The sequence below is a fragment of the Anser anser genome, assembly GCF_964211835.1.
Source record: "Anser anser genome assembly, chromosome: 3".
In the NCBI taxonomy this organism is placed as follows: Eukaryota; Metazoa; Chordata; class Aves; order Anseriformes; family Anatidae; genus Anser; species Anser anser.
The window spans coordinates 36,801,842-36,873,930 of record NC_139722.1 but is presented as its reverse complement, the minus strand read 5'-3'; the positions used below and the strand labels follow the sequence as shown (position 1 = coordinate 36,873,930).

General features: G+C 37.4%; 2 long non-coding RNA genes across 3 annotated transcripts; both read right to left on the bottom strand.

Moving 5' to 3' along the window:
• Positions 1-35,209: 35,209 nt before the first annotated feature.
• LOC310897452 lies at positions 35,210-40,794 on the bottom strand. The gene is made up of 4 exons (XR_014582337.1): positions 40,245-40,794; positions 39,504-39,660; positions 39,264-39,328; positions 35,210-36,233 (listed from the first exon to the last, which is right to left on the bottom strand). It is a non-coding gene; the product is annotated as an uncharacterized lncRNA (long non-coding RNA).
• Positions 40,795-63,792: 22,998 nt separating this feature from the next.
• Positions 63,793-68,454, bottom strand: LOC310898047. 2 transcript variants are annotated; one of them, XR_014582916.1, is made up of 4 exons: positions 67,682-68,454; positions 67,062-67,159; positions 66,453-66,575; positions 63,793-65,612 (listed from the first exon to the last, which is right to left on the bottom strand). It is a non-coding gene; the product is annotated as an uncharacterized lncRNA (long non-coding RNA). The 2 variants fall into 2 exon arrangements; XR_014582917.1 differs by having other exon boundaries at positions 67,062-67,156.
• Between the last annotated feature and the right edge of the window lie 3,635 nt (positions 68,455-72,089).

Genomic DNA, 72,089 nt, shown 5'->3' with positions numbered 1-72,089 from the left:
TTCATCAGTACAAGTCAAAAGGAACTTTCTACTTATATATGTTCATCTATGAAAGAAATTCATCTGCCTTTAGAAATAATTAATCATGTTGAGATTAATGAGCTCATGAGCTTTGTACTCACTGCAGGCCCATAGTCCCTGTTAGATTCTATCAATAGGAATTGAAGCACAGGTGCATTTCCACTCTCAAACTCTACCCTGTACTCAAACCAGCTCCCCTGCCATCTCCTCTCTGCAGGTCATTGGGGTTAATTTCTGTCTGGCTCTGAAAGGGATGGGAAGGAGCTTGTTGGTGACCACCAAAGGGCCACCAGCACCTACTTCTGTTTCCTTCTGTGACAGCAAATAGATCACTAGGGGAGCTTCCCACACTTCTTGCAGTCCCCTTCTGTGGGGCCTTCCTTACTGAAAACTGTTTTTGCATGGAATTCATTTACTTATTTATTTTTATTTTTTTTTTCTGGCAGTAAAAAGAAAGCACTAAGAACAAGGTAAGAGGCAGCAACACTTCCAGGACTGCCAAAAAAATAAAAAAAGAAACAAAAGGTGAGAACTAAAGGATGAGAGGTGAGGGGGTGATCGGAAACATTCTGGGGCTATACTTCTGCAGAAGTGAAGCTGAAATATGGTTAGTGAAGGAGTGGGCAGTGACTGCAGAGACCATACAGCCCTGTAGCAAAGGACTGCTAGGGCATTGTACAGCGGGCCCTGCTGGTCACCTGTCTATAATGTGTACATCCTGGGGCAGGTTGGACTGCACAGCAGAACAAAATCAGAGTGGCTGCCTCCAAGCATTTCATATGCACTGCCTAGGAAGCAAGGACACTAGGGGAAGGAGCTATTTACAATATTTACACTGTCTAAGATCACAAACTACCTGTTCCTACAGCTCTCTGAATTTATCTGTATTTATATAATTAGACCAAACAGCAGTCTGCCTTTCTTCTATTCTGAATGAATCTGTTGTCATATCTATCTGGTCCAGACCTCATTAATTAAGTACTGTGTTTTACCAAACATTTAGCAGAAATGTAGGCATCTCTGAAAGATGTACAAGGTTGTGTGTGTGAGAAAGGTGCTCAACAGCTGTAAGGACCAAGGTTGAGGAGGCAGATGAGACACTAGTGTTTTCTGCAGAACTGGTTGTGAAGATAAGACTGGGGAGTCTCCAAAAAACTGACCCGAATCCAGCCCTGAGCAGCCTGGTTTAACCTTGCAGCTGGATCTAACTCGGAAGCTGGCTGTGTTTTGAATGGGGTTTGGATCAGATGATTTCCAGAGGTCCCTTCCAACCTAAATTATTATATGTTACTTTGATTTTAATAGGCAGTGTCATCTATTTAGGATATATACCCTGGAGACACATTCTGAAAAAGAAAATAATAATAATCCATTCCTTAAAAAAAAAAAAAAAAAAGAAAAAAGAAAAAAAAAAGCAGGGAGCAGCATCTCATGTTACCTGATCTTTCATTGGGATCCAAGGGTTCTCTGCTACTCATCATTCCTCCCATGTGGGAGTGTGATTCATTGCCTTCATATCATTCCCTGCCTCCTCTCAGTCCATAGCTTTTAAGTGTCATTTCTAGCTGTGTTCACTTCCATGCTCTCATGAGAGCTCTAGGCTGCTCCAAACAGAAAATCTTGGTTATGAGCCAATTGTGGAGTTCAAGTGCTCAGACTCATGGGCAAACTGGGTGCCATCCTTGAAATATCCGAATTGCAAATATCAGGAAAGCTTCCGAGTTCCTAGGTTCAGTTGTGTTCCCTGGATATGTCCCAACATCTCACACGTTTTCTATTGATTGCTTCAGTGGCTATATATCATGTGGTGGAGAAATCTTGGAAAACAGCAGCTACATTTGTACAGGAGGTATGCATATAATTGCTACAGTTTCTTATTCTTCAGTACAGAAATGTTGATTCTTTATCCTCTAGTGGGCTTTGTTTTCCTAATTATCTTAATGACACAGAACAAATAAATTAAAACATGATTTTATTTTCTTTTACTGGATGCAAAGCTTTAATAAGCCAAGGAGTTTTTTCTAGGCCTTTTCTCCAGGCAACAAAAAGGTCAGCTGGATGACAAATTAGTACAACTGCTTCAGATTTTCACTATGCCATTCTGTGTGCAAATGGTTTCCTAAGCCAGAACCTGTCAAATTCAATCAGATTTAATATATTTTTGAAAATTTGATGAAAGGCAGGCATGGCTTGGATATTGAAAAGGTAATAGCATTCAGGGTGAGAAATGGGGAGGGAGCAAGCAAATGGAAAACACATTTGTACTCTGTTGGTTCTTAGGGACCAACTTGATCAATTTTATAGTGCCTTGCTTCCCAGGGACTTTTCACCATACTCCGCCTCCTCATAGAGTACCCAGAAAATATAAAATATAAAGATGCAAGGGAGCCTCCTGAGCAATCCCAGGAGGAGAACGGTAGAGGTATGTCACCTGAGGGCAGTTGGCTGAGGGCTTGAGATAAGTACTTTCTCCCTTACCTGTATCTCAACCAGATATATCAGCCCCTTGTAGCTCAGTGGCGTTGGCTTAGGTGTCTAGGCAATTCATGTCCTCACATCCAAAGCTACCCCTAGGACTGCCTCAGACTTCATGCATTTGTCATGCTTATCTGTGTCTCTGCCACTTTTTGGGAATGTAAGCTCTTTTCAGCACTCCTATGACAGTGGAGAGGCTATAATAAGTATTAAGGATGCTCAGTGTGCCTCAGCATAATTTGTCCCACTACTGGCAAGAAAAACCTTCCTTCTTCATTCAGGTACTGTAGTGTCTGGGCTCTGAGTACTTTGGTAGCTGTAGGTGAAGGCCAGGCCATAACGCAAATCTGAGGAGAGTTGCACCTGGACTTGCTCTACACTGACATGATTTTCATAGTCCTGGCTATCAGGGAGGTCCCTACAGGCCTGTCAGTCTGACCTCGATGCCGACAAAGCTCATGGAGCAGATCGTCTTGAGTGCCTGTGGTGTTTTTACCTTGCTGGGCAGCTGAACTCCACCACAACCACTCTCTCACTCACCCTCTTCAGAAGAAGAGGGGGAGAAGAAAGTATGCCAGAAAGGAAGAAAACAAACAAGCAAACAAACAAACAAAAAATATGGATTTAGATAAGAATAGTTTAATTAAAGGGGAAAGGAGGAGGGAAAAACAAGCAAAGTCTATGAGGAAGCACAGAGAGAGAAAAAAAATATATTATCCCATCAACAAGCGATATTCGGCCTTGTCCCAGGAAGTAGGGCCTCAATACACACAGCAGTTGCTTGGCAGGATGGATGTTTTCATAAATAGATCATCCCATCTCCTTCCCCTTTCCCACCTTTTATTGCTGAGTGTGACATCATAGGGCATAGAATATCCCTTTGGTTGGTTTAGGTCATCTGCCCTGATGAGATCCCTTCCCCACCTCTTGCCCACCCCCAGCCTGCTGGCTTGAGTTACGCACGAGTGTAGATCTGCTTGAGGTTAGGACATCTCTGCAGAGGGATCTAGATAGGCTGGACTGATGGGCTGAAGCCAACTCTATGAGGTTCAACAAGGCTAAGTGATGGGTCCTGCACTTGCAGCGCAACAAACCTAAGTGACACTACAGGCTGGGGGAAGAGTGGCTGGAAAGCTGCCTGGCGGAAAGGGATCTGGGAGTATTGGTTGATAGCCAGCTGAATATGAGACAGCAGTGTGCTCAGGTCAAAAAGAAGGCCAACAGCATCCTGACATGCATCAGAAGTAGCGTGGCCAGCAGGTCTAGGGAAGTGATTGTCCCTGTATTGCTTTTACTCAATCACAATTTTACTCAAATGCCAGTGGTGTTTATTTTCTGCTTCTCCACTTAATGTCTTTCTTTACTTTTAGCCATGTTAGACTTGATATTCTACTTCATTAGTTTTCCAGTTTCTTTGTATTTTCACACAGTTTAGATTAGCATTCATTTAACTTTTGAATTTGTGACATTTGTGATTAAGGTATCAAATATTTCTGATACAATCTTCAACATCAACTGGGATGTTATGCTGTAGTATTGCTGATGTAGACATGGTAGTACACATAACCTACCCTCTATACATTCATAAAATATGCTTCAGTGGATGGTTTTGGTTCAATAAGGCCTCCTTTGAGCTTGGGTATGGTTGAAGATTGTGAAGAAAGAGAGGCGCTGGCAGAAAAAAAAAATACCGTGATGAAAAACATCTATAGATATTAGTGCTTATTGAACTAGGGAAATATGTTGCCATGCTCTGCCTTTGAAAGATGTGTTATGCACTCTCCTAAAGGTCTGGCACACATGGTCCTAGCTGTGTATTCCTCCCTGTTTTGAAATGCCATCAACATTGGCCTACTCTTCATGTTTCTTCTATCCCAGCAGCACAAGAATAGGAACAAAACTGTCTCCTTCCCTGCAACAGTGAGCAAGGATCAAGGCAGGATTTCCTTACCTGTCTCCTTAATAGTTTCCACCTACCTCAGTGTCTAGTCCTTAGTAGTTGTGGCTGTCTTGATTTGAACAGAACATCTCACAATCCCATTTTATGGTGGTGTGATTGCCAGCAGAAAACAGGCATTCCTGTTCTTGAGGTACATGGTTTGACATTCACTTTTTGTTAATGTCATAATTTTCCTTCTACCTTGGGCAAGTCCTCCTCTATCTCAGCATCGTTTTTTTGGTTGTTTCTATCTGATGACACCTCCTTTCCAGGTCTATCAAGAGTTTGACTACATAGTTCAAAAGTATTGTGGAATGCAAGTGTGAAAGGCTTCTTTTGTAGAACCTCAAATTATTTTTCTTAGACAGTTTTTACTGGGATGGTTCCTAAATTCCTCAAGTCTCAGAAAAAGAACTATTCTTCAAGTTCCATTTCTGTTCTTTAAAAAAAAAAAAAACACTTTTATTTTCAAAATGCTGTGACTGCTCCAAGTTACCTTCCACTAAGTAACTAATGCCTTTACATGAACTATTTCCACCAAGATAAATACACTGAAGTGTTTTCAGTGAGACTTAGTTCTCCCACTTCTCACAGATTCCCTACAGTGCTATAAAGCTTCTCTTCCCACTCATCCTCTTCCAGTGAAATACACTCATAACTTCAGCCACAAGTCCACTTTTATTGGAAACTTTTCTGCCCTTCTTTTTGTTTTCATCAACATTTTGAGTAGTAGATAAAGGTGATGAGGGATATATAGTTTCATTGTATGTTTTTTAAGCTTTACACCTCTCAAATCCATTGTTAGAAATTAAAAAATAGTAATAATAATAGATAGGAAGATTTTTGACAATTACTTGATTTGCAGAGAATCTCACTCTCTTCTCACTCCCATTGCTTTTTGTTAGTGTAAATTTCACTGAAATATAAAGCACCACACCGCTAATTCATTTTTGACTTATTAATGATCAAAAGTTACACTTCTTCATCTGCGTGCTGCAAATGAACTTTTGAAGTACATTTCCTCACAGCAGAATAGTGAGATAATCACAATGACTAGCAGTGTCTAAAGGGCTTGATCTGCAGGATCAGGTTTTTATCAGGTTTTTATCACCTGCATCTGCCCGGTCATTTTTATTTCTCATTATAATTAATGAAAAAAAAAAAAAGAAAAAAAAAAAGCTTGTGGGATTCATAATATCAAATTCATGTCACCTTATATTAGATATCTGGAATAGTTCAAAACTTCTGAAAAGCATGTATTTCTCTCTATAGAAAAAAAAAAAAAAAAAGTGGGATCTTCAGTTGACCATCCTAATATAGGTATCTGCAGTGAGGAGTTATGCAAGACATATTTCACCTCAAGTGTTGACACTAGCTAGAGAATTGCAAATTACCTTTAAATGCCACCAGCAGTCTTTGTTCTTCCAAGGCATGGAGGAAATATGCACAAGCACAGACAGTAATTGCAAATGTTTCTCACTCCCTGCCTGGAAGAGCTGAAGCAGTGCTCAGGGAATTACATGAAGACAACTGAAAGTGCCTCTCTGCAAGACCTTGAGAAACAGAACTTTAAGTGGTGGTCAGATACTATTGGAGGAGGTTTGCATGAAATGGTAAGAAAAATAGTAAGCATCAGCAACAATAATCAAATTTTCAAAATCCTCTAATAGACCTATTAACCTAACATGAGACTTTCAGCAGTAATGTATGCCTATTAGGTTCTCACAGATCTTTGAAAGTTTTTGACTCTAATGCTTAAAGCTCTCATGAATATTTTAGAATGTGGCTGGTATCCTCCATCACCACAGCACCATATACATTAGGTAATCACACAGCAGAAAACAGGGAAGTCATTTTAAAAAGGTCATGGCATTGCTCATAAACATGAGGTTTCCCTTTTTATTGGATTATATTAAATTAAATTAGGCAAGTTATACAAGACATATATGTGTGATTTTTGTGCGTAACACTTAAGCAGTCTCTCATGACAAAAACAGCAATGGGTAAATCCATGCTTTTATTCCACAAGGATGGAGTGGCATCAGTCACAAACATACGAAAAAAAGATCTGTTTTTTTTTTTGAAAATATCTCTAGCCTTTCATCATTGCAACTGCCAGTGGGATACAACATAAAACCTTCTGAAGAGGAGTGTAATCATAAAAAATGCACTGAGGATTATACTAACAATTCAGAATGAATAGGCTCTTGCCATGAAAATCATGCCAATGCTGAAAGAAAATGTTCTTTTACAATAAGATGGTGATGATTCATTATTCTACAAGAGCAACTGGAGTAAGGATTACCATAATGGAATCAATGACAAAAGCTGTTCAGTTTACATATCTATGTTTTGGCTTTTTTTAATCATCAGAGAAATAACATAACCCTGGGGTTAAGTCTAGTGCTATAAGAACTCTTGAAGTCTCCAGTTGATCACATTATGTGAGATGACAACAAAAACGGTGAGTGATGTTTTCAAGAAACAAGCATGGATACATATTTTTTAAAAAGTGGGCATTCAGTTAGTTTTAGCTTAGAGAATTATTGAAATTACAAGCTCTTCCTCAGGATTCTGGCAGACAGATCATGTACAGAACACATAGACACTTACAGAAGCCACCCAAAAGCAGTTGCTCTTATCAATATATGGACTGTACTTCAGAAACATTCATATGTGCAATGACAAAGGAGGCAAATGATATGTGCATGAACTCGCAGCAAAGCATGGAAGCTTTTCTCCTGAGTGTAGTGAACTGAACAGTTTTAACTTCCTAAGCTGTCAAGTCATGAAAATGATTTTAAAAATACTAATTTGTAGATATTTGTATGTTTCAATTAAAAGTCCCTTGCTCTGTGTCCCAGAATCCTTCCAAATAGCATTTTGCTCTCTCCTCTCCTCTCCTCTCCTCTCCTCTCCTCTCCTCTCCTCTCCTCTCCTCTCCTCTCCTCTCCTCTCCTCTCCTCTCCTCTCCTCTCCTCTCCTCTCCTCTCCTCTCCTCTCCTCTCCTCTCCTCTCCTCTCCTCTCCTCTCCTCTCCTCTCCTCTCCTCTCCTCTCCTCTCCTCTCCTCTCCTCTCCTCTCCTCTCCTCTCCTCTCCTCCTCATTTGTTTATGCAATGGATAAATATATCACCAGGTATTACAATATATCTGTAAGGAAACCTACTGCTTTAATAGAAATATGTTATAGTGCTAGTGGGGCAACTAAACTAATAGAAATGTGAGGAAAAGTGGTCTGTGGATAAAGTTGCTGCTTTTCTGATAGAAATGGATAGAAATGCTATTTTGCCTAGAAAATTAAGTATGTGTTTGTTGCTTGAGGAACAACAAAGCTTGGGAACAGCGGAATGCAGGTAAAGCAGGTGTAACTCCCATTAGAGTTAGCAAGCCTAGATCCTTGTCATCTAAACAAAGTGTCTACTGTTTACTTCTTATGAGATTGAAATGAGCTTGAGAAAAACGTAGTTCAAGGCAGGTTTTCAATTACTGCAGCTTTGGCCTGATAAGGACTAAGCTAAGCTGAGAAAGGAATATTTTAAAAATATGTTTTGGCTGATCTTTCATTTAAATAAAAAATCCCACTTTTTAAAGATGTCTGTATGTCTGGGAATATTTTTGTGGCCAAATTGATTCACAATCCCTTTCTGGTTTTCAACCTCCAGAATTTCCAAAGCTTTGCGGGGGAAAGCAAAGGTCTAAAACTTGGCAACCGCAATCCTTTCCTCTCTTACGTACATATAAGAGGTAATCTGGTTAGTGTCATCTACAGCCTGATCTGACCACTGCGTATGAAAAACATCTGGGTTACTCTAGGAGGCCTTTGGTCAGAGTCCAATGATAGACTCAAATTCATGGCCAGATGTCTTACCTACTTCAGAGAATGTGAGCAATGAATGGCCCTATAAATGTTAACTTTCAGTCTCGGTACATTCCACTCTTCCTAATCGGCTGGAGGATACTAACAAAAAGTTTGCTGGCACTAAGTATCTGATGATACTGAAAGGCTGAATTATTTCCTCCTCCACAGGAAACATGGATGAGAAGATCACTGAGTGTACATAAGGGATAAAAGTTTTGACAGCCTTGTTGTACAGCGCTTAGCTGCGGTTGTTGGCTCCTAATACAGACTAGTAGAAGGCTCAGACTGAAAATTGTTGCTTTTCTGAATGACTGCGCATAGCTCCTCTATGTCTACACTAGGAAATTAAAAAGTGCCACTAAGAAAAGTACACTAGGAAATTTAAAAAGTTCCCCGTCATTAGATCTAGACTCTACTTATTCAGTTGTCCTAGTACAGTTTTGTCTTAGGTCAATTAGCAGTCTCACACATAATTCCTGAGCACAGTTTGTCAGCTAACAAACACCAGAAATGCTCCTCATATAATTCTAGATGTATCCATCATATTTGGCAGAGTAGGAATATTTAATATATCACACAAGATCTTTCCGTACCTCAGTATTAGAGAAAAATCAAAGGTGAATGCAATATTCTAATACAGATGGAGATTTCTCATGGCAGCTTGTGGTCTGTATTTATTCAGGGCTCTGCCTCAGACTATTAAAGCCAATTAAAAAAAAAAAAAAAAAGAGATTTCTGAAGTAATTGGGTGGGTTTTGTAAGTACTGTAATGAGATTCAGCTCTCTCTGAAGCTGACTCCAGAAGAATGGCTGGCTAGCTGCTTGGCACCTGGCTGTGTTGATTAGATCTTCACCGACTACAATCAGAGCATAAATATCTACATATAGACGCCTAAATTTAGATATGTCACCCAGGTTCTGAATCCTGTCTTCTTGTCTCCTACAACAGAGTGACACCTTTATGGTGATTTTCCTTTGGACTCATCATATCTTTAACTTTACTCTTCCCTGTTATGCTGACAGAAGTCCAAATTTCCATGTGGTTCAACAGGACACATTTCCCATCTTTCAAAGAAATTCCTATCTTTTAGAAACAGTTTTAGCTTTTTGTCCCAGCCATTCTTGCTTACTTTATATCTGTGCATTTAGCTTAGCAGAGAGACTCAGGGATAAATTGTGGCTGTTGAAAATGTCTGGTTTTCTGAAAAATAGACAGAAAATTAAAGCAGTTGCAAATATATTTCTTCAAGAGGGATTACTTGGGAGTTCAGCTGCATTAAAGGCTAATATTCTTAATAGCATTTTGGTGTTACAACTAATTAAATTAAAGAAAAAAAGATTCACATTCTAAGGAACATAAGCATTAAAATTTCTGGTTTGTGCTGCAGGTGGAAAGAACTCCCATTTCATACTTTCCATATAAGCACAGACTGTAACACAAATGATGCAATATTATCCTGGAACAGTGAGCAGAATTCCATGGGAAACATAACTTCACAAGACATTTTACCTGAGGCCGAGCTCATAATCTCCTCCGCTGATATAAACTGTTCTCATTTGCACTGCACCATCTGAGGCATCTAATCTGCATTGCCAATGCTGTTCTCAGGGGAAGCCCTGAATTCTGATACACAGAAATATAAAACAAAACAGCCCTTAAATGTACAATCTGTCTGTAGAACTAATGAAAGTATTTTTTCTTGATGTGACTGCCACAAAACATTAAAGCCTCCTCACTTGTCTAACCTTCTTCATCAGAACCATCCTAGATGTTTTGCCCCCCCTAGAAACAGGGAGTTTAAAGCCTCTGAAATGCAAATAAAATTTGAATTCAGCAAGGTGAGTAACTATACATTTCTTTTACTAAGTGAAAATTGGTCCTTCTAGCTATAATCTTTGTTTCTTCCTGGTTCTAAACCAGCAGTATTTTCATCCAAAATTCTCTAGTGACAACAGTGGTAACTGATCTGTCCAGTTAATCCACATATAATTTAAAATATGATCTGCAAAGAACAATTTTCCCTAATACCATCATGTCACTGTGTCCCGGCCCTGAGGAAAGGTATCATTGTTACAGCTGAAAACCTTACTTATTGTTACTGCCAATTTCCACCCAAGTCTCAGTTCCTAAAAGATCGTGTTCCTTTTGTTTGTTTTCATACAGTGATTAGGAGAAAATAAGTAATTATGTAAGAGATCTCTGAGCTGGACGCTACAAAGTGTTTAGCCTGTTTATCTGATGACAGGCGATTTATCTGATAAAGTTGGTTAAATGCAAATCTAAAAGTAAAATTTGTAGATACATATATGAGAAATTTATGAAAATGTTAATGTGCAATTGGTAAATGTTAAGGTAGGAAGCTATGCACACTAATTTTTCTCAAGGTCCTCTGTCTCTGTGAATACAAAATTTTATGAGCTCTAGTTGCTACTTTTTTTTCTTTGCAAACTTGTGGAAGTATTTATATGGGGTTTAAACACAATGGCAGCAGACTCACTGGATGCATCTCCAGTAAAACATATGGAGGAGATGCATTTCATTACTGGGTGCTGCAGCATCTTGGAAAGTTCTTTTAACCACATATTTCAAAGTATTGTGGAGTGTACAGCTGCTTATGTAGGACCTGATTCTGGCTGAAATCATACTGTTATAAGCTTCAAGTAATTCCACTGAAGTAAATTAGCTGAAAGGCCTCTTTCCTCATCTCCCCTAAAAATCCTGAGCGCTAAAAAGATGTTGGATTTATGCCCAGGCTGAAGAATTAGTCCTGTTCAGTCTTCGAGGTGTTTTTAAGCTCGGGATGGCTTTTACCAGAGTGCAAAGTGGATGCACTTGGCCCTGCCTAGGTCAATGGCTACATCTGCCAGCTGTGCCGTGCCCACCCTGTCAAAAGATGCAAAGTCAGATTGCGGGGTCTAACTTTTGACCTTCTGCCACAAAGTGGTATCAATTAGTTAAAATCAGCACTTGCAACATGATGAGGTACTTGAGGATGATCCTGTGTGCATTGGTATGCCAAAGGCTTTCTGCATCTTCACTAATCTTTTGTTATCATATTTATCATCTTTGGAGCACCCAACAGACTCTCTATGTGAAAAGATCATACCTTCAAGTTACAGTTCTGAGACATTAATGCTTCGTGTGGAGAATTAACTCTTCACAAGCAAAAAAATGCCTTCAGCAAATGTGCTTAAAACAGAGCAGATTTAAAACACAACTTGGTAAAATGCCTGCTTTGAATAGCTTTTGGCTTTTGCTTGCCCATGATCATGAATTATAGCAGAGCTATCTCTGCACAGTACCTCAGCAGTCCCATTGTTAACCTTTGGAAGAGTTTCTGACTCACCTGGTTTTGACTGAAAGACAGAATGGTGATGTGCTTGATAGCCTCTCTGTGGGCACCATTTCCTACTTTATTGATCTTATTACAGCTCCCATTAAAAATCTGGACAATCAACCCCCTTTCTCTTTATCTCCTCCACAGGCCTTTAAGAACTAGCAGAGGTGTTACTTCTTACTGCCATGATGAGGGAGGAGGGTACCAGATGCTGCCAGCGCTGAGAGCACCTCCGTGGGCCAGGACACATGCACTGCAGAGAGCCAGACAACCAGAGGGTTTTAGCCTCTCCATCCCATTAACTGTGTGGTCTGTGGAAGAAAAATGGTACAGAAAGTCAGTAGGCTGGCCCAAAGACATAGGAGCTAACAGCAGGGAGACTTTCAGTGACACTCCAACATTTTCTTCAAAGACAAAAAGGTTTCTGAAAAGAAAAAAAATAAAAAAAACAGTCAAAATCCAATTTCAATTTCTTCTTTTTTTTTTTTTTTTTTTTAAAGAGGTTCTAATGATACGTTTTGAAACAGCAGGAGCCGAAAGTGATCTCAGCAGGTTCAGCAGTAACAGCTATAAAGCACTGATATGTCATTACAGTGCTGGAAGGAGTTTAAGCTCCTTCCTGCTAACAAGCTGTTTCCTCTGTTCTTCCTACTGTCTCTCCTCTTGCAATGGTTTCATGGTGATCACAGTGCTTTTGCCCATCTCCCCTTCTTGTGCTTGTGTGCACAAGACACCCTTGTCAGTGAGTGTTTCACCTGCTCTGTTAGCTCACTGTTGATGAAACAAAAGACTAACATAGAAATAAAGATGACGCAATATTCTACCTCATGTTACATGGTGACAAAATAACAATAAGAAAAATAGATTGCATCATGTTTTCACTTTGTGATTTCCCTAAAGCTGTGCAAAATCATCATGCATCTTCAAAATCCAGGTGTAGCCAACACGGCATTCTTTGCTGGCCACATTGTTTATGGGCCAGCAGCCCAAAACTGCCTAGTTATTAGACCAAGAAGAAACCTTTCAACTATTAATGCTCTTTCACCTGTTATTTCATGTTCTGAATAACCAGTGTAAGCTCCATAAAGGATTGTGTTTCTTTTAGAGGTGTGTAAAGAATTTAACTAAATGTTGTCGTAATTCACAAGTGGGTCAGAATCTAAGGAATAGAAACAGGAAGGATAAAGTTGCCTGTAGGCTGTTAAAGTAGACTTTTAGAGACATAAATATATTTAATGTGTAAGAGAAGACATTTCATCCTTTTCCATGACTAAGATCACTCAGTGCAGCTATGTTATAAATAGCAATGAAGAAAAATATGTGGAAAAGTACATGCTCACAGTTTTGTTCATGAACACATAAAAATGGCAAGGCATTTTAAAATTGAAGGACCTGTTAATGGCAATGATAAAAGAAGATATTTAGGGCCAAGTTCCGAAGTCCTTAAATTACAATTACAGAGATAGCTAGAGTGGACCATCCAATCTTTTCTAAGCCCATACTCTGACCATCTGAGTTGAAGACAGCAGCCTTGGTCAGGCAGATCTGCTAACTCATGTACAAACAACCTGATGTACAAACAACCTGACGTCTTAGCCAATACTTTCTGCAGTGAGACAGAGGTTGGACAGGAAAAACTCCTATTGACTTCATATCAGAGATGCTTGTTTACCTATGAACTGCAATTGCAGACCCATATGAATGAAAACAAAGAGAAATTATTCTGTAAATTATGAGTTTATCCAAAAAAAAAAAAAAAATCCATAGCAAACAAGATTTCCACAATTTGGATCTTTCACCTGACCCTTGAAGCCTCTGTAAAATCAGTAGGTTATGGCTTTGCTAAAACAGCTGAAGAGACCTGTGCAGATTATCATACAGCCCCTAGTTCTGGGCATATATGCCTATACAAGCCCAACTTTTATAAGAAAGAATGACATTTAAATTTTGGGTAAGCTCTGGAAGTATGTGGTTTTGATGGAATGGGCAGCAGATATTTATTAAAGATTATAGCATCTATGTTATGACTGTTTTTCCTCTGCTTCATATACCTCTAATTGTAGTCATGCTATATTGACCTCCATATCTTACCCAAAAGCCACACTGTGTTTTCTGCCCTACGATTAGTGTCTTCATTTATTTCAAGTGTGTTCTTGTCTGTGTTCCCTCCATCTGTTGTTGATAGCTCCACATGTCTGTGGACTGCTGTGTCTCTTGACTTATGTTATTTTCACAGTCAGTTTTCATTGAGGTAATGGAAAATGCCTCTGCACATAAGCCTGTTCAATGACAGCTGTAAATCATGACTCAAGTTCTCCAGAACACCTGTCTGTACATCTGTGGCTAATCTCTCTCCGCTTTTAGATCTAGCTCCTTAAACCAAAATATTTTATAGTGCCAGCAGAACCTACTTACAGCCGGAGCTGTACGCTGAGGATACAATTAGGATGATCTGCAAACAAGTGCATCTGTCACTCTTCACAGTGCTACTTCATTACCTCATTTCAAGTAACAGCCTTGATCTTTTCCCCAGATTTATGGTTTTCTTGTGTGATATTAGTAGACTTCATAAGAGAGGAGAAACTGGGAAACATATTGCAGTGAATATCTGTCTGTCTAACTATCCATTTACAATGCACCAGGGAGCCATATATCTATCAACTTGAAAAGAAGACCAGGATTCAGAGGAAAAGCTTCACTTCTTCTTGATAGATGACAGTTTAGTCATTGGGATAACATTTGCTAATTTTGGATGAAATTTGCACTTTTCATCTGTGCTGATGTGTTGGTTGACCATGGCGCGAATTACAAATACTTTCCAATTGTTCTAGGATTATTGCAAGAACCTTCTAAAAGACCAAATAACCGAGAAAAAGGGAAATGAGAAATCTACACAGAAATGTTTTAGAAAGAAAGGACAGAAAAGAAACTGCTAGCTGTGGAGGTACAAAAGAACAAGAAAATGGAAAGTGAGTTAAAAAAAAAAAAGCACAAGTTTAGCTACAAAACAAAGAACAGAACTTCATGAATGGGAAAACTTTTTGATAGAAATATTGTGTGAATGGATGAAATGAAGATTCTAAGACAGAAGCTTTCTGAAAATCATTCATAAGTGCTTACACCTTCAAGGTTTTATTCAGTCAGCAATGCTACCTGGAGTTCTATGGTTAGCACAGTTTGTAAAGGCACTGAGGTCATGTCTTTGTGCAGGAAAGATGGAGAGGGAGTAAAGTTAGCTACATGAAATGAGAATTCAGAATGAATGATGGTGGAAAACTTGCTGCTCTCATGTCCTTCATTCTCTGTCCTGACAGGAATGCTTTAATATGTAAATGCCACTCTGTTGTACTCTAAAGTATCCATTTGGAAATTATGTTGTGAGAACAACAGAGAAAATGGTAAAGCTGGTAATAATATAAAAACACTTCTGCTGAATACTTGAAAAAAAAAAAAATCCTATAAATATAACAAGAATGTAGGTGTTCTTTTGTCTTCAGCAAAGAAAATTGTCTAATTTTTCTGTTTGTGTCTTCCCACAATTTGGTATTCTTTTGAGATGCCAACGAGGGGATTTTTTATTTGTGTAAGTTGCAATATTTAATGCACAGAAGACTTTTGTAAACTCTTAGTTATATTCCTGTTTGTAATAAAATAAAATGAGTATAATACCATTGACTTTAATTCAGCTGTACCTAATTAACTTTCTCTGGTGCTTCTCTGCTGCTACCTGGAGCTTTGCCTATACAGCAGGAGAGCTGACCTCCATTGGTATGTCTTTTGGTCCTGTTGGCCCATGTGTCTGGGTTTCCTCTTTTCTGGGTTTCCTCTGCTCTGAAACCAAACAAGCCTTGGGCAGATATTATGTATACGCATTCCTTATCCTGGTAAAGCAATAAAATATAGCTGAGACATAGAATCAGAAACTGGGAGCATTCCTGAGTCCCACAGAATAGACGTTGCTATGGTGACTGGAGACTCCAATATATAAAATAGCTTTTTGCAATGTTCTTTGTAATAGATAAATAAATAAATCACTTTGGAAAGCTTTTGCAAATTTCTTCTTTTAAAAAGCCAAAATATTATATACTCTACCCTTCACTAACTATACTAAGGAGACTGAATGCAAAGTCCCTTTTTTTTTTTTTCCTTTAAATGCAAGTGCAGCGATGATTGCTTTATTGTCCTTTACCCTTATCCAAACTTCTACAAAGCTCTCTGAAAGTCAATGTTTTAAGCATTTGAATTGACCTTCTCTTTTCATTCTGCCATGTTCCTCTTGAATTACCTTTATTCTTTCATTCTCTGCTGCACATCTCCTATTTTCAGGTTCTTCCTAAACACCCACAAAATGTTATATAGATCACATATAACAAAATGTTATATGTGATCTATAGTTCTAATGTTATATAATTCTCTCTCAGAGTAGAAGATAAAGTATCAAGCATAGGTTGAATATATCTGAATTAATTTCCACTTCTAACATGTTTATGTGGAAAATTAATCAATTTGATTAAAAGCAAATTTTTAAAACACAGCACTAATTGTTCCTTTACTACTGTTCTTGACATTATCATTACTAAAATCAATATATGTATAGCTGAGGAACACAGAAAGAGAAATGATTTTTTAACATTAATGGGATGGGGAAAATATTACATTACATATAAAATGCAAGGTTTCTGAAGAAACCTAAATCTCAAAGCTGATGTAAATGAATCAGGAAAAAAAAATAATAAAATAAAATAAAAAATAAAAAATAAAAAAACACTGCATTCTCTGCAAACATTGGCTAAAATATGTAATATACATTAAAAATAAATAAAAGTACAAACAACTTCCAGGCTAGCAAATGGAATAATATGAGGGAATTGAACTGAGCTCTGACACCTGGTTTAGCCTTTCCCTTGGTCCCTGGCATGGTTTTGGTCTAAAAGAGCAAGAAGAATTGGAGAAAGTGTCTGGGCGTGAATTGGAGCCACATATGGGTCAAAGGTTGTTAACAAATAAGCAGACTGGATTCAGCACATCGTGCTTGGGGGCTAAGGAATCTCAGCTGGGTGCACATGGGCCAGGGAACAGTCCCTGGCCTGCTTTGTTTACTAGCAGAAATATGACTTCCACACATCTGTTGTGGAAATCCCCTCTTGAAATCTTGTAAATACTCTAGCAAGTGATTTTACAGTCTGTAAAGTTGTCAAGACATCAAGACAAAATGTTCAAAGGGATATTATACCACATACACAGATAGAGGATGCTAGACACATAGACACGATCAGTTGTCTCTGAGCATTGTCCCTCTGCAGGAGACAGAATCATGACAAAGAAACTATATAAGAAGATGCTGAGAATTAAGCTATTTATATTATTTACTGTCTGTCTGTCCTGATTTCAGCTGGGATAATTTTCTTCATAGGGGTTGGCATTAGCCGTGTTTTGGATTTAGGATGAGAATAACGCTGATAACACACTGACGTTTTAATTGCTGCACAGCAGCGCTTACACAGAGCCAAGGCCTTTCCTGCTCCTCCTGTTGACCTGCCAGTGAGGAGGCTGGGGGTGCACCAGGAGCTGGGAGGGGACACAGCCAGGGCAGCTGGCCCAGGCTGGCCAAAGGGATGTCCCACATCATGTGGCGTTGTGCTCAGCAATAAAAGCTGGGGAGTTTGCTGGGGCAGGGACTGCTGTGTGGGGAGAAGAGGGCATTGGTCAGCAGGTAGTAAGAAATTGCACCACTTGTTAAATTATTTTCCCTTCCTCTTTATTTTTTTTCCCCTTCCTTTCCGTCTTTATCTCAACGTTTTTTCTGTATTTTTTTATTTTTATTCTCTTCCCTCTCCAACTTGGTAAGAAGAGAAAATGAGTGAACAGCTGTGTGGTGCTTAGTTGCCAGCTGGGTTAAACCACAACACTGTCTTACAGCAGTCAATTATTTGGAGAGAATTTTCAGCTTTATAATAATAAATTCACATGGGGAAAAAAAAAAAAAAAAAGAGTAAAATCTGGTTAAAGTTAGATAATTTGGTGTTTTGCACTGTGCTTGGTTTCTTAGTACATATTATTCATGCACTAGACCAGAACATGCCAGGTGGGACATCACTTAGCACTTCTAGGGATAATCAAAGTTTTGGCACAATTTGGTGTATGCAACCTTCATTTATGCCTTGGAATCAGTGACAAACACCCTACAAAAAACAAACAACTGACTTTTAAGTTGTCTATATCTCAAAACTGGATGGAAAAATTGACACTGATGGTGGGTGTGGTAGCAGAAACTAATACATAAGAGGGACTTCTGATTTCTCGATGAAGATAGTTTTAGGCCTGTACAATTCTACTTTAAAAAAAAAAAATCAAGAATTGCATAAGCACAATCATTTGCAACAGAAACATTCCTCAGTATGAATATCTTAACAGAGAAGGAGAATGGGAAGGAAGGAAGGAAGGAAGGAAGGAAGGAAGGAAGGAAGGAAGGAAGGAAGGAAGGAAGGAAGGAAGGAAGGAAGGAAGGAAGGAAGGAAGGAAAGAAAGAAAGAGAGAAAGAAAGAGAGAGAGAAAGAAAGAAAGAAAGAAAAAGAAAGAAAGAAAAAGAAAGAAAGAAAGAAAGAAAGAAAGAAAGAAAGAAAGAAAGAAAGAAAGAAAGAAAGAAAGAGAGAAAGAAAGAAAGAGAAAGAAAGAAAAAGAAAGATGATGCGTCATTCTGCAATCTTAGTACATTAATTGTTTTTCATATTCTACTATAATGCCTACTTCAACCTTGGGAGTCCTTGTCCTCCAAAGACTCAGCAGCTAGGTGCTACAAAAGAATCATTCTGAGAATGCACTGAAAGTTGTCATAGAAATAACAATAAATTTATCCCTGGTTTTGATTGTTAGATATGAGATGAATCCATTGAACACAGTCTTTCTTGCAGTAAGTTAATTTTGAACTTAGTTTGATGAAAAGGAAAAAAGATCAGATCCACTTTTAGTCTGTCTAAACGCTGTGTCATCTGGTCATTGGGCAAACATGAATATTTGGAAACAAGGAGAGAAAGGTACTACTCATTCTTTTATTATACAGAGGCGTTAAATATCTAGCCCAGCTGTCTACACTGCACTGCTTTCTTTCATTTCTGTCCTGGGGATTTCATTGCAGAATAATTTAGGTGATTCCTGTGCTGTTGGTCTATTGTTAAAATGTTCTTCCCACCAGCGAAGAACCAAACATTTGACCCAAGGTTAAAAGACTACCAGGCATCAGGCCACTGAGAATTAAGTGTTGCAATACAGAATATTTTCTAAGACTTTCAAGGATCTGGGACTACACAGCATCCAGACTGTCACTTCTGGAAATAATAGGGATCCTGAAATCACAAAATCTTGGGCTAAATTCAAAAAACATCAAATTGTCTACAGGTTTAATACACAGAACAAGCAATTTCATTATTTTTTCATTCATTTTCATTCATGTTTTAGAAATATATTAAAACTGATTGAATTTGAAAGATTCTGGTGTCCCATTTGCACACAGGATGATATGGTGCAAACAGGCACCAGCTGCACTAATTTTTCAGAGCAACCAAAAGAACCATTTCATGTGAATGATGAAATGAAATGGGACTCGGAAAAGGGTTCTGAGATTACATCTTACTTGCTTTCAGCAAAATTGTGTTTTGTACAATTAATTACTTAATAATAAGTTAACAACAACTATAAGGCACGCCATCAAGTACCAGTATGTCTGCCTTGAATAAAAAAAAAAAAAAAAAGGAAAAAAAAAAAAGAAAAAAGAAAAAAAAACTGTGATAAGTGACAGAAAACATTCTCTGTAACAGATTTTCTCCCTTTATGATACATATCCATTAAAATACGATTTTCTTTAGAACAAACAGTAAGCATTTACTGAACAATGTCATGAGAATTGAATTGTTTTAAATGGTCAGAAAATGACTGAAATATAGTAATTCAATAACTGATAACTCAGAATTAAGTTTAATTTAATTTTATGTTGGTTTTAGTTTTCATATTTTAGATTAATTCTTCAATGTTGCCATTAATTTCTTTAAAAAGCAATAAATAAAATAATTTAATACCTTACTCTTCACTGAAAAAGGTAAGCTTCACAGAAAAACAAAGACAGTAACAATGTCATCTTCCTCACTTTCCCCTCTCACATTTTGATATGTTTCTGTCAGCATGTATCAGTCAGACTTTATGAGTTTGCATAACAGTCTGGGCAACAGTTCACCGTACATACTGATTTTCTGTATCTTGGAAATCAGTTTTCTTTCATTGTTTCTTTCCTAACATCACTTTTGAGAAAAGACTTTGGACAACATAAGGCTTAGCTTCCTATTGTCTTCAAACAAAACAACTAAACCTGAGTCAAACATTTGGCAGTTGAATAATGTCAGAAGGATTAAAAATTAAATGTTAACCATAGTTTTAAACTGATACTTATCAGGAATGTTCTCATGTTCCTCAGAGAATGCTTTTTATTCATCTCTCAGAGAAGATGTCCTTGCTAACACTAGACATTTCTTTTTCTTCTCTGAACAGCAGGGAACTGAAAGGTGCTAGAAGCATGCAGTAGAGGGCTCAAGCACTAGGAGGGCTCATTCCACTTTACTAAAACCATGTGAACTCGAAGGAGATTCAGACTTGCAAATTGAAAGAGTCAGGGGAAGTTTACAGATCAACCTCTTGCTGTGTACATAGACGGCTCCAACAAAGAAAGGTAAGGAACTGCAAGTCCCTAGTGACTAAGGCAGTCTGTGGGACATTCACAGAGAAAGAAAGATTATTTTTTAATATTAATTCTCAGTACCAGCCCTAGCAGACAGTTTCCAAAATTACGCTGGAATGTTGCCTTAGCGACAGTCTTTCCTTTATAGATTCTGCTCAGGACCCAAATTATTCATTTGAAATTGTATTACAATAAAAACTGTAGTAGTACCTTATTTAGACATTGAAGAAGAAGCCAAAATGGACAGCTTGCTCTCACAGAAATATCGCATCTCCTGTTCTTCCTTCTGCTTTACAAATCAATTCAGATCACCTTTCTATGAGTACTATGAACAAACCTCTGAAGCATCCTCGGAGATTATATTTCTTCAGCAATGTTGATAGCATCAGCAAAACACTGCTTAAAGAGTCAGTCAGCACAGGGAAAACAATATCTGTAACTGTCACAAGAGATCATTTTATTTTTAAAAGATGATGACAAAAAAATCAGTGGAAGCTTGTGGATGCTGCAATATATTAAAACTGTGAGTAAGCAAAGGAAAAATATCACTGCAAGTCTTTAGAAAACATATTCCACTGGACTGTGATAAATGTAAAACAATTATGCCTCAAATCTATGGTGATTGCAAAAGAATACAAAGTGGTGATGGTAATGACAAAACAAGCTAAAATGTCATCCTGCAGTAATTAGGGAAAACAGCCATATTATCTAATGTTCAGCCACTGTTTGTATGCTAAAGTCCCTGCTCACCGCCCAGACCACTTACTCTTCCACACTGACCAAACATTTCGTGAGTTTAGACTTTTTCAGGTTACTGTTAAAATTCCACTAATGCCTAAATTCAATACTGAACCTGTTTAAATACTCTCAGTATGGGGAGATGATTGCCTTCGTCCTCCTGGCTGGCTTTGGTTGTAGGGTGCTGAGTGCAGTGGCAGTAATAACAAACTCCCTCGTGACAGAGGATGAGCACCTTTTGTGCCCAGGACATTCTAAACCTAGGCTAAATGAGAGGTAATGTTCTGATCCTCCCCAGAACAGGAACACCAGGGTCCAAATGTGCTTTGACTGATGTGCACTCAGGTATTCTGGATGCACATAGTCTCCAGATTTCCACTGAAACAAAACCATCGTTTCACCATGATTATTTAAATCGTGAGGTTAGAAGGGGAAGAAGCCAAAAAAGATACAGCTATTTTATTATAGAGAGTACTTGGTTCAGTCATTGTGAATCCATTCCCAATGACTAATCTAGAAAGCATAAATTTTCCAAGCATAAGTGGAAACCTGCAACCCCAAACAATGAGGACAGAGGCCTAGAGCTTTCTGGTAGATCTCCTAGCACTGTGACTTAAGCGTCCCTTGTGGCACCACTGCCCTTCAGACAGAGAGCCTCTCAGAGACTGCCTGCTGCCCCATACCAGAGCTTGCAGGTGCACCCAAAGCTGCAGATGGCCAAGGATGTGTTTACTCCCTGCCTAGTGAGCATCTGAACGGGTAAAGAAATTTGACAAAGAAGAGATTTTTTCCGTTATTAGGCATCAGTCTTCTGACAAAACCAACTAAAACTTTTGGATCCCAAAGGAATAGGCAGGTTTATTTCTTGGTCTGTAACAGGAACTCATGACAAGGGAAGGAAAGGAGCTCATACTTCTGGAACACCTTCAGACACTTCTGCTTCTCCTGTATGTGAAGCTCAGGCCCTCAACACAGGTCTGCACTGCTCTTCTGATGTAAATATATAGCTTAGATTATGCAGTGCCTAGAGACTTTGTATTTATATATTTATGCTCATGGTATTTAACACAGTTTCATATAGAGACTTTTTTAAATCATAAGTGTTGTAAAATCTGTTCTAAAAGTATGGAAAATGCTTGTAGTTAATCATTTGTTTCTCATAAGTATCATCTTAGCAGGTCACAGTGAAGCAGGCCAATATGTAAATCAAAACAAATACATGGCAAAAAAACATTGTTTCTTTTCTTTTTTCTTTCTTTTTTTTTTTTTTTTTTATTTTTAATTGAAAATCTGCTTTAAATATGTGCATATTTTCAGATGTCTGTGTGGAATTAATTATGCAGCTTTTTTTCCATAAACAAGCAACAATTGCAGATAATGTTAATTCTAGAGATACTTTATGTAATGTTAGTATGACTATGGGAAAAGTTTGAACTGCAAACAAACATGCTTTCTTAACTTATTAGCAAATAAAGAAAAAATGTATTTGTTCATGGTTTTCTGTTCTCATAGAAAAAAAAAAAAAGTATATCTGCTTAGAATTAAGTAAAAAAGAAAAAGATGAATCACAAATGGAGGAAATATATAAATCACTTCACCTGCTGTTCTCTTTCTGGTTCACTGCAATTCCTGGCTGCTTCCATGTTATCCAGCCTGTTCTGAAGGCCAGTGAGTTCTGAATGCCTTATGAAATCTCATCTTCCTAAGAGACTGAACATACACAGAGCAGATGGAAAGAATGGAGGAAAAGAAGGAAAGAGAAAGCATGTAGGCTCCAATCTGTAATGTACAATCAGAATTACCAAGAGGCAATGGTTGTCTTGCAAAATTATTGCAGTATCTGTTCAAAAGCTAATAGCTCCTGTCAAACTCAAGTAACTTTTTTTTTTTTTTTTTTTTTTTTTGATGACACGATACATGTCTTTACCACCACAATTTTCAGGTTTTTCTTCTGCACTCTTGCACTCTGCTGGGATTTTTTTTACTTTTCATTGACAAGATTTTTAGGCACAAGTCTAGCACAAAGTGATCACTTCTGTATGATATTTTGGGTGAAAAGTTTTTATAAGGTTATTCATTAGCCCACAGTTACAATTTCCTCATACTGTTGTTGCTTATGGACCTTGCTGGGCACTAGTGGGTGTACAGTGAAAAAAGGCCACTGTTTGCCCATACAATATGTTCTAAAGGGGTCTAAAATGCACCAAATATTGTGCAACCCTCAAATTAGTTGTCCTTGTAAATAGTGCATATAAAGTAGCATGTAATATAGTCTACATTCTTATGCTTGTTTGTACTGATTAATTTTAAGGCTGTAGCCATTTAGATGATGTCATTAACAATGACAGACAGCAAGATTTCAGCTTTGAGGAGATATCACCTTTTACAGGTACTTTATCAATTTTGTTCTCAGTATGCTATCTTTGGAAACAAGAAAAGTAGTGAAAAAAAATCTGTTTGGTTAAAGAGTAAAGGATATTGGACTCAAGATCTGCAACCTGGAATGTAATCAGAAATGTACCTTCAGAATTTCAAGATGCGCAAAATGGCTGGTCTCAAAAATAGAAAATAAATCACTGTTATTTTAAAACATGGAATGCTTTACTCATATTTTTCCTTCCCTTATCTTAGCTAGAAAAGATAGTTCTACTTGAACTTCCTCAGTAACTAGAGAATATAACGGGCTTTTTAAAAAATGTATTTCCTATTTAAAATAAACACGCTTTGTTTACTGCAGCAAGGAAATATCAATAACTGATTTATATACAAATATAGACTTACTTTTTCTCCATCTAAAATATCTGTTGGCTTTTTTCAGCAGGCTTTGAGCCAACATTAGGAGCCCAAGAGAAATATTGGCTTGGAAAGGCCAGAAAGTAAGTTTCTACAGGGAAAAAAAAAAAAAAAATCATTCAACTCAGTCCCTTTTAGAGAAATTTCTCCTGGGGAAAAAAAAAATGCTGCTATCACCATCATGAGTTAACAGAACTCCATTATTGCAAGTATATTCTCTGATTGTGATGGCATCCATTCAAGTAAAAGTGACGAGATATATTTTCTCTAGCGACTAATGGTGTATTTTTGCAATGAGCTGTTAGTATCAATGCAGCTCAGTAATCTTGAAAATCAGTAGGTTGTTAACCCCGGAAAGCCTTCTAGTTATTCATAGTCCAGGTTAGTACAATATTTGACCTGCTAAATGGTATTCAAGGATATTTTCCAGGAGTAAGGTATCTACATGTGTCATATTTGTAACTGACAGAGGCTTAGGCACTGAATTTTAGAAGAATTCTTCTGTGTCTGGCAGGAAAAGCCTAGGCACCAAGACAACTCCAAGACCAGGTTATTAAGACAGATTCTGGGATTTTTCAAATTTCAGCACCTGTTGCATGGGTACTCTAGGAGTCCAGGTATTTAAATTCCTCAGAAATATAACCATGGTCTTTGTTCCCTTCTTTATATGCATTTTTATTTTGTTTTGTATTTTCTACTTCTCTTGCTATGATGTGACATGGTAACTTGCCCTCAGCTGTAACCAAACACTGCAAGCCAGGTCCAGGTTCAAACCAGCAAAATTCAGTGTCTTCTGCTGAGATCCTATGCGTTCATAGCCCTTCTGAAAATTAATATATTTATATTGATAAAGTTGGTTGTTAATATTTTATTTTCCCCAAATTCAACTTCTATATGGTGAAGCAACAGGAGTGTTTCAATCTGCAAGGGTTTAAAAATTTTTAAATCCATACTTGAGTATGACCGCCTGACTGCAGCAAGAGAACAATGATGTCTTTTTCTTTTCTTTTCTTTTTTCTTTTCTTTCTTTTTTCTTCTCTTTTTCTCTTCTCTTCTCTTCTCTTCTCTTCTCTTCTCTTCTCTTCTCTTCTCTTCTCTTCTCTTCTCTTCTCTTCTCTTCTCTTCTCTTCTCTTCTCTTCTCTTCTCTTCTCTTCTCTTCTCTTCTCTTCTCTTCTCTTCTCTTCTCTTCTCTTCTCTTCTCTTCTCTTCTCTTCTCTTCCCTTCCCTTCCCTTCCCTTCCCTTCCCTTCCCTTCCCTTCCCTTCCCTTCCCTTCCCTTCCCTTCCCTTCCCTTCCCTTTTTTCTTCTCCTCTCCTCTCCTCTTCTCTTCTCTTTTCAACACTGTTAGCAGCGAGCTCCTTTCAAGTAGTCTAGCATCCAAATACTGTGCTGCCCCATTTCAACTTAAATATGTGCTTATATATATTACTGTACTGAGATTCAAATGATGAGTTACTTTAGCACAGCTGTTCCTGAGGCCAAGTTATTTATGAGACAGTAATATCCATAGAGCAGTACAAGTCCCAGAATAAAGCCCATGTAATGAAGAGTTGTAGCGTTTATAAAGTAGACACAAATACAAAGCTAAGAAAAAGATACATGGAAGAAAAGAAAAAAAAAAAAAGTAATGATTCCATTAAAACCTAGAGAGACTTGAATTTCAATTACCTTAACTTCTACAGCTATTGTCTTCTTTATTATTAGAAATGACACTCACAGTTGAAAAGTTCTGTTGAACTGCTTGGTAGGACTTTAATGTAGGTTAAGTCTTAGCAAAGTTGACCAAAGTTCTCTGCGAAATTTGCAAATTCTCCCCACCTTAGAATTCAGTTCTGCAGTGATATCCACAGTACCACAAAGCACTGGTTTTGGTCCCTTTTCGGAAACAAACTGTGTTTTGAAGTGATTTACCTCTATCTGAAATATTTATTTATTTTTTAATCCTCACTTTCTCATAACTGCATACAGCATGGATGCCATTATATTTGACGTTGTGCAGAAGGTGAAGATGACTCATGTCCCCACATGCTGATGCGGTCAGGCAGATTGCATCTGAGCTGCAGACAGACAGAGAGATGCATAACAGCATGATCTGGGGTTCACACACAGCTACAGCCTCGTCACTAAACTAATGCCATGAATGACTAATCTCAATGTAGGGAGCACCACAAATGTCATTTAATGTGTACCATTCTAATTGCCTGTCACCTAGAGTAAAGGTAATCCCATGTCTGCAGAAATATTTGGGGACAATTTATGGCATGCGGACAGGGAAAATTGTGGCTCATGTACAGCCAGGAGCTCAGATCTGTCTGCATTATCCACATATCCATGCCCCCAGTGCCTTAAGGAACAAATGCTTCCAGGAAATATTCACTCCCTCGTGTTTTGTGGGTAACAAAAGCTTTTAAAAATGGGAGTTGAGTCCATGCAGTCAGATACATCTTCCAGTTTCTCATTCATTTGCAGATGGTTGGATCCATCTGAGATTTCTCAAACCAGGCTCCTAATTTGCAAACGTGGCACAACACCTAACCGGTGAAACAAAGCACATGCCATTATCAGCTAGGTGATTTCCCCACCAGGGGAAACAAACATATTCTACCCAGCAAACATATCCTACCACAAATAAAACACCACATTTTACTATACAAGCGAATGAAGGTTGGGTTGTTATGTTACAGGAAGAGAAATTTGGTGCCATCCAAATAAAGACTAATTTTCAACTTTTTAAAGGTGTGCTTAGCTATTGCAGTAAAAGACACCAGTCTGAATTCTGCAGTGTTTCAGTTAAATCACTTGTGAGGGTGAACCCAGAATTCTGTGTGTTACAGCTTGCCTGAAGGCTGTACTCTCCTCTAGGGATAAAAACACTGACAGTTTAAAAATCCATTTGTAAATTCCCAGGCAAAAACATGGGTAAGTGTGGAAGTGAAGACTGTAAGAAGCCTAAGGGAAAACTCACAACAGAGTGTTGTAGAGCAGATCTGAGGAAGCCCATATGTTAGGCAGCCAGGAATTTCAAAGTTAAGGTTACTCTTCCAAAATCCCCCAGGCTTCTGCAAGTATGAAAATGTAGAGATAAGGCCACTTAAGCAGTTCTAAATGTGTTTCAATTATGAAGACTAAAGAAAACAATCCATGTGATGTGGATATAGTACTATGAATGTAGTAACTAATTTATAAGCTTTACATACTCTTAACAATACCAGGCAGTACTTCATATGCATGCATCAGATATCCCACTGTACTGTGATAAAGACCCTTTAAATCTGCGCTACCCTTTTGGCTTCAAATTGTTTCACACTGTTGTCTCTTTAGAGGACCAGTCGCTCTAGGGAAAGTATGTGGTCCCTGGAACCTGGAAGGGGACATGGTGGCCCTATCAGTTTGCCTTCATGAGTGGCAGTTCCCCTGTTGTCCAGGAGCAGATACTACCTTGAAGGCTGAAGCTGAGGCTGAGTAGGGGTTTGCTAAATTTTTCTGTCTGCGTGCACATTGCTGCCACCTATCTGAAAATTTTACCAACAGTCTGTAGTAAGAAAAAGTGAATTCTGTAGGAAGTTTGTTTCAATAATTATGAGGGTAGAGAGCCCTCCTCTCATTTGAGATACAGCAAGTGATAGTCAGCTAATGTTAGACATCTATCATGTAGCTGCTGAGAGATCTCCATTAGGATAAATAACCACATTTGATGTATAGGCATTGGGAAGACGTGGGTGCTTCTGAGGAATGAATCATCCAGTCTGGAAGTAAACAGCTAAAGTAGGTCAGATGAATCTCACTCTGGAGTACCTTCTTTCTTCCTGCTGAGCGTAAAGAGAGTCTTCGATGAATAACTCAGGTGTAGTCATCTGCACTGTACACATCTAGCCTTAGGTGAGCTGAAGCCAGCTCATCTTATTATGAGTCTGCAAAGAATGTCAAAGCTGGATGTTCCAGTCTGTGAAATGTTTTGTGAAGCTCTGTTTTCATTCAAAATACAATTCAGTTCCCAATTTTGCTGGTTATTTCTCTGAACTTTAGAAGAACAAAGGATATGCCAGATCCAATAATAAACATGATACAAAATTCAGGCCATCCTCACCTCCAGGAGTTTCTACCTGAGCTAAATGGAAGAGCAACAGCCAAATAAATAAAACATGTTTTTTAAATTTTTCTGTTATAATTATTATATATTATTTGTACCATTAAAATCTTTAAGTACCTTGGCTCTTTGTTTAGGCAGTGCTCAAACATGACAGAGAAATAGTTCCTACTCTGAAAACATATAAGCAAAGATCATGGCAAGGGAGATATCAGTAAACTGAGGGAATCCACCGAAATAAAATGAGCAAGCATCCTTGCAAGCATCAGGCAGGGACTATAGAATACCAGCTGCAAGAGAGTGTTCTTCTGAGGTAGGTTTTCTGCATATTAAAATGTGATTTGTGCATTTCTGTCATGTTTTGGGGGGGGGGGGGGGGACGGGGGGGGACTGTATCTGTATCCAAACATGTCCATACATCACAGCATCTACAGAATAAGATACAACCTCTATGATTCCAGAGTATCACCTATATCTTCCGTTGTTATATTTCAGCAAAACTTTCCAGTTTACAAACCCAGTTTACAAACCATTTTTTATATATTTGAAAATTCAATGGAGACACCTCACTTTATCATGCTAAATTACTAAAATAAGCAATAATGTCATCATAGACTGCTAATATAGCCTGTCTGCTGGGTTCCAGCTGGTTGGTTACTGAGACAAAATAAGACTGAACGTTAACAGATACTTTACTGAGCTGAAGTTGTAGAGGGAGATTTGACTTTGACAAATATCTCCTTTACATCAATAGCCTGGAATATTTTCAAAGAAACAAAGAAAAGTTAAAAAAGAGCAAGGAATCACAAAGTACTGGATTGAGTTATGTTTGCTCAGATGTAGCTGCATTTCACAGTCCCTGATATTTTCTGGGAATGATTTGTGAGCAATTCAACTTGTGAACATACATATTTGTATGCTCTAAATTTTTGCATGACTGTCTTTTCATCTCTCACCTTTACCCCTATCTCAATGCCTTGTTAAGTTTTAACAAACAAACAAACAAAAAAATCTGTATTAATTCACAAGATAATTTTATTTCTTATTTGCAGTTCTTACAATGTCAAAACTAGCATGCTGACCTCTTTGCTTTGTCCTTGATGTTGATGCTTTGTGTTTCTGCTAGATACATCAGCTTTGTGTAGAAAACTAGAGTGGGCACAAGTTATTCTAGTTGATCATTATTTCACATTTTCTCTGTAAGAAATGGTCTCATTATAAAGGAGAAAAAAAAAAAAAAAGATATTCAGTATATTCAGTAACAGTAGATTCTTAATTTTTTGGTCTGTGTACAGATAACAGAGTTTTGCCAGCTTTCTATAGAAAAAAAAAAAAAAAGCGTATGGTTTTGTGAGCTTTATAAACTTACAGAGAATAACGAACATATGTTGGTACTTTAAAGAAAATCTGTAAACCACTAATAAAACCAAAAGTTATATGAAAATATGAAGGTTGCAAAGTTTAGCATGTTGCAGAAAGATACTTTTGACACACTGATCTTATTAAATTTCTATAATATTTAATTAGAAAGCTCTGGTTCGTGCGTTTCATAACAAAGCTGAAGTCACATCACTGCATGTGCAATGCAACAGGAAGAGACAGTAAGATAACCTAAGGAAACCATTAACTGTACTGTTATTTTTAATAATTTCTTGCCAATATGATCTCAGAAATAACAGTAAACTGAAAAGTAATTTAGCTGCACCTATTCAGTCTTTGTTTTTGTAGTAGCTGTAGGCAGGAGCCAATAGGGGTCCTGGAGTAGGTTCAGTCAAAGCACTACGCACCTAACACAACTTAACCCACTAGTATCTGCCCTCATAGGTACTTCTAGTCTGTATGTGCAGCCATGGCAGTTGGATTAGATTTTCACACTTCCAGAACTACCAAACCGTTCAGAATCCTACTCCCAATATTAGTGTACATATTCTCATATATCACACAGATGAGCACAAACTTGACACCTGGTTTCCAACAGTATTTAATGTCACACATAAAAAGAGGTCGTGGAAATAGGAATCAAAATATTTTCCTTCCCTTACAAGTACTTTTCTGTTAGGCTGGTGCATCCAGAGTAGATGGAGGACCCTCTGTACCACATGAACTCCTGTCATTGCAATTTACAACAATTTCTTACATATATATATCTTACATACATCAATACTTACATGACATTTCATCAGGACTTTTCAAGACTTACATTTGGAAATATGTTGACTACAGTTGCCATTAGTACTTGAATACTCCTGCAGATCTTTCATCTCAACTACAACTAAAGCAAGACAGAAACTTTCTTAGAAGTTGATTATTCCATTACCTTGTCTGATGCTCCTCTGAAGATGTGGGTACTAGCCATGCAAAGATAGTATAAAAACAGTTTGAGGTACTATATGTACTTCTACCCAAAAAAATGCTAGAATTGTGTTTCTTTCCCTGGTCATCCTCCTCTATTATAATGCTGAATATAAGGACCCAAATGCAAGAAAAACTGGGGACCCATGGAAACTGTATTAACAGATGTCCATCATAGTGACATCAACAGGTATTGAAAGGATGTGTTAGGTGAAATTGTGCTATTTTGCTTTATTAAAGGAGCAAAGGCATCATACATTCATTATACAACCTCTAGATGAAGAATGTGAAAAGCCTCCACAGGAGCTGTATCTGCTCTACCTTTGTGTTTTTTTATCACAACTCTATCCAGTAGCAATCGATAAGACATTGATACATCAATACCTATATATCATATATTGTAGCAAAACTTGAAAACTTTAGAGATTGCACATACATTGCAGACAAGACCAATAAGTAGGATGAGGGAGCGAGATGACTCCCATTATTTTGGAAACTGAAGGAGTTTAAAAATAACTTGAAAGAGATGAAAACAAGAATTACATACAATTCTACATACGTACATACAAATATTGTGATCTATTTTAACACTGTAAACAAACAAAAATAAAAAGTTGTAGCTACTTTCTGAAAAATAAAGATGTTTAAACCTCCTCGTGGTAAGGAGAGTTAAATGTTTGCTACTGGTCAGACCTGTTAAACTGAAGCATTTCTGGCAATAAAATATATTATCTCTGACTGTATAGAAACACAGTTTAGTCTATCTCAAAATGTGTGAGTTGGGAAGGAGAACTAAAAACTATGGTGTTACCAAGACAGAATGGTTTGATTAGGATTTTTCTCCCCAGGAGAAATGGTGGCCAACAAGAAAAGTGAACCAACTGTAGCTGTTTACCAGTTAGATTAATCTACCTGTAAACTTGATATAGTATCAAGATGTGCTCAAAAATAAAATAAAATAAAATAAAATAAAATAAAATAAAATAAAATAAAAAAGATGAATCAGAAATGTTATCAAATATACATAAAGTAGACAATTACATCTTTTGTAAAATAATAGTCTCTGTTTTGGTTTAATGGTAACTGGAAAAAATCTGTTTCACAAAAACTGGAATTTCTATTTAGCAGGTTCTTCCTAAATCTATATTCTTTCTTCTATTTACAAGTGAAATTACCTTTTATGTTTCCAGTTCTCAGACCTAAAAGTGGATTGGCTGTCTTCTACACAGCCCCTTCTTCTTGCTTCCTCTTTCAGGGGTATGAATAGTTGCAGAGCTTTACAGGTGGAATTAGTGCCCAGACTGCTGAGTGCAATCAGCAAGCAAGAAGCCCAAACCACAAAGACCCCCATGCCCCTTGTATCATTCAAGGGATGGCTACAGTCAGGCCCTGGCTACTCTGAATATTCAGTGTGACTCAGTATGCTCTGGTCAATCACAGAGCAACATTTAGCATTGTGGATGTATCTTATCTATGTTTTGAAAAAGAAACCCTAAATTAAAGATTATTACAATACTACTCAGGATTAAATCATAGTGCACACACTGTCAAGATCTTCAGCTGGTATAAATCAGCACAGCTCCCTGGCATTCAGTATTGTAACAGAAACTCTGATCAGATTAGTATTTAAGCTCCTGAATGTGCCCTGCAGTATACCACAAGAACAGCATTTCAACCAACTGTATTAAAGGCCACCTAAAATAATATTTCTTTTATCAGTCTTCTTTTATTTTTTTATCAGTAAGTATTCAGGAAAATAAACCGAGTACTGAAATAAGAGATAATTCAATGATGATTAATTTGTTGCAAAGAACAAAAGATAAAAGAAATACCTTTGTAACCACATTTGCTTACATCATCTCTGAGACTAATTGACATATTAAAGATAGCAGTTCTTGTTAATAGGAAACTACTTCCTCAGTGAAAAGGTGCCAGTGTTAATATTTTCTACAAAAGTAAAAGGTGATAAAAGATAACTTTGTAGAACAACTTCAATATCTTTTATTTTGGAGCTGTAAGAGTAAGTAATTCCTGGGGAAGAAAAAAATGCCTGTAGAGGGTGAAACTGGTAACAGCCAGCCTATTCAGAACATAACTGACAAATGGTGATGAAGATCATACAGTCAATGCAGTTACATTGAAATGATTCAGGTAGAACTTAAGAACTCTCCATATGATAGCTGAAAAGTCACAGAGAAGTTTTCTTAAATTGCCTAAGAAGAATCTCTTTTCTATATTAGACACAAAGCTTACCTGTTCAATAGAACCAAAGAGAATAGGTTTTATTAATGTGTGAGGTAATCAAAGAGCTATCAGAGGAACTTCCATCCCTGTCTAGCTATCTATTGTCATGAATGCTTTAGTAAAGCTTCAAGTGTAATTCTTTATCTGAAGTGATTACAGAAAGATTACTACACTCCAGATTTGTCATTTGGTAAGCTAACCTCTCTTCAATGTTTTGAAAAATTGTAAGCAAAAAGTAAGATGAGAAGGGAAGGGAAGGGAAGGGAAGGGAAGGGAAGGGAAGGGAAGGGAAGGGAAGGGAAGGGAAGGGAAGGGAAGGGAAGGGAAGGGAAGGGAAGGGAAGGGAAGGGAAGGGAAGGGAAGGGAAGGGAAGGGAAGGGAAGGGAAGGGAAGGGAAGGGAAGGGAAGGGAAGGGAAGGGAAGGGAAGGGAAGGGAAGGGAAGGGAAGGGAAGGGAAGGGAAGGGAAGGGAAGGGAAGGGAAGGGAAGGGAAGGGAAGGGAAGGGAAGGTGATTTGGAGCACTCCATCTCCTCCACAATGCTACCACCAAAGTGTCTGTGGTGTGCCATAGAAGTAACAACTTTGAATTTAGTAAGGTGAAACCTGTGATTTACACCACTAGGATCTGAGCAGCTATTCACACCATAAGAGAGTGCACTGTGCTATTTATCAGGTTGCAGGAAGAGAGAAACAGGTGCTCTGAACAGCAGAAACCAGGGATTCACTTCCTGAGCCCATTTACTGTCTCATTCTTACTGGTGGTCATATCCAGAGGGGTCTTCTGTAACCTTTTCTTGGATCAGATTATTTGGAAGTTTTATTTTTAAATGTAATTAACTGCCTAAAATCTGGATATATGAGTTATTTTCAAAAACACCTATATGCTTGACTTTTACTTAAAGTCTGTAGACTTAGGTCTGTGATGCCAGAGATTTTATATGACATTGCACTCCTTTAAATCAAAAAACACCAGCTGTGCAAATATCCTGAAGCCCCCTACAACTCCACAAGCTTTGTTGACCTCCTTTTTTTTTTTCATATATGCCAGTCTTTAATTTGACATGTTTATATGCAAGCAACCTTCATATTACAGGAACAACTTACACACATATATATATATTTAATGTGGCACAGTACTTAGCTTCTGATTAGAGCTGAAATGTTAGGTGCTATGAAATCTGTGACAGCTTTGGTTTCAATAGGGTAAGAACCTTCTGTTGCAAATTTTCAATGCAGTAATAAACATTTAGGGCAATACAGTGCCCTTTTGTGGCACACTTTCTCATGTACTGCCTGCTCAAAGTCATTAAGCTCTGCTTAAGCAGATCCTACAATAATTAACAGAAAAGCTCCAGGTTATGCAATTTTAAGTGTTCATTCTTCACAACAGTATGTCTATTTTACTCAACTCACCTTCCTCACTTTTACTGCCTAAAGATTAGACAGCTAAATTATCCCCTATGCTCAAGGGAAAAATGCAGCCAGTTCCATTTTACCATCTACAACTTTGATATTAGGATTAGGTGAATCACCATCTGGAAGTGCCTGTTTCTCTCCAGTAATTCAGTGGTTACTCACATGACTTCTTAGACTCAGACAACTACATTTTAGTCACTTCAGTTAAGCCAAAGTGCCTCCCTTGGTCTGTTCCACACACTCTTTTTTATTCTTCATTGTGTCAGGTTGCTACGTTTTCAGAAGTGGTATTGATATTGTTTTGAAAACACTGACCCCTCACATGTCTAATATACCCATCTGTCTTTATTTAACTGTTATTCACCTTGAAACTGTGTTAAAAACCATCTATGATTTATTAAAACTGGTCTTTGAGGAATTATATTTTTCCATAGCACACATTCCCCACCAAGAGATGAGAAGAAAATGCATAAGCAGTAACATTTAACTATTTCCACCTCCCATAATGCCAGGTTCAGGAGGCTGAGACAAGTTTTGTCATTTTTATCAAGTTCCTGTCATTTCTCTCGCTCTAATGTTCTATAATAGAAAACAGTATTTTTACATCTGATAGACTTGAAAATAAGTCAAAATGCATCTTTCATGCTCATGATCAGAGAAAATGTCCATAGCTCCACCAAATTCTACAACCCCATACAGACTTATCTTGGGTGTGAAGTTTGGATGCAAGTCTGAACTCGAAGTCTAGACCTTTCTCTTTGAACAGACAAGACCAGCCTCTGAACCTAAATGCACTCAGATCTGAAATCATATCTGGTCATCTGTTTTGACTGGTGAGCCTAGCTGGATATAGTGAAAGAAAACAATTCAGCAACAACAGAAAACATGAAAGATCTTGTCTGCTTTTCATAAACTGTTCTCTAAGAGGTTTCAACTAATAAGTTATACATAAAAATATGTTTGGATTGCATACTAGAAATCAATACAGGGATACCGAGCTTGCTTTAAAAAAGCTACCTATGTGTCAAAGTAGAGTGGAGGCAGCAGTACAGAGTTGAGTGTGAACTGATTTACTCTGCAGTAACTCAAAAAGATGAATTAGCCCATGATGAGCTCTGTGTTGTCACAACTTGAAGGCTTCTGGATTGGCAGCTTGCTTAGGTGTCTGTGTATAATGCTGCAGATGAGTATTAGCAGTTCCAGGTGGGCGAAGCAGAAGAACAAAAAAGAAAGACCAACCCCAGACTCAGGCCTGAACCAAACAGAGCTGGGAGAGCTCAAATGAGATGGTCAGTCAGATCACATATATGAACTTATAACTCTGCAAACATTTCCAGAGACTAAAATGAGATCTGGACAGTGCTCTGCACAGTAATATCCTGCTCTTGAAAATGATGCACGTTATGGTAGTTATAAAAAAGAGAGAGAGAATTCTACTGTGGCAGGGTACAATGAGAGAAAAAAGGGTAATTTTTAGGCTGAAGATATTAGGCAACAGTAGTTAAACAGATTCTAAACTGGAAGAGTATCTTCCAGCAGTTCCTCACTTAAATTGCAATTACAAATATGAAAAGATATTTGAACTCAGTTTAATTACAGTAACAAAGAAGATCTGGCAAGGCAGGACCCTTTTCTTGCAGATAATTAAATGTGAAATGTGAGAACGCTTAACAAAAATATATATATTACGCTAACCATTTTTGTGTTTTGATCTCACTTCTCTTAGAAGCTTTTTGTGTGTGTATGTGTGTCACCCCCTTAGGCAGACAATTCAAAGTGTTCAAAGTTTTTATTTATTTATTTATTTATTACAGCCCCACTCCCTTCTCTCCCCCCCATGATTTGCTCTTCTTCTCTTTATCTGGAAAATATAATGCTTTAAATCATGAAAAAAAAAAAATGTTCTTGCTGCCTCAGGATAGATTGGAGTAAGCCATATTTACACAGAGGAAGGCTTATGTTTATAGAAGATCGGTTTGGGGCCATGCTGAGGTCTCCAGCAGGTGCTGGGGAGAAGCTGGCAGATCAGCACATCCTCGTTTATCTGTCTTTAGTCCCAGCCTTCTCAGCACTCCTGGTCAACCCTTCCCACCTCCAGCCACCCCTGTCACCCAGGCACACCAGGCATGCTGAGTAGTGGCACAGACTTGTGTTAACATACTTCTCCTGGGTGCTTCTCTTGTTAGTGCCAAGGGAAGTGGAGATCCTGCTCCCATCCCAGCCTTTGCCAAGCTACAGCCACCACCTGTAAAGCATGGCAAACATTTTATGAACCTGAAAGGTCACATTACGTAACAGTCTGTTCGCAGATACAACACGTAGCACCACGGAAAGTTCATCTTTATTCTTCCTTTTCATTTCTACGATGGCATCATACAAATAGTTTCAGCAGCCCACGTTCAGCTTCCTTTGAAAAGGAATCTTAAGGCTCCTTATGACTTCAACTGACATTTAGTCTGTCCACATTTGGGAATGATTCATTTGCTACAGCCCACCTGCAGAGCAAGGATTAACACCATGCACAATACATATCTGGCACTACTGTGATGGATTATGAAATAGGTGATAGGATGCAACTGGTTGTACCTGAATACTTTCTTTTTACATGAATTTGGGTATAGGGGCTTGGTAGAGGACAGTGTGTGCCTGAAAGCCAGAGGCAGGTCTTTGAGGCTGACACCCCATACTCACTATCTGCCTAACCCAAAAGAGAGGCTTGCAGTCTTCCAGGGTGAGATGTCTGAATAGATTTTCAGACATAAAGCTATGGCTAATGAGGAAAAGCTCACTGTAGAATTTTCTGTGTGTTACAAGCAGTGGTTCCAGCTCCTTAGTTTCAACTCTTAACAGTATTTATTTTCCACAGAATATGCCACAAACAAGTTAATGCAAGTATTGCATGAAGACATTGAGAACTAAACTAAAATCAAATCCGTACTCTCACCAGTCCTGTTTATACGAGTTAATTTGAGACAGTAAATGAATGAGAAAAAAATGCTACCAACCTCCCTCTGGCATGTGCTTAAGGGGCCTACATGGAAGCAACATAGCTTTATAGCATTAAAGAACTTAAGATGTAAATATAGGTGTTTTTGTTTGTTTGTTTGTTTGTTTGTTTCCCTTAAATGATTATTCTGGTTCTCAGCTTGGAATGATGAAAGCGATTTCGTTGCTATATTTAGTGAATTAAAAATGAATTGATTTTCTTTGTGCAACTATGTAACAGTTGTGCTTTACTTTTCTGTGCATGGCACCTTTACTTCTGAAAGTGTGCTGCCATCATCTAGAAAAGGCAGATGGGAAAAAGAAATAAAAAATATCCAAATAATGTTCACTGCAGACTGTTGGAAAACAGCAGGTGAGAGACACGCTCTCCTGGAGAGCACTGGAATATCCTTTTCTCCTGGGCTAAGTTTAAGTTAATTCTTTCTGAAAGTGGGGTCATTTTTGAGCTCAGATAAATACAATGAAACCCAGCCACTCATAGGATTTTACCTTAAGCATCTGCAGAGCAATGTCATACGGAGATAGTGCAGGTAGAGGAAGGTTCTCCAAAACATCTGAGAGGGCAGTTATGCTTTTTAACTTATGTTAAAATTTGGATGTTGTCAAACACAAAAGATAAGATCAAGACAGAAAAGATAAAACCCAAACGGTGAAAAACTAGCAGGAAATAATCCCCAAGTGTGAGAACTCTAATGATTTCCAAATGCTTCAAGGACTGCTGCTACTGAGAGGTTGAGCCCTAAGCTCTCTAGCTGCATTATCACTTCCAGACCAGTCCCAATTTGAGGCCCCCCTACTGAAGTTGCTTTTCCAGATAGCTGAAAAGCCTGCTCACAACTGCTTACATTGACAATTAGTGATTTCCAGACTGAACTGTGAATTTAGGAACCCCCAAATGGAGTTCCTGAAGATTCAGACCCAGAACAGCATAACAGCATTCACAAGCTCTGTCAAAGACAACTTTTAGCACATCTGTCTTCATCCAACCCTCATTCAACAGCAACACAGGTCATCCAGGCTGAGTGGGAAAGAAGCAGCTGTAGATGCTGGCTGCAGGTGGAAACAGCCTCTTCCTGCCCAGAGGGACCCATCTGCTGCTAGCCATTACCAGCACTTACAAGCATCCTGCTTTTCTCTTCATAATGTGATTTCTTCAGCTGCTTCTGGTTCCTTCCCTGTTGGAGGGACTGAGCTGCTGACTACTAATACTTTGCATCCCAATGCTTACTTTTGAGTCTTTGGGGGCTCGTGAGCTACAGTTCAGTGACTCAGTGTGAAAGGGCAATTGTATCAGATTTTTGGAAAATAACTTCATTTTAATGCCTACCACACTCTAGTGGAGTCAGTTTATACTGGCTCTGTAATAAGTATCCTTCTGGGGAATATCTCCAGTCATTTAGTCAGAGCCCTATTCCTCACACATGTGCATGCACAGGTGCATACACCACTTACACCCTCTGCCGACTGATTCTCCAATACATTCCAAACGCATTGTTGTAACAGTTACATGCAGAATTTATGTGGATTATTTTTTTCCAAACATATTATAAATGTATTTTCCACATTCTATCTTCCACATATTTAATTACTGTTAAAAATTAATGGGATTCTGAGCAAACCAAAACAATTGTCACCACAAGCCATTTCACTTCGAGTCAGATTTTAAATCATCTTAAGTTTCCCATGACTTCACTTGAAGTACTCATGGAAGTATAGCCCTGAATGACTGCCAGGAGCTCAGAGACACGAGTAACTGGAGATGTGTTTATAAAACTCCTTTTCTATATGATCTTCTGATATTTCCAAGAGTTCTTGTTCAAAACACAGTCCAAAATTTCTGAAATTTTCAGTGTGAAATGAGTAATGATGGTTCCCCCCCCCCCCCCTTTTTTTTTTTTTTTTTTTTAATGGGATAGGCTGTAGGAGCACAGCAAATAAGGGGCCCTGGTGGGAAAACTTGGACTCAGACTCCAGAACAACCTGCACAAAGCCACTTCCTGTAGTAGCGCTAGTGTTTTTCTCTCTGTGGCAGCCTGGAAGCTGGAGATGCAAGGGGAGTAAACAAGAAGATCACCTGAAACCCTTTATGATATAACTGAAGAATTCGTGAACAGTGAGAGTATAATTTTTCAGTTTTAACAAATCACATTATGTTTCCCTGAAATATTTCTGATCTGATGTAAAAATAATTGTTTTGATGCAAATTTGCTGCAGGAGTCTTGAAGCAATATTGTATTTCAATTACTATATATTTTTAACCACCTCTTACCTGGTTTCTAATTCCAGTCTTGTAGATTTTCGTATCTGCAGCCCACACATTAGCTGGCATGACTCCTATTTAACACCGAGGTAATCACAAGAGAAAGAATAGAGGAACGAATAAATAAATAAATGTCTGAGCTTATAATTAAAATGAAGTCATTTCTAGTCATATAAATGTCTGTGTTTAAAGGAAACAACATCTTCCAAGCAAAAATTAATTAATTAATTTAAAACACAAGTTACTTACATATCAGTGTCAGCACTATTGGCACACGTAACCCAGCCATGCAATGGCAGAGAGGACCTTGCTCAATACACTTTCAGTCTCTGGCTTCAGACCAGGTGTGATAATGTGCTCCAGGTCTCACACAAACACCCCACCCACAAAAGCTGCCAAGATGTTCCTGCAGTCATAAGTATCAGTTGGTACCAGGAATGAGTTATGAAATTGTTAGTTATACAACAGATTTTTCATTATTCTGATACAACTGTGATATTTATATTTGTAAAAGAGGCAGTATTATAGACTTGTAGTTTGAACTGCAAAGAACCTTGATTCTCCGGAGTTCTTTGTTTCTAGTTTACCTTGATAAATACTCCAATTGGTATATTTTTTTCCAGAAATGGATACCCACTCACATAAACCCCATAAAATACCTCCAGGTTTTGGGGTGATTCTCTTCTTTTCTTCTGTTGGTACTGATCTGCCTTGTGTAGTGGGCCTGAACCCAAGCATCTTATCTCTTAAGTACTTGACGTGCTAAATCTTTACTCTGATTCTCTGTTTTATGATGAAAATAATATTTCAGAATTTCAGACAAAATGCGATGATTTAGTTTAAGGAACAGAGGGACACTGAAAAGATTAGTTAATATCTAATACATTGTTTTGAGGAGAAAAGCTCTCTAGATGGCTCTTTCCTTAAGTAAAGGTTCTTATCAACAGGATCTCCAGTGGGAACTAGTCCACTTTCTAATGGAGTACTTACCTGTCCATAAGAGGAGGCTGGCTGTCCCCACAGGCTGGGACATTGCCAGGGAGGTGTGACACCCGGCTTCCCAACCCTGGTCCAGAGAGCATTTCCTTATCTACACAATGTGAAGAGAGCAGGTACACACCTCCACTCTGGCTGGATCCTGAGCAACTCTTGAATAAACTGGGAGTTCAGATCCACTCAGGCAAAAGGGGTTGGGTTTGTATCTGTATTATTTTAGGCAACAGTTGCAACATTTAAACTGTTAAACTAAGGAACAATAAATTCTTGTCCAGCAGCTCTGTGAGTCTGGACTCAAATCCACTCCAAAAGTTGTTTGGCAAATCCCTGTTTAAACCTGCTAATAGAATTAAAATTACAGAAACTGCATTTTTTATGGAGAAGGTCATTAAATTCAATATACAGACCCCATAGAGACATGATAATCCCACAGCAATATTATGATCATTAAATAGTTATTTTTAAAAATATTCTCCTTTTGAAAGAAAATAAATGTGTGAAATGCAAGTTTTCACTAGCAGCAACATTTTCATGAGTACTTTCTTCGTCTATTCATATTAGTATATTATTTATAGAGCCTGTCTATGCATTCCTAGGAACTTACAGGGGAAAGACTCAAAAGCAGACATATAAGAACCTATCTCAATGTGGATAAAAAAGAAACTCTGTAAGACCAGAAAAGCAGACAATAGGACATCATTTAAAACATAGTTGGGAAGAGATTATTTAAGATTAGATAATCTTGAAGCTTATTTATTTATTTAAGATTCTTTCTAAAATGATATTTTCTGAACCAATACTTGTTTTTCCATTTTCTTCCCGTACAGGAAAAGAAAAGAAAAGAAAAGAAAAGAAAAGAAAAGAAAAGAAAAGAAAAGAAAAGAAAAGAAAAGAAAAGAAAAGAAAAGAAAAGAAAAGAAAAGAAAAGAAAAGAAAAGAAAAGAAAAGAAAAGAAGAGAAGAGAAGAGAAGAGAAGAGAAGAGAAGAGAAGAGAAGAGAAGAGAAGAGAAGAGAAGAGAAGAGAAGAGAAGAGAAGAGAAGAGAAGAGAAGAGAAGAGAAGAGAAGAGAAGAGAAGAGAAGAGAAGAGAAGAGAAGAGAAGAGAAGAGAAGAGAAGAGAAGAGAAGAGAAGAGAAGAGAAGAGAAGAGAAGAGAAGAGAAGAGAAGAGAAGAGAAGAGAAGAGAAGAGAAGAGAAGAGAAGAGAAGAGAAGAGAAGAGAAGAGAAGAGAAGAGAAGAGAAGAAAAAGAAAAAAAAGACTTCAGTTTTCTGAAAAAAAATCAAAAAAAAAGTCATCCTGTTATGGGAATTGCCCAAGAGTCAATATATATATTGATTAAAGTTTTAAAGTTGAAGTACAGTCTTGAAATGACTGAATTTCCAATTTAGATTTTTAAAGCTTTTTTTTTAAAAGCTTTTTTTTTAAAAGCTTTTTTTTTTTTTTTTCTTAAAGCTAAGTACTGCAGCTATTACCAAACCCTTATTTCTGTTTTCTGTTTAACTGTAAGGACATTAGTGGAGTTAGCCATTTTAAAAAAAGTTTGCTAAGTAGTTATTTTCCTTTTAGATCAGATGACAACGTTTGCTTTTAAATCAAAGCCATTTAGGTGGGCTTATTTAGCTTTCTACAGAGATTTGTTGTAAATCCTCTAGCTTCAATTTTTTTGTATTTAGTTTTGACTACTTTTTGGGGGGGTGGAGGGGGTTGTTAGGCTTTTTTGTTTGTTTGTTTGTTTTTTCATTTTGTTTTTAACTTTTCCTTTCCTGCAAAGTGCTGTCATACGTAGCTGGTAGACTGAGACTGGCTGGCAGGTGTTTTTCACATAAATCCGCTGCCCAGCATAAGGAATATATATTTATACTATGAGATCATGGGAGTTCTGTGTACTTTTTGTAACTATTTAACTTTGTTGGGCAATGCTATAAAATATCCTTTTGACTTTACTTTTTTTTTTTTCCATAGGGCAGCTTCTTTTTTTTTTCTTTTTTTTCCCTTTCAGTGGATGGATCCTCATATTCAGAGCTGGACTCAACCTCAACTAAAGGATATTTGGCATTCATCTGAATTCAAGTCTCCATAACTGAACTTTTCTCGTTGTCAAAGGGAATAAGCATATCAAACAAACTGCAGTGTTTCAGGGCTATTATTGGCCCTCTCAAAGGTCCGATAGTGTTCTAATTCTCATTATTTAGTTTTTCATTTAAATCACATTTGTGGGAAATCCTTTCCTGGTTGAAATCAAGTGGCTCTGTGCAACCTGATAAGTACTTCTAAGTTCTTAAGTCTGCTTTTTCCAACTAAATTTGTATTTTTCCTCTCAGATAGTCTTGAACTTGTTGTTCACAGTGTCTTAAAAGGTGCAGAAGGATGATGGTGTTTCTCAGAGCTTCAGGCTGTTCTTTAATTCTTCATTAAGTTCTCTCTAGAATGTTAACATTTCATAGAATCATAGAGTAATTTTGAAGAACCTCTTACCAACTCCCATTTTTAAGGAGTTAAGATATACTTTCCCAAGAGGTCCTTATGCTTATTAACTTGTTTTATTACTAAATCATTATTATCTCCACATTTTCTATTTATACCCAAATTTTGCTCTTTGGAAGGTTTCTTTAGGAACAAGCTTCTCAGAGGCTTTCAGCAAAAAAATTAATTCATTACAGCAATTTCACTCGAAAGTTACTTCAAAGAAACTTGCCAAATTATTATGATGAGGCATTTTCTGTGCTTGCTGTGCTGTGAGTTTTACTGCCAGCCATAAATATCTTAAGTTGCATAACAACCAGATTGTAACATTTATATAGTTACTTTCTGTATTCAGTTAGTTTTCAATCCAAGACAAAGTAGATATCCTTGGTAGAGGATATTAAGGCCACTAGATCTATAACCAGCTATAACCAACAGGTATTAATTACCCATTGGAACTGTAGGTACTCTATTTAAAGCAGTGTATTAGGAAAAGAAAGAAACACAAGTTACAATAAAGCATATCAATTCCTTGGTTGTCAGACTCAGAGCTCTGATACATGAGTCAATGCTTATATGTCCCTCACATATGCATCATAAATCAGAACTGATGTTCAAATTCAGCTTCATCTTGCTGAGTTGCAAAATAGATTAAGACCAGTAGAACAGTTCAAAGTTCTTAAGCACCTTGCACATCTGTGGCACTTCTCATGCCTAGTATAAATTCATTTGGGACACCTTGCATTTGTTTTCATTCATCTAAGCACAACATGCAATTCATGTACGCTAACTCTTCCTGACATGCAATGCTGATTTTGAGCACAAAAAAAGAATCGATGTAGTGTTTTGGAATCTGTACATTCATATGTATGGTTTAAGACACTGTCATGCTGACATCTGCACAGTAATCCTCTAAATGTGGAAAAATCTCCACTGCAATCAACAATATGGACCTGTCCTGTGTAGCCAGTGGAGATTAGAGAAATCTAGCACAGGCCTGTTTTGGGGTGAGCTTAATCCTTCTCTAGACTCTGCAGACTGTATGACCAAATCAATATAGCAGACATTACTCTGTTGAACTTGGTCGCCTGGTGAATACATACATACTGAAATGTTAATCTGCACCTGAAGTCCAACTTAAATTCCATAACCAGCAACACCAATAATGGCATGAGAAATCCAAGTTGTGTGGTTTTTTTCTAACCATCTTGCTTGGCAACTACCTGGGACGCAACATTTGGCAAAAATATTTGCTACCTCTGTGTCATCTGCAGGTAAGTATATGACACAGACCACCACCAAATGGTAGCCAGACAGCAAACTGTGGGGAAGATTTAAATTTAGTTTTCACATGTTGTCATTTAATTTTGTCCAAAGCAACCATACAATGAAATGTTTTTGCATTTTTCTACCTAGAGTGCCTTCAGCCACATGTAAGTCAATTCTGAACCCATTCCACTCTACAAGTATTCAAGAAAAACTGCACTCCTCTTCAACAACATTATGCACGCTTTTAGAAACATATTTTCTGGAGTGTTTCCTTTAACATGATACAGTCCTCATAATATACTAAGGAACTCCCCATGTAGCAGTTTATATTGTGGGAGGTGTTACAAGTCAGTAGTGCCAACTATTGTCTGTGAATGACAGGTGTAAAAAGAGCTTAGCAGTGTTTAAAGAATTTGTGCCAGCTAAGTAAAAATTGTCTTTGATTTATATAACGTTGCATAAGCTGAATATGGTAACAGTATTTGTAAATTATACATTTGAAAGGAGAGCAAAGGAGCAACTCTGATGACAAAAAAAAAGAGTAGAAGATGAAATGGAATGTGGTCAATCTAGGGTTAGATAGGAGGCTAGAAAAGCATCTGAAAATTACTGGATATCAGCTCAAATCTCCACTGCAATATTCCATTCTACTTCTAACATAAAATGCATTCAGAGTTGCATAAAGCTGGGATTACATGATACCAGTCAATCTCAGTCAATTTCTCTCCATTTTACAGAGTGAGGGAGATCAATTTTCTCAGACTGAATCTTCAAAGTGCACCTTGTTAAGAGAAATGGATAGAAGTAACTTCACAAAATACTGTTGTCTTATTAAATGTCTTATTTAACTGTGAATAAGAACTGGGCAAAGGTTTCACTGCAAAACTCCAAATTATATGAAACATCTGGCTTTTAATTTTATTAAAATCCAAAACTCAGTCCAGGTTCTTCGAAAGTTTTGTTGAACATCACAAGCATTTTTTTATTATGAAACATAGTTTTGAGGAAAGCTGTCCTGATTTGTGGTTTTGAATGGATGCCACACAAAATTTTTGAATTTTCACAAGATTAGGTGAAACTTGCTGATGTTGACAATAGCTTTTCTTTGAATTTCTGTTTGTTTGTTTTTTTGTTTTACATGAGCAAAAACAAAAAATACAGGGTTTATGTTAATTATATGGATTACTACCTTAAACCAGAATTAGTAGAGAGATAAAAATCCTTTGAACCCAGTAAATGAAGATTAACAAACTATTCATTGGACACAAATCTTATGGGGCAATAATATAAGCTGAGGTATATTATGTGTTAATAGCTTTGTATTTGGGGCTGTTTTAGGAAAAAAATAATCTGAAAAGTAAATAAAAACATCACAAAGATCCGAGGTCATGATATCAGATGTATAACTGTGAATGTAAATGTTGATTAACTCTGCCTAAATAAGTGACAAGAATTAATTTCAAGTTTTTTGACTTGGCTTTTTTCCACACTCAGTCCTGGGAAAACCCCACTGCAGGGGGAAAAGCAGCAGTAAGTAAAACATTAATATCTTGTTGGAAAAGGTTTTGCCCAGCTCTTATTTGCAGCTAATGTATTTAAAAATCCCTACAGTAATGGTTATCTGCAGATCTTAGATTTTAGGCCTGAAGAACCCCCCTAGCCCATTCTCCAGTCAAATAAATACATCCACATTCATTTACATCTAAGTTTCATTAACTTATGTATCTGCATTATTGATTTACCCTGAACTTTATGTACAGTGTCTATTTCACATTCTGTATGTGATATCTGTGTTTTCTCATGTTTCTCTCCATTCAAATACCAGCCCAGAATACCACTGTACATATAAATCGAATAGTTTCCCAGAGCCTTTTCCAAAGTCTGTGGACACCGCTGACTGCAATAGATCAGGTCACATCAAAACACTGCTGTCACCTGAGTGAGAGCATATGCCACCAGCTGAGATTGTACCTCTGTTTCTTGCATGAAACCCAGGCCTTTTTGGTATATTTGCCAGTCATAGCACAGCACTCTTATATTGATTTCCACAGTATCAACTGCATTTATGAAACAAGCATTTTTTTTTTCCATCAGTTCAAGAGAAATTTGGCCATACTAAATGGAATAGAAATAATGGCATATTCTTGCAGAAAGAGTATTCTGCCAAGAGGAAACAGAACCAAGACCTGTTTCACAGCAAATATTTCCCTCCACATTTACCACACCCTAATTCATACAAAAGTAACTTGACCTGGATATCAGAAGATATCTAATGTGCATATTGCTCTCAGATTTGATACAAACTAACTTTATCTGTAGTATGGTATGATTTGCCATGCCAAGTTGCTTTTACACCGAATAAATACTTAAAAAAAAAAAAAAAAAGTTCCTTCCTCATTTTTCTCCAAACCTCCTTTTGAATCAGTCCTGTACTGAGGATGGTACTGTAGTCTCAGATATAATTTGCCCCTATATCTTTATACAGAAATAGCAATACCAAGCCTTGACCTTCTTCTGTCATCCTTCTCTCACCTTTTACCAGCCCAGCAACAGGACAGTGCCAGGTACATCTTCTCACAAATGAAGGGGACATAATTCAGAACTCCAGATTTTAAAAATGTTCTGTGAGACATTACACACAGATGTTGCTGACTGCTTTTCTGATCTCCCTGATGAAAGGTAGTGTTCAGGATGCAGTGTTTGGTCTGATGCATCACCTTGGGAGCCAGGGGAGGAGCTGAGACAAAATAAAACAAAACAAAATGATGACGACAAAAACAAACAACAACAACAACAAAAATTGCCTCTCTGGGAAATTCTAATATTTTTCTGTTTAATTTCACCCTGATTACGAAAGTAAAATATTTAAACTCACAGTTAACTTTTCAAAAAAACGGCAACAGTGTCCTGATATCCCAAGCAAAATTAATCATTTTGACAGTTCAATTTTGCTTGGATATGACATGAATTTAGCTCTGCTTAGGATGCACAAGTGCTTCATATGGTGCTCTTTGGTTTAATAAACAAAATCAAACAGTGTTCTACTTTGAGTCAAAAAACTTTGCATTACATTCTTATGCTCCATTCCTTCCGTTCCTTTTCCTTTCCTTATTTTTTTTTTTTTTATTAAAAATTATCCTGAAAGGAAAATCTTTTTTCCAGCTCCCAGCCCCCAGAGTCCCCCAACAGTGATATTACCACTCAGGATCATTAAGTTTATTTAGCTTTTTTCCTCATCTTACTGATAATGTTATAATGATAATTAGATCATTATTTTAATTTGAAGTCCTCTGTAAAAAGCTGCAGGAGGATTTCATAACACTGGATGTGGATGATAAGAATGACAAATTTAGCATAGATAAATGCAAAAGAATTACTATGCACAAATAGCATTATATATGCACAGTGAGGATTATTTTTCTTAATTATTGTTATTCAAGAAGAACATCTTAGAGATATAGAGAGTTGTCAAGCAGCTCAGAAGCATTAAAAAGACAAGAGGAAAAATCTTCTTTATTAAACAAAAATAAAGAGCAAAGAAAAAAATAAGCAACATTATGCAGGAATACAGCTCAAAGATTCACCAAGTCCATGCCTAGGGATACAGATTGAGTGTTTACATATCCTGTGCAGTCTCATTCTTTCTCATGGTGATGCAAGAACATCCATTTAAATTACCAGGCATCATTTTTAAACTTTTTTTTTTTTTTTCACATAGCATACAGTGAAATTATGAAATTATGAAAGATACCACTGTGGGATACTGTGAAGTCCAGATATATTAATGGTATAAATTTCACATCTTACAAATTTATGAAAGAAAAGCTATTAATTTTAATGTTCAGGATACAATTTCTGAGTTACAAAATCACTAAATATTTGATGGATAGAGGGTGAAGAGCTATTCTATTTTTGTTACTTCTCCCTTAAACATCCACTAGTGGTCAGTGGTCAGACATGTGTGACCATCCACATGTGTGAACATCCACTAGTGGTCAGACATGGTACCACATACAAGCCATTTGATCAGTGCAAGTTCAGCTTGTTAGTAGCCAGTGCTCGACTGTACTGACTGTACTGCTCAACTTCCACCAACTGTAATAGCCATAGACCTAAGCCATGCAAATGTCATGATTTTCTGAAAATCCAGTTATAAAATGATTTCTAGAATCCAAAACCTGATCTGGCAGCAGTGATCCTTACTTAATTATCTAAGTGAGCACTGGGTTCTCACTATATGTATGTTAGGTTGTGCATTAGCACAGCCAGATGTGTTTCAGCCTTACTTCACCTTTGCTGACTTTTCAAGTGGTAAGAGTCCTATAATGTTACAATGTGTAGAGCTGATGACATATTTGTTTCAGTTTAACTGTGGGTTTGTTTTCTTTTTTTTTTTTTCTTTTTTTTTCTATGTAATTGTAACAGAAACTTTACAATATTTTTTTAAAATATTTTCTGTAATCTTCTATTTTTGCTCTTTCTTTGCCTGGCTAACCATGCCAAGAGTAGCCGTAAGAAATGACGTTTTCTCAATTCTTATCTCACTCTAAATTTTATGCACCCTTTGACAATAACAAAACAACCTTTATGAGAGCTGGATTTTTTTTATTATTATTATTACTTTTTATCTTGTTGTTTCCTACATTTATTCAAGAGCTCCATGATCCAGAAGGGGAAGGGAAAAAAAAATCACAATAATGTGTCAGGTTTATAGGGCAGTCTTGAAGTAAAGATATAATCAGGTTTGGCTAGATGTTTTTACAGAACATGCTCTTTTGCATCAAACTGTATGAGAGTTGTTAAAATCTAGTGAAAATTAAAAAAAAAAAAAAAAAGACATCAACTTGGTCTTGGGCATTTTATTCTCTGATGAGCTTTGTTGTTCGAGTCTTCCAATTTAGTGCTACTGACAATTGCAGAACTACTTCCTAATCACTAAACCCTTTAGATACCTAAATTCTTGGAGATAAATACATACATGGAACAGAAAAAACATTGTTGAATTGTTGGGAACTGGGATCTAGTGCACCCTCAGCAAGTGTGCAGATGACACCAAGCTGAGTAGTGTGGTTGATACAAAAGAAGGAAGGGATGCCATCCGAAGAGACCTGGACAGGCTGGAGAAGTGGGCTCATGTGAACCGCGTGAGCTTCAACAAAGCCAAGTGCAAGGTGCTGCAGCTGGGTTAGAGCAATCCCTGACAGGAGTACAGACTGGGAGAAGAACTCATTGAGAGCAGCCATGTGGAGAAGGACTTGGGCTGTCTAGTGGACAAAAGGCTTGACATGAGCCAGCAGTGTGCGATTGCAGCCCAGAAGGCTAACTGCATCTTGGGCTGCATCAAAAAAGGCATGACCAGAAAGCAGGTCAAGGGAGGGGATTGTCACCTTCTGCTCTGCCCTTGTGAGGACCCGCTTGGAGTACTGAGTCCAGGTCTGAAGTGCCCAGCACAAGAAATATGTTGATCTATTAGAGCGAGTCTTGAGGAGGGCCACAAAGATGATCAAGGGGCTGGAGGCCCTCTCCAACAAAGAAAGGCTGAGAGAGCTGGGACTGTTCAGCCTACAGAAGAGAAGGCTCCAGGGTGACCTTATTGCAGCCTTTCAGTACTTAAAAGGGAGTTATTAAAAAGATGGGGAACAACTATTTGCTCGATCAGATAATGACGGGGGAATGGTTTTAAACTAAAAGAGGGGAGATTTAGATTAGAGGTTAGGAGGAAATTTTTCACTCAGAGGGTGGTAAGGCACTGGCACAGGTAGCCCATAGAAGTTGTGGATGTCCCATCCCTGGAGGTGTTCAAGATCATATTGGGCAAGGCCCTTGGTAACCTGATCTAGTGGGTGACATTCCTGCCCATGGCAGGGGGATTGGAATGAGATGGTTTTTAAGGTCTCTACCAACAGAAACCATTCTATGATTCTGTGATTCTAACCACTGTTTGGTCAATGTCCCAAGAGGCTACAAGACCCAAAAGACAAACTGTGTTCCCTGCTAGTACAAGGGATGCAGGTTCAAACCTCTTCTTCAAGCAAGGAATTAGACCTCACTCTTCACACTACAGGTCTCCATGGCATTCAGTATCATCATTATTTTGGCTTTTATTTCCAAAGGAAGTTTTAGAACTGATGATTCAGACAGACGAACAGTGTCAGGTACCTTCCCAGCTCTGCTCTGTTGCTCCATGTTAGGTGTCTAAACATCACCACTTTCCACTTCCTTTCACTTCAACCTGTCCTCACAGCTTTCTGGCTGTGGAAAAATATAAGGGAAGCTGAAGACACATCTCTGGTTTCACATTGTTCTGGCTGGACACCAAGGGCTGGGAGCTTTGGTTTGTAAGTGCCTTTGAAAAACTATCAGTTCTTTTCTCATCTGTTCTCATTTTCATCCATTTTTTAATGAGAAGTAGTTTCTCAACAAATTATTCTCAAGCAACAGAAGACAGTAGACAGTAGTGTAATAACCATAAGGTCATAATGCTTTAATTCATTTTTAAAGTAACATTATTTCTCAATATAGTATTGTTGCAGAGAATTCTCCTCCCACACAATATGGTTGAGTGAACCAGTCTGGATGAAACAAGAAAATGTGAATCTTAAGTGTTTTTCTTTATTAGAAAAGTTGCCACAGTTTAAGCAAATTCCATCTGCAAAATCCATTTAAACTCCTGTGCATTTGTCCTCCACTCAGTGATTTAACCCTCACTTTTATCACTTTTGTTTGCATTACTAAGGTTCAAAGGTAAAACAAGCTGATTTAAGGAAAGACTTAAGGACTTTAAGTGTATGTATGTAGAAAATTTGTATAACTAGCTCTATGTAGTGAAACTAGTGTATACTTTCACATTATTTTTCACAAGCAGTGAGGTTTTGGAGAGATGGGCAAGTATACTCTTTTGCCATACATCTACAGATTTTTGAAAATAAAATCCAAATCACTTAAGTATTAGTGGAAAAACTGTTAGTATTCCAGTCCTTCCATGCTCTGGAAGCAACAAATTTCTTACAAAAGCTTAAACTTACAAGAATAAGATTCAGATAAAGGATGTTCTGCATGTTTTTCATATGTATTTCACCAACCAAATGCTGATTAATTCTTTCCCAGTTCTATGTCATATTATAAAGTATATAATAAAGGCCAGTCACAGTATAATTTTTTTCCTTTAAAAAGCCTAGGTGTTAATTACCTCTCTGCCCCCAAATAACCCGTATCCTTTGAAGAGAAATCTTCATTCTATAATCATAATGTAGCACAGCAGTCAAGTATGACTAGTTAATGGCATATTCCCAGTCTGCTGGAATCCATGAAAATCTTTACTTTGTCTCAATGAGTTTTGGATCAGGCCCCTTTTTTTCTGCCTATGTATGGAAACCATTCCATAGATGTAAGGAACAGGAACATCTGCAAAATGTCTAACAAGAACAGTAACAACACTGAAATCTGGAATTTGATTCTGAACACTGAGACTATTTAAAAACGCAAAGTAAAACTGAGAAGGAATTAGAAAATTATATGGCCCAGTCCAGAAAGTCAATGGTACAGCCATGAACATATGCTTCTTACCACTGCTGACAGCAGATGGGAGGTAGCCCAACTTTATAAAGTGAGAAAATTACAGCAAAATGAATAACCTTTTATTTTAATGTCCTACATCATTCTTGTCTGATAAAAGGCCAATATTGATGAAGAATTTTAACATGACAGCTGTGGAGAGTTTACAACTTTGTATATCCTCTCAGGACAGCAAATCAGAAAGAAAACTTCATGCACAAAGGAATCTGAAGGAATGTGTAAATTTACTTGTATCTGGTACATGGCTGAGGAGAGGGAAATTCTGTGCTGCCCAGCTTTGAAGTGGCTAAGTGGTGTGCACCTAAAAATTAATACGCTATCAAAAAGTTTACTTTAGTGCCAGGACTTGTGAAAACTAGTCAGCAAGGAGTCCTGTTCTATATGGATATTTCTTAATTTGGTAATAATTTTAAGTTGCTAAATATTAGCTGATCATATTTTACCAGCCAAGCATACTCTAGTTTAAAAAATATTTGCAAGAAAAAGAAGTCAAGAAGCTGTAGTCTCTTCCACTGAGTTGGGGGGGAGGGGTGGGGAAGGAGGTGGCAACCAAAATATTCATGTAGAATATTCAATGAAAAAGAATCCAAGATGATTAATCAGAAAATGGTGTTCTTCATATTATTGGGAAAAAAAAATTATTAGTGGTGCTTGAAAAAATTAACCACATCTTCAGTCAAACCAAATATTACACATAGATTTATTTCTTTTTCTCATTTCTGAGAAACTGTAGTAACACAAAAAGGTCTTATATAGTTTTATTGTTATTTTTTTTTAATCCAGAGAATCTGTATCTTTTCCAGTTTGAAATGACAACTTGTTCCAAAATTGAAGTTATTTATAGTTAAATAAATAAATAAATAAATAAATAAAAATTTGAAAGACTAAAGGAGGACTTTGTTATAAATCTAAAAACAAGCTTTCGATTCATGAAAACTAAAGATTTGTTTAGGAATGTCATTATTCTTAGTCATAAACACTTCCTGTTGAGCTGAGGTGAGATTTTATCCCATACCAGGTCTTTTGGAGCTTCACTAAACTTCTGTTAGCTGGAAATCACTCATTCCAGAGACACTTTAATCTAGAACATTGAGAGGGTATGATGATCATTCAGGACCTGCTTACTTAATTATTAGATATTACACATAACCTTTATGTACATGTACCTACTGAAAGCTACCTCATATTCTAACTCTCCAAATTCACACATTTTTCTAATAAGTGTTCTCTAATGCTGGATCTTTTTAGTTTACTTTGGTTTTAATGGTTTCAACATAATGAGTGGGATTCATCTGACCAAACATACTGACATTTAAATGACTTCTTTGGACTCCCATTCTCATCAAGGAACGAAAAAAAGGGTCTACTAGGATGACACAATAAAGTAATTTAAAGTGGATTATGTTTGTAGATGAGGATGCCCATTTTTTTTGCATTGACTATGCAAGGTATCTGAGGATTCTTCATTGTTACGGACATCAAAAGCCGTTGAAGTGACTTCCACATACAGTTTTCTGTATGTCTGTACTGATCTTGAGTCAAATTTTCTCATTTGCATAGACTCCCCATGATACTATGACTAGTGCTTGGCAAAAAAAGGTGCCAGGACAAGCAGGATAAGGCCCAGAGTTAATCCATGCTACCCCATCAAGCAGGACTGCCTGCTCAAGGCATCCAGGAACCTCCTCAGGAGAAAACTATAAGACACTTCTGAGGTGACCAGCTTCAAACCAACTTTTCCTTACAATTCAGATCCAAGGTATTTCAACCTCCTTTTGTTTCTCTCCATTTCCTTCTAAAAGAGACCGTGGGCATCCAGACTCTAGAAATAGTTCCTTTGTTTAAGGACCTACAGCTAAGTGGGATGAATCCAGGCCATATCTGACACTGCCCTGGAATCTGCAACAGATATATGGAGGTCATGTGAGATCTTGGTTCCTGCTTAAAGTATCTGTCCAGCAGGACTACTCCAAAATAGGATTTTTTTTTCAGTGGAGTGATATTTGTTTTTAAGGGCTTCCAAACGCTAGTTTGAAGCAAAGTTTCTCATAGTAAGGATTCTTCTCTCTTAAGAACAGAAGAGCAAAATGTCATATTTCTTCAATTGTTTAATTGAGAAATAATGTGGCTAAAATTTAACCTTTTCAGAGCATTAAAGAAACAATGTCATTTTACTTCATTCTCAGTACATGAATTTCAAGTTAACCCTTTGCATATTTTCTACTGATGTTTTTTCTTCAGGTCAGCTCAGATTGTTTTAGACTCTTTGCCCCCAAGCTATCTTTTGATACAATTCCTTCTTCTCTATCTTTGGCCTTCACTGCATATTTTTTCTGCCCACAAATCTGTTATTTTCATGCTTAGTGCTTTTATTACCCTCTCTGAAGTATTTCAATAAGAGCTACCCAATAACCAAAATGTCAGATATAGTGGCAAAAACGTGTCTGTGTGCACACATATACACTCCAGGGTGGAAGGTCACTAGTTATACAGCTGCAACACAGTGGATTACAGTGCTGAGGAGAGAAAAGCTGGGACAGCCAGATGGAGCACCTCTGATTCATGGTGATCATGGGATGTGATATCTGACATACTGGAGTTCTAAAGATAATTCTGGTAATTAAACTCTCCAGAGGAACTATTAAAGAGAGAAGAGCATATTGATCATCTTACACTACACGTGTGGCCATCTGAACTGGATGTATGACCTATAACACCAGATCCATAAGTCTGGAGAATGTCTGAGCAACACCATCTTTCTCTGGCCCTCCTTGTGTGTAGGCCTGGGCCAAGGGCTTGTTTGGTTAGCACTAGAGGAGCTTATTTGGCTGCCTCATGAAGACTCTTATGCTTTCAGCCATCATATTTAAATTAGTGGGAACATCTGCAGAGAAAAGAACAAATTAAGGATTTGCTTAATTTGGAATTTAGCATAGACAGCATTATTATGTTGTCCTATGTTTTTTGCATTTATTTTTCACTTCCTATTAGCATGCATTATTATATATGGAAATAGTTTTCAGAGACTGATAAATGAAAGAATACAAATAGACTCTTCTATCTTAAACTCAAAAAGTGTTGTTCTATTTCAGCAGAATCTTTAAAAGAGAACTCATGTATAACTAACAGTCCTATCTATGTTACCATCTCTTGTAATGAGGGAAATGTAGGCAAAACAGCCTGCTTCCATAGGAGGGCACAATGTAACTATTTTAATAAAAAAATTTGTTTGCCTTTATTGTTTTGAGACACCTGAGAAAAAATGGTGCTTTCTGTGGATCATAAATGATTAAATATTGTAAAAATGCCATTAATTCCAGGTTTATTTTGTACTATTTATAAAAATATGTTTTAAAAACTTGGAAACTAGTTTAGATTATCTTAATGCTTGTCTTTAATGGCTTGAGTTGCAATGAGTTTAAGTTGCGGAGTTACACTATCTAAATACCCTGCTAGTCAATACAATATAATCCATGTGAGCTTTAGTCATATGAATTATCCAACTCCAATTTTAATAGCAGGACAAGGTTTTAACTATCAACATAAATAAAATACCCCACACAGGATTAGAGAGGCAGCTGTTGTGCTACTAAACACCTGGAACAACAGTCCCAGATAACAATCACACCAAGATCTTTCCATTCCCTCTACTCAGGTGTTCATTAAACAAATTCACATCCTGAATTCAGCATTTTGTTGTTGTTGCTAGCAATTTTAAGGCATAATTGTTGCCTCTGGCTAAGTAAAAGAAATGCAAACCAAGTTCTGTTCAACTCTTTTGCCTTTTTTCAAAGTCAGGCTTTGAAAAATTCTTTGAATTCCCTGATCATACAGAAGTGCCCTACTTCTAGAATACCCACATGCTCTTTATGAGCTGGATACGGCATGACAGCTTGGCCAGCATAGAGGCTCAGTGACCCAAAAGCAATGGGACTTGCTGAGAAGTGATTCTGGGTTCCCAGAGAACACATTACTCAACTTTACCTCTAAAGATGGAGCAGCGAGCTCAAAGGAACGCACAAGATCTGCCTTTGTTAATGGCTTTCTGTGCTGTTGGTTAAATTTCATATATATATTTGGAAGAAATTATATCTCCCACTGTCTATATAATGAGAGTGGGCAAGTGGTGCCATTTCTTTGTTTCTTTTCTGCAGAGACAGAAAACTAACTTTATGCTTTGCAAAACCTTGGCTGGAGGTACCTATGTTGCCTTTCCAGATCTCACCTTAAGTCCTTGGTTCAAAATGCTTTCAGGATGATAAACCTTAATGCTGACTTCAGGAAGCTGTAGGTTGGGTCATAAAACCTCCAATTTGTGAGAATATTTAAAATCTTCTACCCTTATCTGCAAGAATTATTTACTCAAAGAAAGGATGTGCTTTTTTACCTTTTTTTAAAAAGAAGTCCAAAGTAAACCTTAGAAAACATACAAGAGGCCAGAATCTGATCTTAACCTTCCCCAGAAGACTTGGCATGTTCATCCTGCCATCTCAAATTGGTTTAGGAAAGATCACTTCACCTTTGAAACAGAAGCTCTTGCTAACGAAATATTCTTGAATAATTTTTTCAATATTGACTGTACTTGCTGTGCTTCCTACACTAAACTGAATGTTCTCATACATATTTCAATGCTTTTTTTTTTTATAGTGTTAGCAGCTCTCTGTGAAAATTTCCTTTTATATGTGATTAATGTCACTTTTTAACGTGTGTCTGAGTTTGCTGACATAGTATAATCCTTGCAAACTCAAAATCCAGAGGAGCTGGCATAGGAAACTGAGCCTGTAGGAACATATTTCTCTTCTTTTTCTTGTACTTGCCAAAAGTTAGAGAAACACCATTAATTAGCTCAAGTAAGTAAAGAATGGATTTAAACTCTAAAGTATCTCTTATTTTGAATTTGGTTTGAATAATATGGCATTGTTTTGATTGCTCAATCCAATCTGCCCATCCTAAACTCCACCCTTTTCCAAAAGAAAATCCTTGCAGTGTTTATGCCTTTAATGTAGTATCAGAGCTGTATAGAAAATGACACTGGGGATGACAAGCCTGGAGAAGCAGGTGTTTTTTCTGACCCAGACAGGATTCTCTATCCCTTATAAGTACTCAAAAACATTTATCTAAACTTCTTTTAAAAACCTTTGGTGATCAGAATTTTACCAGGTCCTCAGACCATATAAACCAGTGCTTAATCAAACCCCTAGAAAGTCTGTGGAAAATTCAAACTGAATTTTCCTAGTGTGATTTAATCTCTTCCCATCCTGTCCAACAGTGATCTGAAGAACAGATCCTATTCTCTTTTTTCAAGTGATTTATAAATGTGAAGATTGCCATTATTTCTCTCTTCAGTCATATTTTTAGACCATTCAGTTGCTTTTAAGCCATGCTCACAGGTCATTATTTCTGTTATTATTTCTAGACTTCTCCTCAATCTTGTGATACACTTTATGATTGGGGTGGGATAAAGGTCTTGGAAGAGGAAGGCAGGAAAAAGTGAGGGTCTGGTTATTCTCAGGATACAATCCAAGAGTTCAAGCCAGTCCTGGCAAGAAAGCACAGCGTGGAAATCCCAGGTCATTCACAGAGAAGAGAATTTAGTCAGCATGAGCTGGGGTCAAGGAGTAAGTTCTTTACACTGACTACTGGAGGTATCCTCTAGGCTCTTTAATTAATGAAAACCAGAGACTTCCAGCAGAGGCCTCACAAATGTTGGAAAGAATTGTACAATAATTTTATCTTTCTTGAAATTGAAACTTGTATTTTATACATCTTCTGAGTTTTCCTCATGTGTCTCAGGATAATGATTGTCCCTTTTGTAAGAGCATGATGTTTCTGACGTGTTCAGCTTGTCAACTTCCACTAACTTCTTATTCATGGGCCTGCTGTAGCTCTTTCTACATTTTAGTCATCCTAAACATGGATCATTTCATTCATTCTTGTAGTATTTCATTCTTTTTTTTTTTTTTATCAGATCATTTATCCAACTAGTTAAAATCATTGTAAAATTTAACTCTGTCCTGCAGCAGTTATGCAATAGCTCCTAACTTTGTTTCTTCACCAGGCCATGTTCATTGTTTACATAAGGACTATCCTCTTTGGCCTGTTACTCAGCTCACTAGTGGTATTTCTGAGCACAACTGCAGTCTAAAGAGCCTCTTGAAATGCCAGCCAGCACCTCCTTCTTGTTAGGTAATACCCCATTAGCAATTATCACCTGAATAAGCTTTTCCAAGTTCTTTGTACATCTCTATCATAACTGTGTTTGAACTGTATTCTTTTCTGAGGACCAAGCCTGTTCCTGAGATGGCCTGGCAGTGTTATGTGAAACAGTACCAAAAGCTTAGCTAAACCAGATTATCTGAAATCTGCTGCTTCTGCATCACCTACAAAAGCTACTACACTGTTGCAGAAAAAAAATAGCTTCCCATAAACATCCTTGAGAATTCCATACTTGTTTTGCTTGTAGTCTTTCATAACTTTACAAATATTTTACAGAGGTTTTCAAAAGGCTTGGAATGAAGATTATTTCTCTTTGTTTTAAAGACGAGCATGGTATTTCCTTTTTTTTTTCTTTTTTTTTTTTTTCTAGTCTTCCAGAAGAGATCCTCCACAAGTTCTTGTGGGTAAACATCAACAATTCTGAAACTGCTTCTGCCATTTTTTTAAATGAATGTTAGATAAGTCACTAGTGGTGTACCCCAGAAGTTGATCCTGGAGTAAAGACTGCTTAACATTTTTATTAATGATCTGGATGATGGGAAAGCACTCTCAAGCAAGTTTGATTGAAAAGAGTAGCTGATACACCAGATGAGTGTGCTGCCATTCTGAGGGACCTCACCAGATTGGAGAAATGGGCTGAGAGAAATCTCTTTAAGTTCAACAAGAGGAACTAACAAGTTCTGCACCTAAGAAGTAACCCCAGACTACATTCTGGAGGCCAGCTGACAGGAAAAAAGCCCTGCTGGAAAGAATCAAGAGGTCCTGGAGGACAATGAGCTGACTGTAAGCCCATTACACATTTATGAAAAAAAAAGAAAAAAAAAAGAAAAAAAAAAAAGCATTGCCAACAGGTCAAGGGAGAGGAAAGTGACCCTTCCACTCAACCCTAGTGAGGCCGTATCTGGAGAGCTGTGTCTGGTTCTGGGCTCCCCAGTGCAAGAAAGATCTGCAGCAAAGTCTAGAGCAAGTCCAGTACAGAGCTGCAATGATGCAGAGACTGGAGCATCTTTCATACGAGGCTAATAGCTGGGACAGTTCATCCAGGAGAAAACACCCTCACTCAGTCTGCTTTGTCCTGACTGCCTCAATGGCATTACTGTCAACCTTGACTGGTGTTGCCACCAACCCATTTCCAATCCACATTTCCATGGCATTTGCTCCTGCTTTGCTGTCAAAGGTGCCCACTGACACTGGCCTGCCTCAGGGAACACAGAGTGTGGGGTGTCCCTGGACTGTGGGGCTATGCTGTTGACTTCTTGCTTTTCTGTAGAGAATCCAGGGTGCAGTCAGAGCCAGCCAGCCCCATCATTGCCAGCCACATGCAAACACTGCTGAGTTGTAGGGGAGAAAAGTTGTAGGGGAAAAAAAAATATATATATATATAGTCACGGCAGTGACTTTCTGGAGAAGAAAAATAAATTAAAATCATAAAAATGAGGCCAGCAGATAAAGGAATAAAATTTATGGTTTTTTACTTCTGTAACTGATACATCAATAAAATTTGTATGATGAAGAGTTTCTCTAAAACCGGGTAATTTTTCTATATCATTTCTTAGTGAAGTTGACAGTATAAAGATATATTGGATGAGTTTGGCAAGTCTGCATTCTCTAAATACTTTATTAATTGTAATCTATATTCTGCTTCTTGTTGTCTCCTGGCTGTATAAAAATGAACTTTTTCTTGAAGTAAATCAATCCCTAAGAAAAGCAACAAATAGAAGGTTTTTATTAAAGGGTTGCTCAGCTCTCAAATCTTTTGTAGTAGGAATACACAATTATACACATTGTGTGTGTATGTATATGCTGGCATTTTATCATGCACTGTTACATCACAGGACTGTTTTCAGGCCTCCTTTTGGTAATGTTGAAACCAGGACTCCTGAAAGACTTTCTTGAGTACTTTCATGACACTCTTATCTGCATCTCCCTTTTTACTACTTTTCATTTCAGATCACTAATATGATGAAAATTGACCACTCTAAGATGAGGAGGAAATAATTCATACTATTTGTTCCTGTTGTTTCCCACAGTTTCTGAAAAATTCTTATGACTGCCATAGCAATGTTTTGGTTTTTTTTTAATCTTTGCTGAGAGATTTTCTCAATAGTTTATTGTAGTTGATCAGCATGTCATTTTTCACTTGACTAATGTTAAACATGATCAATTCCAAGCAGTGCTAATTTGAGGTTATGGTTTTAATGCTAATGTTGTTTTTGCAGTGGTGCAATGGTTTTGCTGAGTAGTTTTGTGTGGAAAAAAAATGCTCATCTGAACTTGAAACAAAGGCAAATCAATTTTTTAATATTTTAATTGTGTCTCCTAAAAGCTAGGAACAAAATGCCAGGAACACTTAAAAAAAAAAAATCCTGTTTCTATTTCATCAGACAAAAAAAAAATATTGTATCTTTCCCAGGGCCTCTAAAGGTGGAGGAGAGAAGGTAACTTGGAGCCAGAAATGCTAGTTAAACATTTATTCACTTTAACTGCTTACATGAGCCAGGTGACAAAAAGCTGTTCAGGGGGTTAATGCGGTAACACTTTTCTGTTTGATGCAGAATTTCTCTGTTAATTTGATTTGAACAATGACAACACATTAAAATAAATAATTAAATTTATTCATTATACACTCCAAACTAGTGCATATACATAACAAATGTCTATGTCTCTCAGTGGATTTAGTAATAATTATTCTGTGCCATTTTGATCTTTCTGATCTTCATTCTTAATTATTGGTGGTTAAGGGTACTACTAATATATAAAATTCAGTTGAAATTCAAGCTTGAATTACATCTACATAAAAATGGGCTAGCTAGTGTCCAGGCCACAACACAGAAAAGTTGTCTTACTTCTAGTGGAGTTTCTTCCTGTGAGTATGAGGCTGTCCAACATTCATCACCAAAGAAATGGGTAAGATATATCAGCAAAAAAATGTCCTTTTACTCAAATAAAACCCTATTAGTGTTCATAGATTGTATCTGAAGACCTTGTAAGTCTTTAAATGTTACCACTGGAAATTATTAATTGTATATGCACTTGAAATAATCTTCAATCTGGAGAACAAATGGTATGCTGTGACTGTGTGATATTTGGAATTAAAGAGCTGTTCAGTTTTGATTAAACATATTGGTCAGGGAATACTGTTCTTGCACAAAACCATATGAATATAGATTCTCACCTTCACATCCTTCTGTCTTCCCAAGACAGAGGCATACAAAGTACCTTCAGTCACTCACCATTGCACATAGTGTGTCCCAGAATCTGGGGATGTAGGGATGCAATTTCACAGCATCAAGAGCTTTAGCTTTAATGTTTTAGCATAACCATACTAGTGAGCAAACCACTTGTTGACATTACATTTAAGAGTGTCATTGTGCCCCATAACTGGTTCTTTCCATAGTTCTCTATGCAACATCAAGGTTCATTAATCTTTCCTGGGTGCTGAACATTAGGAAGCTATGTTCTGTAGAAAGGCTAGTAGAAAAAATCCTCTTGAGCAAGGCTTCTTGTTCCCACTCAAACACAATAAAAAGTCAGACCTGACATGAAATATGTCATAATGGAATCACAAAAGTACCAAAAAAAAAAAAAAAAAAAGCTTTTTTTCCCTCTTACTGAGAGGGAGGTTCAGAAAGATATTCCCACTTCATACTTTTTCTTTTCATAAAAACAATATATTTTTTTTTGTCTTATAGAAACAATGTTTATTTACTAGTGATGATTCACCAAAAACAACCTTTTTCTATCTTGTTTTTATGAGATTACCTTAAGAAGACTTCTAACAATGGCAATTCCTTTAACAGAGTTTAGCACTTAATTAGAGGGCTAAAAAATATTTCAAGCAATTAATTTGCACCTCTAATTGCTACAGATACTGATCTGGGAAGAAAATCAAGAGGGAGAAAAATGATTATGAAACAAAGATGTCCAGAGACATACTGAAGCCATCCTGAAAGGAGCAAGTGGTTTCTTTCTATTGAAATCCACTAAATATTTGTTGGAAAATGTTGAGGTGAGATTTTTTCCCCTATCATGCCCACATTACTTTGGACTACAAGTTGCTGTGACTTCCCATGAGACTGGTGCTCCTGTGTAAATAAAGCCAAAAATCTCATCTTTGAATTCTTGTGTCTTTTGAACATACATTCTCATATTGATTATCTTACCTTAGAGCAGAACAAGGCTGCTGATAACAGGCAAATATGCTATACAAATTCTCTTTTCCCTTTTTCTTTTTTCAGTTTTTTTTTTTTTTTCTTATTCAGCTTGTTTCCCTGAATCTGTATTTTGGGATGCTTTTGTTTATTTATTTTGACTGTTGGTTTTCAGATGTTGAATGGAACATCTACTTTCTGCACTGCTCGTTAACAGAGCTAGATTTCATGCTGTCTCAATATTGTGTCATTTCTGCAGCAAGGTGCAAGGTTAAAACCTGCAGTCAGGGCAAATTACATTAGAAATATTGGCCTGTCAATCAGGAAAGAAAAGTAACCCAGAAACAGTCATCACTGAGTTTTTACAGCTGTTCATACACCTCAATCTAATCAAACAAGTGCCACCAAGATAGTCTCACCTAATAGAAAGTGTAAGGCCAAAGAGATTACGGGTAAAAGCTTATTTGCAGAAGATAAGCACCTACTTTCTAATTCTTATTGTCTGCAACAATTTATTTCCTACTTCCTATGCTCCAATTACAAAGGCCCATGTAGAGGATTAGTTGTTGCCACATCTCTTCCTTCTCTTTGCTTTCTGTAATGCTGTCAACCCGGGTCTTTACATGTTACCAACTCTTTCTCCTGGTCTTGGCTTTACGGCCTCTGCCAGACCACTTGCTAAGAAGTCCTTGAAATACTGTCTGTCTTCTCAGCTTACATTGACAGTCCCCGTGGGTTTTCAGATCTCTTTAAATTCTGTTTCTTTCCTATCTGGCTTCCACCCAGCATCACTAACCCCCACAGCCAACCTCATCTAAAATGTCATCCAGGGTCCTGCTTTGACCCCTAATAGGAAGTAAATTCTAGGAATTACAGCCCCAGCTCTTCCCGACACTTCCAACCAAGACACCTGCACAGTATATCAGATTCCCATGCCAAAGAGCACATCTAAGCCACCACACCATAAATACGGGTGCCACCTTTGCAGTCCCAGACACCAGCATCACCTCCTTCAGAGTTTCCTTCATCCAGAGCTGAAGAATGCATGTCTGGTTTTGTCCGACAGCATAGCCTTTTGCAGTCCTCCTCTCTTTTTTTTTTTCTTTTCTGAAGAAGACTGGATTTTTATTTATTTATTTATTTATTTATTTTGTAGGAAAATACCTTAATTTTCCAGCAATATAAAAACACTTTCAATGTCAGTGATAACCTTTCCTTAGCTTTTACTGTTATTAATATTCTGCTATAATAAGGTAAATGTCATACATCTTCCCCAAAGCATTTTTCATATGGCAGGACTTTGTTATTCTTTCTTAAGCTCCATCACTAGATTAATCAATCCATCTTTCCCTTTTCCCCCTTTGTCTTCTGTCTAGACATGGATTATTATGATTTAAGAGTTTTGTCAGTGGACAGATAGGTAGCTATAAATGTGAATTGTGTAGGTAAAAAAAATATTTACAAATACCAGTTCGAACATATCTATTCAATAAGACATAAAATAGCTTCAAATCACAGTACTATTGTGATTTTGAGCATAATCATAGTAGTAATGAGAATCACTCACCTTTCTATACAACATTAATGTCAACATTAATGCAAAAATGTTCAGTCCCATTTTAAAGGTCCCACCTTGAATGACTCCACCAACAGCCATGGACTTTTGTCCATAAAGGATTTGCTCTGTACTTATTACCCTCATAGTCTGTCATCTAAATACAATTTTGACAACACAAAGATTATGACTAGGTGTAAATTAAGAGGAGGAACAAATTTTGCAGCACTCTTACAAATCTATTCATTATTTTATTGACTCTACTCATGCACCACTTTGTGGATCACATAGCTATTCCAGATGTTTTAGTTTCTAATTATGTTAAAAGGTTCACAGCACATTAGACAGTTAATGAGCCTTTGACTTGATATCTTAGAATTAAGAACGTTAAGAACTGAAAGGGATTATAAAATTATAGAAAGTTTGGGAATTTAGTGTAATCACATTTTGGAATGCCATCTTCTGTGTGAAGTGCAAAAATATGTTTGCTGCTTTCAGAGAATAGTACAGACAGTCACTAAAAAAATAGGAAAAGAAAAAAAAGCAGTGAAGGCTTGGGTCAGGCTTTTATCCAAAAGCAAGTGGAAAGTTAGAGAAAAATAAAGAAGAGAATTCAGAGCTTCTTCTGTTGACTAAAAACCATCATCCAAACATGTTGACAAAGCTGGAGTTTATGAACAAACTTTGACTGATGGATATTCAAGGGGATATATAATATGTTAATTTTGAGATGATTCATAGCTATCCAGTCTTCTCTACAAGACAGATATTGCCTGTCATCAGACGCAAGATTTCCTCCTGTTCTCATCTAGCTATGAAGGAGCAAAATTGAAACTAGTTATTCCTTATGGCTTCCCAATATTTTGAAAGAGCAAAGGAAAAAAAATGCTTGTTTTAAACAACTTATAGCAATACAGAAAGGAATTCTAGAATGACTTCTACAGAAACTGTGCTGTGTCATCTCAGTTTCTCTGTGTTACCAGTAGCATTCACATACTTTCTGGTTTGAGACTACAAGAGCATTTAAGTTGAAACACAAACATTTTCTTTCAATAAGAAATTCATGTCCCAGTTCCAGTGAAGTTACTGAATTCATGGCTTTTAAAAAACACCTTTGGTTGTGCCTTGACTCACATCCCTGATTTTAAAACACTCACTGCAGCCTATCCTATTCATTTCTGGGATCGAGTATCAACCAGCCCATTAAGGATAGAAGAGAACAAATGAAACTACAGCATATTTGAAGAGAAAGTGAATTTCTGGTATGGGCTATAGTGTCTCAGGGCCTCTGGCAAGCCATTGGTGCGCCATCAAAACAGAACCAAAAGACAGTTGGAAGGTAACATTTAATTATTGGTCAGATTTTAATGAGCTATTGGAATGGAAATGTAATTTAACAGCTTTTCTTATAAAACCATCTAGCACCTACATTGCTGTGAGAGAGATTAAACTTTTATAAGAGTGAGGGGGAGGTGGTGGAAGAAGAAGACTGATCTACTCCAGTTTTAAGATTATTGATCGTCAGTGGTTTGACCCTTTAAAAACAACACTTCAATGAAAATTTTATATGGAAACCTATATGTTAGGTTCCAGGAAAATTAGATAATAATTTCACAATTGCTTATTTATAAGTTACTGCAATAAACTGTGACTTAAAGCAAACAGGTTTCATCAGTCCTCGGGTGAGAATATTTCCTCACCAAGACACAGTTTTCATTATTGACAGTTCTTTTAGAATCCATTATCAAATTTGTAAATAAGCTTATTTGATCTCATTAAAAAGGTGGATCTTGAAGAGTTTCTTTCTAAGAAGCTCTGCCTAGACAAATCTAAAAAAAAAAAATGGATTGAAAAGACTGACTGCTCTCCAGTTTTTCTCATATTTTTGTTCTTTAATATTAAAATACTTGCTGTTTTACAGTATGAACTTCTATTTTTTCATATAAGATTAATTCATACTTCACCCCTTGAATTAGTCAACCAATCAGCTTTACAGCTTCATAGTTCTTTCTGCAACCTTGACATAGCCTTACATTTTCCATAATTCCTGTTTGTCTACACATGGGACAAGAAAGAAATTATGTAGCATAGATGCTGATGGGAACACTGAGAATTTCTTCTTTTCAACAACTATCTGAAAAAAAAAAAAAAGCTTAGGTGAAATTAGGTAATTCAAATACTGAGACAGTTTTCTATCTTTGAAAAGCTTTAGGCACTGGTGGGCCAGGTTCTCTCTCTTTTTAAACCTTTGTTGAGCTGCAGAAAAGGAGTAAGGATGCAGCACACATTTGAACAGATTTATAAAGCAGTGTTTCAAAAAACCTCAGTGGCAAATAAAGAAAAAAGACAGGAAATTCAGGTAACTTAAATATCATTAGCACTCCTTTGACTTCTCTGTAGCTCACATTAGGGCAAACCTTGTGCTTTGGTATCAGCAAGGTCTCAAGCTCATGTTTATATTAGTCTTAGGCATTATAACCCAACAGACTTCATTAAAGTTACAATAGCTTACACTGGAATGCAACAAATCCACTGTGTCAGAGAGAAGATTCTTTATGTGTGCTTTTCTGTGTACAGCAAAAGTACAGGAATCAAAGCATTAATCTAATGAGTAGGAAGATCTCCAAAAACATTCCTGATCCTGTTTCCTTTTCGTAAGATACAGAGAACTAAGCAAATGGGATCACAGCTGTTTAAAATCAAAGAACACATTCTCTGAAGCAGGCAACCTAATTGGCAATTATATTACAGTAATGATTATCATAATTTAAAAAGTATTTAAAAATTCAGACTTTCTTTAAATAAGAATCATTACATGCAATATCTATTCTGAATAAATGCAGTTTCTGAGAGATGAAAACCAAACCACCCCACAAAGCAGCTTTGGTGTCAGTAATCAGGATGTATAGACAGTGCTGTCATGCCATGGAAACTGTGTCTTTAAATATAGAAACAGTGCATCTGTAGGACTTACTTTAAAGTAAATCTGTGTTTTCAGTCAGTGGCATCTGCCAGGTTGTGGGTGATACTAAAACATGGCAATATGGTTAAGTTTGTGAGTTTGTAATTAAGTTACAGGAGCAAAGAATGTGTTTCCCTGCCAGAAAAGAAGGAGAGAATTAAAGGGTGAAAAGAGTTACTCAGTGAAGAGAAATTCAGCAAAACAAACCTGGAGCAACATCCATATTCAGAATCTGGGTGGTGGGAAGAACTATGGTTAATGTTCACGGTAGCTTTTCATTTGGACTTAATTATTCTAGTTTTATATGCTTCAGTTGGTCACCTTAAAAGCTGTACATCTTCTAGCTGACCATAAGAATAAGTGTCTTTCAACCTTGTTATTATCAGGCCAAATAGTAAATTTCTTGTTTGCAAATTCTGAATGTGTTTAAATTCTCTCATCTTATATTGGAGCTAGTGATTTGGCATAGATGATCTAGACATTAGTTTATAGTATTGTTTCATTACAAAAAGAGAACAGAAGATGTAGCCCAAAAGGACTTAGTAGTAGTTTATGCTCTTTTTCTTATTTATTTTTTTCCCATGTTCACTTTATATTTTCCCTTTTTCTTTCTTCCCTTACCTCCATCCTTCCTGTTTTTAATCAGTGCTCCACACACCCTAGTTCTCTTCCCAGAAAGAAGCAGGAGCTTTTCTTGAATCTTCCACACGAGGTTTCTGCTTAAAAAAAAAAAAAAAAAAAAAAAAAGTTAGGTCCCTAAATGCTCAGGGCTATTTCCCCCATTGTACTATTACTTAAATGGTTGTCAAATATTAGTTTGTTTGTTTCTTTGTTTGTTTGTTTCAGAAGCAAGACTTTTCAGTTTCTCTGCTAAAAAAGGTCCAAAAGAAAGCTCTTCACTTCTGTAAAAATACAGGCAGAAGAAAAGTTCACATGCCAGTCATATCACTCAGGACTTGCCTGATAGGCAAGAGCAGCAGCACCAGAACACCAATCTATTTGTCCTATGTCAACTCCAGTATGGAAATACTGCCAAGTTTTGGTAAGTTTGTAAGATTTTTCAGAGACATAGCCATTGTAGAGGGTAGGATTGTTTAACCCTGGTTAAAGGTTCCTGTGGAGCTTAAGTTTCATATAACTTCACTTTCTAATATTAGAGTTTTTAATTTGCAGTATTCTTCTGAGACATTTCTCACTGAAGGAATGAAAACGGCATTGGTAACTTCATCTCTCTGACTCACCCGCCAGTGATGAGGGGTAAAATGTAGTCTTCTAACTCATTCACTTTCTGTGGTCTAGTATTCAGCCACGATGTCTTGGCTTGTGCCTACTGCAGCTGGGACTTCCAGATGGTCTCTTATCCAAGTACAGGACAAGCCCAGGAATGCTTAGCCTCCAAGATAATTTGCATGAGATGCAACGTAATTGGAATTGCCTTTACTCTAGCTCCATCTTCAGTAGAGTTCAAACCATCTGACACAGAGTGTCAGTTCCTTGATGTACAATAAGCTAAACTGAAATGTTAAAATAGTTTGCTTACTTTACATTGTATTTACTGGAGCAGGCAGTAAAAATTTCAATGTTTCTTTGAACACTGGCAATTTACATCAATCAATGATCTTCTTGACTTTTAAAATACATGTGCAAACCATTTGAAAGCTAATTGCACAGCTATATGCAGACATTGGACCTAACTAATAATAATGGGAAGGGAGAGCTCCAGTTTTACTAGAGTCCTGCTGCTAGGAGTCAAAACACTCACCAGTGAAAATAATTCAGTGTCAGTCTTAAAAGGACCATTCTCATATAGCAATTAATTCCATAAAAGATAATGTACAGAAAAAATAACAGCTGAAGGCCCAAAAGAAGGTTAAAATATATACCAGGCTATACGTAGACCATGAAAAAAAAACTCTCTTTTTTGAAAATCCAGACTTATTTCACCCTGCTGATATCAACTATATAAATGTCAGGTAAAGGTCAGATGTGGAAAAAATCCATTCTACCTCAGTATCTGCCTTCACAATCTGCCTTCACAGAATCTTCCTATGTTTTATGGCTAAAGAGAATTGTACTATATACACTTCTATCAGACAGATCAAAGGGATTTTTTTTTTCTTTCCAGGGGGACATTTGCAAAAATTGACTTTAGAAGGATTTCATCATCATTTGTTTCTTCTTCTGCTAGTGATAATTCAGTTATTCATCTGAAATACATATCCTAAACTAGCCTGAAATCTTCTTGTGAGGTTTAGATGGGAACTGTAGAAACAATACTTGGAAACAAACAGATTTTTTTCAAATACTTTCAAAGACATTTTGTGCTTTTTCCTTTGTCAAGAGAGGCTTGATATTGCTCTTCAACATGAGGAAGCTCCTGGCTTAATTCATCAATATGTATTCTAGTTATATAGGTGATGAGAGGTGATTTGTCAGACACATTTATGGCTTCTCATTTAGAATTGCATCAGACATTACATAAACCTCCCACACAAATATAAAAATATGAAAATTGGAGATATAAAGTCAAGAAAAAAGCAATAGAATGGCTCATGTGTCATAGGGATAGTTGCAGCACTGGTAGGGTAATGTGAGAGACTTCATTATGTCCAGAAATACAAAAATAAAATTATAGCTCCCTAAGAACAGGAATTAAGAATTAATCAACCTAGAAATTTTCAACAATATTTCTTCTTCAACCTTGTCTTTTTTCTCAAAGCAAAAGATCACAACATTAAGAAAAGAACTGGATAGATTTCTAGTCTGGAAATTAAAGTGCTGGAAAAATAAGCTCACATGCTGCAGCACAAAAGCTCTTTGCCACAGGCAGCATTTGCTCCTACTTAGCAAATGGCAATACTGTTGACATCTTTAACAAATATTATGGTCTGTCTAGTGCTAAGGCTCTGTCCAATACTGTGTAAAGAAGCAGCTGTCCACCTGTAATATGTAATGGGAGAAGAAGCATTTGTTGTACCAGTTTGCGAAGAAGCAAAAGCAAAATAAAATCAGCCCTTTCTTATTCCTTTTCTTCTGTCTTTGCCCATCTCATTCTCATCCCCATACCCAGGAAAGTGGAGAAAAGTTTATGAAAGTAAAAGACATTAAAAAAATTGTTCTGGTAGTCTGGGAAAGGCAAGAGACTGAAGTAAGCAGAAAATGGTTTCTTTGAGCTTAAAGGGGATCAATTGATGAGTGCTTTAGGCTGCTGGAAACAGGAGATTATAGCAATGGATTTGTTTAGACCTGTCATTTGACTATACCCACTGTAGATCATTAGGAAACAGTATAATTTATAATCATTTTCCATTTGTTGAAAACAAACAAAATGTGCCATGAAAAGCTCTCAGACTATCTGTTTCTTATTTAAAAGAGAGAAAAAAAATAGCAACAGTCCTCTCAAAAAGGAGGATTTGTGTGTCAACAGATTCTGTCAGCAAAGAAAAACAGATTTGCCCCATAATATTCGTTAGGTACTTCTGAGGGATGTGGAAACCAGTCTTGTGCTGAAAGGAAGAGAAGTGCAATATGACCATTATGGACTCAAAACTACATACAACATCCACATGTGGTGTATAAAGTTTCAGAGAGAGAGACTCCAGAAGGAATTATATATAAAGAAAAATGTATTTTGCCAGTGTGCTAAGACTTGTATCTTAGAAAAAGAAAAACATTCTTTTTTTCATATTGTTAAATGGAAAATAGCTTACTGGAATGAACAGCCCTAGAACCTGGAAAAAGTTCTTAATGTGCCCAGTGGTCAGAAGACCACAATGTAAATATATGATCTAGATTGGAAAGATGATATTTTAAAATGATTCCCTTACACAGGATTTGGTTACATTAACAATTTCACATTCTCACTGGTAAAAACAAATTCTGACCAAACTTTGTGCTTGATATCTAAGCTTGGTGTAGTTTAGGATGGGCAGACATCTATGGAATAACTTCAAAGTAAAGATGATTCATATCTTACTGAAACAACCACAAATTAAATCTCCTCATGAATTGTACAGCTTGGTAGATAAATGCATCTACACCAAAACCCCATGGTACATTAGGTCTGATACCACACACGTGAGCATTGCCGCAGTGAGACTGAGCATGAGTGGCACTCCTCGGGGGTCAGTATTATTTAAGATTTTCATTAATAACCTGGGCAACAAAGCAGAATGTTAACTTAGTAATTTTGTTGACAACAACAAGATGGGGAAACACTTTATACATTGTGATGTTAACTGGCTGCAAAGATCAACTGAGATAAAAGTTCCAAAAAAAAGGTAATACTACTCTACCTGAAGCAGAATAACCTTATGCATCAGTAAGAAACATAGAATCATAGTATATTCTGAGTTGGAACAGACCCACAAGGATTATCAAGTCCAAGTCCTGGGTCCCCAAAGGACCACACAAAAAATCAGACTACGTGTCTAAGAGTGTTGTCCAAACATTTGAACTCTGGCAGGCTTAGTGCCCTGAGCACTTCCCTGGGGAGCCCGTTCCAGTGCCCGACTACCCTCTCAGTGAAGAACCTTTTCCTGATATCCAGCCTGAACTGCCCCTGTTGCAGCTTCAAGCCATTTCCTTGGCCCCTATCACTGGTCCCCAGAGAGCAGAGCTCAGCGCCTACCCCTCTGCTCCCCTCGTGAGGAAGCTGCAGGCCGCCCTGAGGCTTCCCCTCAGCCTGATCTGTTCTGGGCTGAACAAATCAAGGGACTTCAGCCGCCCCTAATATGTCTACCCCTTCAGACTTTCCACCATTTTCATAGCCCTGCTTTGGACACTCTCTAAGAGTTTCATATCTTTGTCATACTGTGGCACCCAAGACCTCATGCAGTACTCAAGGTGAGGCTGCACTAGTGCAGAGTAGAGCAGGACAATCCCTTCCCTCAACCAGCAAGCAATGACGTCCTTGATGTACTCCAGGATATGGTTGGTCCTCCTGGCTACCAAGGCAAGCAAGGAAGGGCTTGGGGTTGACTCTTTGGGGAGTTGTTCTGTAGAGCAGGATCTGTTCTGTAGAGCTGGAGGCCATTGTAGACAACAAGCTGAATGTAAGCCAGCAATGTGTCCTGGCAGCATTGAAAGTGAGGGCATACTCGACAGACCTAAAGTGTTCTTTTCCCTCCATTCAGTGCTTGTGGGACAACATCTGGAGTACTTTGTCCAGTGCAAGAAAGACATTAGCATTACAGCAAGTTCAGCAGATATATACCAAGATGGTCAGGGGACTGGAGCTCAAAATGTATTCAGAGAGGTTGAGAAACCTGATTTTGTTACACCTGGAAAAGTGAACGCCTGGGGGATCTACTTATTGTCTTCAATTACCTAGTGGGAGAGTGTAGAGAGGATGGAGGTACACAGCAGAAAAAAAAATTATTGTGCCACACCAATGAGGAAGAAGAAGTCCAGAGATTGCACCTGATGCTTAGACTAACAGGGTGCCACACTGCACTATCTGAAGAAATGGGTCAGTGGGCCCATACCTTCTCTATTTTTCCTACCTTCTCATTTTCATTAATCTGCTCTGTCTATGGAAAACAAGGAAGAGCAGTCCCCAGCAAAATCTTACAATATTGCCAGCTAAGGTGTAAGTGAAGCACCTCTTTCCATCTTGTAAGAGTAGAGCACAAAAAGACAGCATAGAGA